This window comes from Esox lucius, chromosome 12 (genome assembly GCF_011004845.1).
Source record: "Esox lucius isolate fEsoLuc1 chromosome 12, fEsoLuc1.pri, whole genome shotgun sequence".
Taxonomy (NCBI): Eukaryota; Metazoa; Chordata; class Actinopteri; order Esociformes; family Esocidae; genus Esox; species Esox lucius.
Window position 1 is genome coordinate 7,701,330 of NC_047580.1, and position 72,089 is coordinate 7,773,418.

Sequence of the window (72,089 nt, forward strand, 5' to 3'; positions counted from 1 at the left end):
CTTTGCTGGTTACAACCTTCAGTAAATACAGGTGCTGGTCATAAAATTAGAATATCATCAAAAAGTTGATTTATTTCAGTAATTCCAATCAAAAAGTGAAACTTGTATATTATATTCATTCATTACACACAGACTGATATATTTCAAATGTTTATTTCTTTTAATTGTGATGATTATAACTGACAACTAATGAAAATCCCAAATTCAGTATCTCAGAAAATTAGAATATTACTTAAGACCAATATAACATTTTTTTTTTTGAAATGTTGGCCAACTGAAAAGTATGAACATGAAAAGTATGAGCATGTACAGCACTCAAATCTTAGGTGGGGCTCCTTTTGCCTGAATTACTGCTGCAATGCGGCGTGGCATGGATTCGATCAGTCTGTGGCACTGCTCAGGTGTTATGAGAGCCCAGGTTGCTCTGATAGTGGCCTTCAGCTCTTCTGCATTGTTGGGTCTGGTGTATCGCATCTTCCTCTTCACAATACCCCATAGATTTTCTATAGGGTTAAGGTCAGGCGAGTTTGCTGGCCAATGAAGAACAGGGATGCCATGGTCCTTAGACCAGGTACTGGTACCTTTGGCACTTTGTGCAGGTGCCAAGTCCTGTTGGAAAATGAAATCTGCATCTCCATAAAGTTGGCCAGCAGACGGAAGCATGAAGTGCTCTAAAACTTCCTGGTAGACGGCTGCGTTGACCTTGGACCTCAGAAAACACAGTGGACCAACACCAGCAGATGACATGGCAACCCAAACCATCACTGACTTTGGAAACTTTACAGTGGACTTCAAGCAACATGGATTATGTGCCTCTCCTCTCTTCCTCCATACTCTGGGACCTTGATTTCCAAAGGAAATGCTAAATTTACTTTCATCAGAGAACATAATTCAGCAGCAGTCCAGTCCTTTTTCTCTTTAGCCCAGGTGAGACGCTTCTGACGCTGGGTCTTGTTCAAGAGTGGCTTGACTCAAGGAATGCAACAGCAGAAACCCCTGTCTTGCATATGTCTGTGCGTGGTGGTTTTTGAAGCACTGACTCCAGCTGCAGTCCACTGTTTGTGAATCTCCCCCACATTTTTGAAGGGGTTTTGTTTCACAATCCCCTCCAGGGTGCGGTTATCCCTATTGCTTGTACACTTTTTTCTACCACATCTTTTCCTTCCCTTCGCCTCTCTATTAATGTGCTTGGACACAGCTCTGTGAACAGCCAGCCTCTTTAGCGATGACCTTTTGTGTCTTGCCCTCCTTGTGCATGGTGTCAATGGTTGTCTTTTGGACAGCTGTCAAGTCAGCAGTCTTCCCCATGATTGTGTAGCCTACAGAACTAGACTGAGAGACCATTGAAAGGCCTTTGCAGGTGTTTTGGGTTAATTAGCTGATTGGAGTGTGCCACCAGGTGTCGTCAATATTGAACCTTTTCACAATATTCAAATTTTCTGAGATACTGAATTTAGGGTTTTCATTAGTTGTCAGTTATAATCATCAAAATTAAAAGAAATAAGCAATTGAAATATATCAGTATGTGTGGAATGAATGTATACATTATACAAGTTTCACTTTTTGAATGGAATTACTGAAATAAATCAACTTTTTGATGATATTCAAATTTTATGACCAGCACCTGTACTTTATAGGAAGCCTAAAATAAAACATTTTACTGATATATTGCAACTATTTCTGGTGGATTTTCAAATTATGTATTACTAGGATTTGTTACTAGGATAGACAAAAACTTTGCTGACTACACAATTCTCTCGTCTTTTCACTAAATGAAAAAGTTAGTTATCATCACCTATATTGATAGTTAATTGTATCAATGTCATTCACAAATGGCTAATAAGCTGTTAAAATGGCCAGTGGAAAAAGCCATACAGTTCATTAATGATTTTTGTGGTGGAGGTAAACTTAATATGAAACGTTACTCAGTTTAACACAATGCCTAATGGTGTCTAACAAAATATTCTAACTTGGCGTGATGTTAATGCGTGAAAAAATTATATGATGTCAAGAGGCTATACTGTACACAGTGGGGAGAACAAGTATTTGATACACTGACGATTTTGCAGATTTTCCTACTTACGAAGCATGTAGAGGTCTGTAATTTTTATCATAGGTACACCTCAACTGCGAGAGACAGAATCTAAAACAAAAATCCAGAAAATCACATTGTATGATTTTTAAGTAATTCATTTGCATTTTATTGCATGACATAAGTATTTGATCACCTACCAACCAGTAAGAATTCCGGCTCTCACAGACCTGTTAGTTTTTCTTTAAGAAGCCCTCCTGTTCTCCATTCATTACCTATATTAACTGCACCTGTTTGAACTTGTTACCTGTATAAAAGACACACTCAATCAAACAGACACTAACCTCTCCACAATGGCCAAGACCAGAGAGCTGTGTAAGGACATCAGGGATAAAATTGTAGACCTGCACAAGGCTGGGATGGGTTACTGGACAATAGGCAAGCAGCTTGGTGAGAAGGCAACAACTGTTGGTGCAATTAATAGAAAATGGAAGTTCAAGATGACGGTCAATCTCCCTCGGTCTGGGGCTCCATGCAAGATCTCACCTCATGGGGCATCAATGATCATGAGGAAGGTGAGAGATCAGCCCAGAACTACACGGCAGGACCTGGTCAATGACCTGAAGAGAGTTGGGACCACAGTCTCAAAGAAAACCATTAGTAACACACTACGCCGTCATGGATTTAAATCCGGCAGCGCAAGCAAGGTCCCCCTGCTCAAGCCAGCGCATGTCCATGCCCATCTGAAGTTTGCCAATGACCATCTGGATGATCCAGAGGAGGAATGGGAGAAGGTCATGTGGTCTGATGAGACATAAATAGAGCTTTTTGGTTTAACTCCACTCCACTTAGCCCCGAAACCTGAAGGATCTGGAGAAGGTCTGTATGGAGGAGTGGGCAAAAATCCCTGCTGCAGTGTGTGCAAACCTGGTCAAGAACTACAGGAAACGTATGATCTGTGTAATTGCAAACAAAGGTTTCTGGACCAAATATTAAGTTCTGCTTTTCTGATGTATCAAATACTTATGTCATGCAATAAAATGCAAATTAATTACTTAAAAATCATACAATGTGTTTTTCTAGATTTTTGTTTTAGATTCCGTCATAGTTGAAGAGTACCTATGATAAAAATTACAGACTTCTACTTGCTTTGTAAGTGGGAAAACCTGCAAAATCAGCAGTGTATCAAATACTTGTTCTCCCCACTGTATATCTGTGGTGTAGTGGTAAATGACAATGTTTTTCATATGGGAGACCTGGGTTTGAATCCCAGGAGGGCAACAATGATCATCACGTTATTGCGGGCCGGCTGAACTAGTCTTGCATGGTATCTTGTTTCGGTCTTCAAACTTTATTATGAATGATTGGAGGTATTTCAGACATAATTATGCATTACAGTTTTGTGTTTAATTTTCTGCTGGTAAAATTTCAACCAATGATATTGAGCCTGCTGTCTGATCTAAAAATGAATAATGTTATTTATCAACTATTATTTACTTTGTGTTTCGCCAATTGTTCAATCCCACTAAAGAGAGGTAGAAATGGATGTCCTTGTCACGTTTTGGGTAAGCAGGTCGCCTAGTGCAGAGCTAGCAGACAACGATGGCTGTAATGGGAAAAAAAAGTTGGAGCAGGTGAGAAAAAGACAACAGGAATTGGGCAATATTTATTGTTGTGCTTTGACCTTAGCGAACAAAACAAAATGTAAAAACTGCCTTTAATGCTGTTCAATATACCTTGTGTCAATTGAAGCTTGTTCTCAATGTGGACAAAACCATACTAGTGGTGTTCTCTAAACCAAGAAAGAAACCTCTAAATCTTCCATGTAGTACTACCTACCAGGGAATGTGATTGAGGCAGTAACTTCACATAAACATCTTGGAATTCTAATTGAAAATAACTTGTCTCTCTTGGCATTTTTTAATTATTGATTATGGACTTGGAAGCCGATTCCCTTACTTGTCAATTTATTTTATTATGTTGTGTCAACATCTGTGGAATTATGCTGTTTATCGTCTTCTGTATTTATTGATTATACTTGTATTTGTTGTATTGTATTCTGCAACTTTCGTGTAATGACTTACTGCTACCTATCTTGGCCAGGATGCTCTTGGAAAATAGATTTGTATGTAAATGAGCCTTTCCTGGTTAAATAAAGGTTAATAAAATATAATAATAAAAAAAGGGCGGGCGGGCGGGCAGGCAGGCGACGCAACAGAACACAACGCAGGCAGGACACACAATGAACAACAACAAAGGCTGAACAGAACTGGGAAGGTTAAATAAGCGGATAACAAGACACAGGTGAAAACAATAATGACAGAAGGACAAGCTACATTCAAGAACAAAGGATGAAAACCAAACAGAACAGGCCACATTCAGGGACAACAGCAAAAACTAAATGGAACATAAAAGAACCTCACAGTCCTTGTTTAAAAAAGTTGATGGACTCAATAATGTTCCTATAAACCACAACTTTGGAGAATAGTTAGGTGGACACATTTTCTCTGTCTTAATAAAAGCTACAGCCTTTACTGGAGCCCCTATTTCAGAAGATACTGTATGACTCAAATTCATAACATATACCTTTGAGTAGTGTGTCATTTACCCTAATCTCATGTAACGTATTCATGGTATGCACCTCTGTCACTCAACTGAATCAAAACTAATACACTATAGATGCAGCAGTAATATTGATGAACAAATTGTTGAACATAGGCTAATGATTTTAATCACACTAAAGGAAATTGGAAATACAACAACATTGCTAAAATAGGCTAATATTTTGTAGAAAACAACATTGCCAGCATCATATTATCAAATGTGCTTTTTCTGAATTACAATGTTGTCATTAGTGAAGTAATTAAAACTAACTTTAGTTAACTGGCTAAGCTTCGCTGTACTTAATCACAAATCAATTTGGTGACATCAAAATAGTTTAGATACTACTGTTTTTATTTGACACCTTTATGGTATCATGATTTAGGAATGCACTTTAATCTAAATCTACATCAGTGCCCATGGAGAATTTATTGTAATTCTCTTAATTTATTTGTCAAATACACCAAACAACGCAGCATCATACTGCACAATGAAGTTCTTATGAAATGCACCCATCAACTACTTAGGGAGAGTTAAGGAGAGGAACATATAAGCAAAAATACAGCCAGACAAAAAAACTATAATAAAATAAAGCAAAAATATTCACCACACTGTACACTAGCAGCAGTTTAAAGAAAAGAGTTCTGTAAACTAGCAGCAATCTGGGTAGTATTATTGAACATTTAGATATGGCAAGTATGGCAGTAATATACATAGTGTAAACTAGCAGCAACTAGAATATTATAGATAAGCTTATGAAAATATACATAATAAGCTTATGAATGGTGGTATACTACAACTACCTAATAAGAATTTAAGGACAAAAATGTATACACAGCAAAAATATAACAAGACGATAAAGCAATATTATACATAACACTGTACATAGCAGCAGTTTAAAAATAGTATTGTCAACTATAGCACTATTGGAAGCAGTATTGAGTGTTGGTATGGCAGTATACATTCACCTAAAGGATTATTAGGAACACCAGTTCAATTTCTCATTAATGCAATTATCTAATCAACCAATCACATGGCAGTTGCTTCAATGCATTTAGGGGTGTGGTCCTGGTCAAGACAATCTCCTGAACTCCAAACTGAATGTCAGAATGGGAAAGAAAGGTGATTTAAGCAATTTTGAGCGTGGCATGGTTGTTGGAGTATTTCACAATCTGCTCAGTTACTGGGATTTTCACGCACAACCATTTCTAGGGTTTACAAAGAATGGTGTGAAAAGGGAAAAACATCCAGTATGCGGTAGTCCTGTGGGCGAAAATGCCTTGTTGATGCTAGAGGTCAGAGGAGAATGGGCCGACTGATTCAAGCTGATACAAGAGCAACTTTGACTGAAATAACCACTCGTTACAACCGAGGTATGCAGCAAAGCATTTTGAAGCCACAACACACACAACCTTGAGGAGGATGGGCTACAACAGCAGAAGACCCCACCGGGTACCACTCATCTCCACTACAAATAGGAAAAAGAGGCTACAATTTGCACGAGCTTACCAAAATTGGACAGTTGAAGACTGGAAGAATGTTGCCTGGTCTGATGAGTCTCCATTTCTGTTGAGACATTCAGATGGTAGAGTCAGAATTTGGCGTAAACAGAATGAGAACATGGATTCATCATGCCTTGTTACCACTGTGCAGGCTGCTGGTGGTGGTGTAATGGTGTGGGGGATGTTTTCTTGGCACACTTTAGGCCCCTTAGTGCAAATTGGGCATCATTTAAATGCCACAGCCTACCTGAGCATTGTTTCTGACCATGTCTATTCCTTTATGACCACCATGTTCCCATCCTCTGATGGCTACTTCCAGCAGGATAATGCACCATGTCACAAAGCTTGAATCATTTCAAATTGGTTTCTTGAACATGACAATGAGTTCACTGTACTTAAATGGCCCCCACAGTCACCAGATCTCAACCCAATAGAGCATCTTTGGAACGGGAGCTTTGTGCCCTGGATGTGCATCCCACAAATCTCCATCAACTGCAAGATGCTATCCTATCAATATGGGCCAACATTTCTAAAGAATGCTTTCAGCAGAGAGTAGACATCATATGGAACTCATCCTCAAAACAAACGTTCAAAACAGTATTGTGACGAGACTTACAAATACAGAATAACAGTTCGCCTGTCACTGATTACGTAGCTTGTATGAAATTAGGCTACATTCCCCAGAGACCAGCCAGATCTGGGCGCGCGTTGATTTGCGCGCTAAAATTAATCCACGCGCGCGTCCCTGACGGTTCTCCACTTTAAACTCTAATACAACAGTGTATTTGAGTTCATTATCCATATTTACGTATGTAAAAACGTTGTAACTAGGTTTTACTATAGTGTCACAAGGAGGGAATCAAACATGTCCGAACAGTTTATCGAAATTGACAAGCTCCGGGTCGAGTTGTTAAAAAATGTAGATAGGAAGATTCACACCCAACACAACCATGACGAAGTCAGCAGGTAGGCCCACGTTTCTTCCAGCGTATGTGACTCAGACAACCGTTCTTGAAGCAGGTCTACTGTAAGCCTGTATTTCTGCAACATAAGCATAAGGTATATAATAATGATGATCGTTTTTCATTTAATTGTAGACTCGTTATTTAGACTATGAACCTATTCCAATTTTGTCCAATGTTTTATCTGATTCTCAGCCAGGAGGTTTTAATTCGTATTGAGAAGGTGATTCTAAAGATAGTCACCAGTCTTTCGAAACATGAAGCTCCAGTTTTGGTTCTACCCAACCGATCCAGCTGGTCCAATGTAAGGTTAGAAAATATATATAATATCAAGATTTTGGGGATAAGGAGGATCATTTTCAATTAAATCACTTTCAGTTTTAACCTTTAATGTTTTAGCTGAATTAACTTCCTGACTCTGAATAGGTGTCACTTTGATAAAAGATGTAAAAAGCTCCCACTAAACACTCACCCAGACACAAATCTGGCAGAGGTCTTTAAAGTGCAGAGGCTTTGGAGACCTCATGCTTAGAACAAAGCATGCTGTCTGGTTAAGTTTACATCAAACCTTTCAGCTTAAAGCACATTCTGGCTCTGCCCTTTCAAGTGTGAGAATCCCAGAGATTGCAAGTCAAAGGTTTCACAGAGGAAATGAAGTCAATGTATGGGGGAGGCATTCTACTTATCACAGGTAGCCCCCAGGGTTTGGGATTCCTCTAAGAAGGATCACAACAGTGGGGTGCTCCTTTACAAAGCTGATCAAAGACACGACAAAAAGTTCAGATTCTGTGAAGAATTAATTAATGAACTTGTCTTTCTACTTTGTTCCCATTATTCACAGTTTTGACAAGTCTGTTGGCCTTCAAATGACTTTGGGATGTTCTGTCACCATGGTACGGAGCGACTGTTCCTCAACTGTCACTAAATTTGGTAAGAAGAATGACACACACTGCTGTTTGTAGTATGCCTCATCCCCCATTTTTCACTTCCATCTTTCCAGCGGACAGAGTATATCACATTATTTTCAGTCACAAACAATTTTCACTTTTTTATCAAACATCAATGCTTTGTATGTTTTATTATTATTGTTTAACTACTTGATGATGAATCAAACTGTCGTCAGTGGTCATAGGGGATTGATTGAAAGATTTTCCACTGTACTAGCATGTTACAGTAGTCAGTGTTTCCTATGCAGGGCAAATTCTCAAGATTCTATCTTCCATCTACAAACTTGTGCAGAGCAACGCATACGCTACAAAAAGGTAATCTCACATGTCCAACAAACAGAAATACATAATTTGCCTCAACCTGTGGTAGAAGTTGTTCTTTCTTTTCAATAGGGACATATATTACAACAACACGCAGCTTTTTGGCTCACAGAGGACTGTTGATTCTATTGTGGATGACATCTCCTGCATGCTTAAGGTTCCACGGAGAAGACTACATGTGGTGGGCATATACAGTGTGTGTGTGTGTGTGGGTGGGTGCACATGTGCAACTTCAGGTTACTCCAGAGGAGGTTACAATGACGTGTTACTGAATAAAACCACCCTAAAACCTTTGCAAATACCTTTTGATATGACATGTTATGATTATTTCAGCGCTAACAGATGAAGGCTCTCAGCTGGATTCATATTTAGAATTTTTCTATTGTCTTATACAGGAAACACTTGTCTAAGCTTACGCCAGGATTTCCATTATCAAAAAGCAGTAAAATTCAACTTGACTTGAAAGCTTTGTTGTGTGTGTGTGTGTTTAATGGTTTCCAGCTGGCCACATCCAAGGGCTTCATCTCAGGTGATCTGTGCTACCTGGAGGAGGATGGCACCAGGGTGAACTGTCACTCCAGCTCCAGCGTATGTCCCGATAACAAAACTATTACTTTGGATTTTTTCTGAAATATAATAGACTTTTTCAAATAATTTCCTTTTCCCTTGCCTATTAATGTCCAATGATGGACTGTGGCCTCATCTTAACAACTCCACAGCAGATCATATATCGTCTAATATTTAGACATTTCTGCCGATGCATGTTAAGCCAAGCCTCTCTGTTTCTTACTTTAACCAGAAAGGTTTTACCGGCGTTTCATTCCTCGGCCGAAATCCACAATTTAGCTTTCAGGCGCCCAAACTGCCACAAGGAATGGATAGAGTACTGGCGACAAGGCAGTCTTGTCCTGCACACCGGGCAATGCAGAGACAATTATGCGGCACCCTCAACTGGGCTCCCTGGGCAGTTTGCAGCTAACTCCTGGCCGCAATTACTCAGCTGTACTGCAAGGAGCTGACTTAAGCCTTGTTCACATTTAAATTGAACAATCCATTCAATTCAGCAGTTAAGTTCAGTTCAGTGGAATCGGAAGGCTCCCTACTGGTTAAAGTCTCTTGCAAAGCGGATGCTGCATATTTAGCATATTTTCAAACTCTGCCATAGGTAGTGTGTCCACATGAGGAAGTTAGCAGCCTAGCTTCTTTGCAGGCTAGCTTGACTTGTTACAAAGTTACTGAAACAAGTTCCAGAAAAAGTTACCACATAAAGCAAGTTTTATTCTTTTATGAAACAATATATTTCTCTTTTGTTGAATGCAACTGTCATATTTTGAATGAGATCTTTGAAGATATATGGGCTCCCTCCATGCTCTACATACTGTACACTTGTCCAACCGGTAGTGGAACTAGATTGTGTGAATAGGACATACGTTGTAATTACATACTTGTTGTAATGTGAACAAGGCTTTTCATCATTGTGCATCTCAGAAACTGGTTTCTAAACAATAATCTGAATAAGAATGCCTGTTCTAACCGCATTTGATCAAGAACTCAGCATTGTCACCATATGATTGTATTTGTTAAATATGCAGATGAGGTTAAGGGGTTAGTTACACAGTGTCATCATCCACCATGTACACTCAGCACCCTTAAATCCCTCCCATTTCTATGAAGTGCCACCATCTGTAGCCTCAGCCAAACCTCTGTCTTAGCCACAGTACAGCCAATGTACTAATCACTTGGTTTAACGGCATAATATTTCAGAAATCAAAACCCCAGACTATTTATTTTTATTCTGCCTACTATTGTCGTGGATAAATCATTTTAAAACCAAACTGACAAATTTTAGCTTGAACGTTAACAGCAACTTATGTTTAAAATAAATGTGTTCGGAATTGTTTTCTCAGGCTACTCCAGTCTCTTCTAATGTCGTTGGAATTACAAGTATCCTTCATAATAATGTCAGAGCGCATAAAGGGTTTGTTAGACTTCCTCTATGAATGTATCTGTGTTTACATGTACAAGCAGGATTCAGTTGTAAACTTTTGTGTAAATGTATTGAGAAGGTCAGCGATAGACATTAATAAAGATGTAATCGGAGAGGGCTGTCATTGTGTAGCCCAGAGATTTTAATTCTATGTCTATGCATTCACTATGGAACACACTACATCCTTGACTGGGCATCCAGACATTGTGTCATCTGCAAAGTTTGTTTTGATAGTGGAGAAGGACGCCACCTTCCAGAGGCTGCTAGACGATGACATTTGCAGCAAGCTATCTCCCTGCATCATGATCACAGTATGTCCAGCGGACTTGTGCTTTTCTCTGTAGTCACCATTGCTTTGAACCTAATGTGTTAATCGTGTGACCTTTTCTGAATCAATTATGTGTGTTTTTCAGGGTAAAGGTGTCCCAGATGTGAACAGCAGGCTGATGGTGAGAAAGCTTTGGGATACCCTCCACGTCCCCGTCTTCGCTCTAGTGGACGCTGACCCTCACGGTGATTCTCTCTAGGCTTTTATCTTATAAGATGTCCACAAACCGGAGGTGTGCATTTCCCGCTAAGCCCCCGACTGGTGTGTCATGATGGTAAGAATGGGGATTGTTTGTGTGGGCGTGGTCCAGCCCAGTGGAATCGTCACACCAGGGCCCCCTGCCCTCTCTCTCTGTACAGCACCTCTCCTTCCCTCTCCTTGCAAGGCGAGTTGCATGTGTAATGCTTTGTTCTCTGTCCCCATAGCTACATGTCTTCAGAGGATAATTGCTCTGGTGTGGTAGTGATTGTGCTGTCTCTCTTTAAACCTTTCTCTGTGTCTCTAATTTTCTCAGGCGTTGAGATCATGTCCATCTATAAGTACGGATCAGTGGTAAGTCCTGCTGTGCATGTGTGTTACTGTACATTATCCAACGTGGTCTGGGCAATGTCTCATTATTCTCCTCTCTTAAGTGGTAAAAATAGACCATGTCAGAGCATGTAAAGCGTCATGAAGTGGAAATGTTAAGTAATTGTGTGGAAGATCACTTATGCGGTTTTAGTTTGGGCATATATACAACCTTGAGTTTTTCCGGTTGATGTGATTCTACCTCAGATGGACTTCATGTACAGTAATATTTACATGCTTTGTGTAAATGTGCCTGTCCCTCTACCAGCTGGTTCTCCATCCATCTGTCTGGGTACCTCCTTCAAACATATCAGCATTGGTGTGCATTCTGGTCGTATATTGATGCGTTTCTGTATATCTTTCCCCTCAGGCCATGTCGTTTGAGGCCCACAATCTGACTGTCCCCAGCGTAATGTGGCTGGGCCTCCTCCCCTCTGACCTCCAGAGGTTTGGACACAACCACTCTCTACTTCCTCCTCCTCTGCCTCTAATTTGGATTATATTCTGGGGATTTGGAGATTGTTTGTTTTGGTTGCTGTTGCTGTTGCCTTTGCTTTGTTCCTGTCCCCAAGGAGCTGTTTCAGAGAGTCTATTGAGTTTTAAGTATATGTCAGCTGGAGCAATCTTAGCCAGAAAAGGGGGTTTTGACATAAGTAAAGTTTTATGGTAGTCTGCAAGCCTGCTCCTAATGTCTCCTAATTTCCACTGTATGGTACTGGCTCTACTGGCTCAACTCTACTCGCCTCGGTTGTACCTGGGGAGCTTTTCCACTGCTGTGTAGCACCTTGCCTCGGGTCGTTTCCCACTGCAGATAGTACCTTGTACCCAGCCATAGTGATCTCAGGAAAACTGCAGTGACGCCACCTCAAACACGACACACACAGGAACAACAATGGAGGATATCATACAACTACACCTGATACCAGTGAAAAGCCAGCATTTGGCGACTAACATAAACCCTGCAGTGAACAGAAAAATCTATTGAATGAACTCCATACATTTTCTTTTAAATTGACAAGCTTTGAACGCAAAGTGGCAAATCAAAAGTAAACAAATTCTGGTTAACATGGTCACAGACCATGTTTAAAAAAGTACAAGAATAACATTATCACCCTGCAGTATAAACCATGACATTAGTGATGGCCAAACAAAGCTTCATTAGCAGGATCAGCATGATATTATGCTGGCAGCACTCAGAGGTATAAATAATTGCATTATTAATTGCTGGGTATAATACCACGCAGACTGACTCAAGTCAAATCACACCATTGAAATCATGGAACACTCTTTTATGTCCCCCCTTTAGAATAAGACCATCCCCAAGGTTGTGTGATGGATGGTTGTTATTTGAGAGTAGATACTACTTTGACCCGTGCAGTGTATGCCAATTAGCCTATAGAAAAACCCAGAGGAGGAAAAAGTCATTTTGTCCAAGTGAATAGGCTCTTCAACGGGGGTTGTGATGGGGATAACAAGTTTATTTCAACGTCAGTGCGGAAAATACGATTTCTTAAATTACGAGTCTGGTCCTATGCACTGGCACTGAAATTAACCAATTAAATTAATCAATTTCTGTGCAAGGATTCCTGGGACAGACCTGCAAAGATGCGCAGTTCTCCTGTCATTAAACCATTCTCTGACACTGGACGGCTAACTGTAGAACAGCTTGTTTTGTTTTCCTTTGCTGCACCCTGAGTTTATGCCAGTTTACGCAAGATGTCCAGTGTCACAGTGAGTGACGAGTCACTCTTGTCCAATCAAAAAAAGTAAAAAATAAAAAGTCCCCTCATCTATTCATCTGTAATTCAAATCACGCATTAAAGCCCCCTAAAATACAATATTGTTGCAGCCTGGCACGCGAACAACACGATCATGTCATTCTACACAAATCTACAAGCGCTCATACCACACATCTTCCCCTACCTTTTGCTGTTTTAAGACAATAAACATTCACAATTCAAATGTCCAGCTGTATGTTTCAAATCGGTCAATCAAACGATACAATACACTGTTCTGATCACGTCTCTCTTCCCAAATAAAAGTGAGTATTGTCAATATCCCAATTCCGTGATGACTTTAACTAATGAAAGTAATAGCCAAACTAATAAAATAACATGCGCGTGTTGGGGAAATGATAGGCTACTAGCTGTGCAGGCACTCTGAACAGCACATTCTAACCAGACAGAAACATTGAGGATGCAACAGAATAGAGAGGAGCACGGTGTGCTGTTAGGGAGAGGACTGTTGACAGAGACTAGGGATGAATAAATAATCTTCTGTTTATTTCGGATTCCAGAGAAATGTCACAAAGTAATGTAGGCCTAATATTAAAAACCATAAGCTCAGAATGTGTCACGTTTTAGAGAAAGGGAGACAGAAGCAGGCGCAGAATGTCGGTGGGTTTCCTTTTTAATAAACAAAAACAAAGAAAGCAAAGCAGAGCGCTGGGCACTTCAAAACACTCAGGAGTTTCAGGAGTACATAAAACATGACATGCAGACAAGCACAATGACCGAACAGGGACAGGGAGAAAATGGCTGAACTAAATACACAGACTAACGAGGAGAACAGAAACAGGTGGGGGCTTAACACAGGTGAAAGGAATATACAGATTAACTGAAACAACAACAGGAAAGACCATACAAGGACAAGACAAGTCAAGGACAAACAGAAAACACAAAGTGGAACAGTCCCCTCAGGCTGGGACCGTTAGAGAATGTATTGCGGTCCTTGCAAAGCCTTTGCCAGGTGCTATCCAAACTTTTGCCTAATGGAAAAGCAGAGTTGAGCTGGTACATGGCAATGGAAAAGCTCCCAAAGCGAGTAGAATCGAGGCTAGTAGAGTTGAGCCAGTACCATGCAGTAGAAAAGAGCTATAAGACTCACTACAATACATGATTCACTTCTTTATAGTTTGGAAAGAAATGTAGGAAGCTACTTGGTCTCAAGGTACTCCTTCTGTTTCCGAAAAAAAGACTGTCAACCAAAGCAATTCACAGAATATTCTCTTTTTTTCATAATCACATTTTGAACTGACTGCTGTAAATAATGTTTTTCTGTGCTTCAGATTGAGAGTACCTGAGGAATCTCTGATTCCCCTCACTCAGAGAGACAAGAGTAAACTGACCAGCCTGCTGAAGAGACCCTACCTAGCCTGCCAGCCCATCTGGTACAAAGAGGTAAAAGGGATTATCATAAAGGAGAAAGAGGGCTGTTGAGATAAGTAATCAACCTACAGTTCTCTAATCTGTTTTGACAGAGATGGGAAAGAACAGTAAAGATGAGTATGTGAGCAGCCTTGAGAATAGCTGAATGCTATTTGGTTTGGTGTGTGTTGTAAACATGTTTCTATTCCCCATTACCGTCCTCTGAAGGAACTCTAAACTTGTAATCATTCACTTGTGGTTCTCTAAGTGTGTTTTTACTACAGTTGAGATGTTTTTCAGGTGTGACACAGCGCTGTGGAATGTGTCTGAGAGGACTGTCAGCGCCGTTATTAAATGAAGTAGATACTCTCAACTGGTTCCAGGCACACCTCTGTTTCTTTATCCTTCCTCGTGGAAATCTCTTAAAAATGTATATCTTGTTTCTGCTGCAGATAGAAATCATGCAACAGAGCGAGATGAAAGCTGAAATCCAGTCCCTGGCATCCATAGCTCCCGATTTCCTCAGCCGTGTCTACCTGCCCAACAAGCTGCGATACGGGGGCTGGATATGATCACAGACTGCCCCACTGTGGTGGGGTGTGGGAATTTATTTCATGTTTATATGGATGCCGTACCGTTCCAGTGGATTTATTTGACTCACAGAGACATGGGGAAAGATTGCACATGAAATCTTCATATTATTTAATATTTTTGATTTATTTAAAGAATCAGTCTGGTCCATATGACAAAATGTACCAATTGACTGTGTCCATGATAGTAATGTGTCACCATATGATAATGATGATACAGAATGTACTGTCTGAAGTTTCATTGGTCTCCTAGCAGTACTGCTTAGTTATGTGGTATGCAATGCAGATATACTTTCTATAGTATCCTCAAACAAATACTGATAATGTGCATTCAGATACTGTGGAATACAGACAGCGGCTGCAGGTAGTTTTTCATCCAGCTGGTTGTGGCTAGTGGGGCAGTAGGCTGGAGAGAAGTGCTCCAGCGACCAACTGGTTTGAATCCCAGCTAAGACTGGAACATCTGTGGAACCGGCAATCAGAGGGTTGCTTACATCATCCCAGATAGTTACCTTATGTTGTGCCTTTAAGTAAGGCACTTCACCCCCTATAAAGGCTCCATGTGAACCCATTGCTTCCAATTCCCTGGGGTATATTGTGGATGTGTGTCTCGCAGGAGTTGTGAACAAATAGGCACATTTCCTTTGAAAGTTACCAATGCTCATAATTTCACATTTCAATTTAAAACGTTTTTGCGCTAGTATATGAGTGATTTGGTACCATGTAGCTCAGTTGTTAGAGCATTGGTGCTTATAATGCAACAGTTGTAGTTTTGTTTCTCACAGTTTGCCAGTCTTATAAAGTGTATGCAGTCACTACTAAGTCGCTCTGGGTAAGACGTTACACTAAATCCCTAAATGTAAAATAGACAATAAATGGCTGCTTGGTTTATTTACAAACATAAATATGTAACCTGAAGTAACATCATACTTAATGGGGGTATTTCAGAAAGCAGGGTTAACATACTCTGAGTTGAAACCACCACTCTGGGTTGATTGACTAATCTGTCAAACACAGAGTTGACGGTTTCAGAACAGGTGGTAACAATTTGTTCAATCAACTCTGAGTTACGATAACCTGGAGTAAAGCATGGGCACAAGGAGATAAAAAGCCCTCATCAATGGAACCCAGATAACGTGATTCATAATGGCAACAGGAGAAAAAGGTCTCTGACCCGTACTTCTCCTCAGTAGAGTTAGATATATTAATGAATGCACATGCACAATATGAGTATATATTCAAGAAATAAGCAATCCGGTAGCAGCAGCAAAAGAACGAGACCTAGCGTGGCAGGAAATTGCTGACCGAAACAATGCGTGAATATTAATTGAAAAAAATACGTCTCATCTCAAGTGTTCCAGTCATTAAACATTCATATAATGTGTGTGTGTGTGTGGGTGTAGTATCAAGGTCAGAGTTGATTTATCAAATGCACCGAATAACACAGCGTCATTCTGAACAGTGCCATTCTTGTGACATGGCACACATCTACGGTAGTAAGAATTGAGAAATATATATATATATATACATAAAGCAAAAATATAGCAATAATATGCATACAAATTTAAACTAGCAGCAATTTTAAAGAGAGTAGGATGGGAAATATGACCAATATGAGAGCCTTATGGCCTGAGCGGAAAAAACTGTTAGTCTTGACGTGCGTGCTCCGATGCTCCGGTAGTGTCAACCGGACAGCAACAGCAGTGTGAACAGACCAGAGCCTGGGTGGCTGTAGTCTTTGAAGATGTTCAGTGTTTTCCTAAGGCATTGTGTATGGTAGATGCCTTGCACGGAGGGGAGATGGCAGATGCCTTGCACGGAGGACAGATGACGTGCTCCCCAGACTTCACCACCCTCTGGAGGGACTAGCGATCGAAGCAGCTGCCATACCAGGCAGTAATGCATCCTGAGAGGATGCTCTGAATGGTGCACCTTCTTGAGTCTCCTCAGGAAGTACAGTTGCTTTTGGGCAGTTTTCACTGCTGAGTTTGCTTGCCTGGACCAAGTGAGGTCATCTATTTATGCAGGTGCAACCCAACAGGCACAAAATGTACTTGGCAGCAACTTCAAACAGGAAAAGTATAATATCTGTACAAGCAATTGAGATGTTGTTTAGCCTCCCCTACCTAATAAGACACCTTTCAGTGGATACATTCAACATATATTTAAGTACTAAGTGGAATTTTCTAAGCAAAAAATAAGTACAATTCTCAAAAAAATTATTTGTTGACCTATCTGCACATTAATGTGGTGGAAAGAGTTCCTATTCACATAATTTCCTTCATTTACTGAAGGAGCTGTGATAGGAGTATGTACAGCATCCATATTTGGAATGTTATCATTCCTCCCCAGAAACTCTGTTCTTCCTCCTACTCAGTCATCACCCCTCTCCCGGTCAAACGTCACCCCTCCCTTGGTCAAGTATCCGCTCTCGCCTTATCAAACATCACCCCGTTTAAGCTTTAGTCCTCCCCTGGTCAAGTTTCTGCTCTCGCCTTATCAAACATCACCCGGTTTAAGCTTTAGTCCTCCCCTAGTCAATCATCAGTCCTCCCCTTGTCAATCGTCAGTCCTCCCCTTGTCAATCGTCAGTCCTCCCCTTGTCAATCGTCATTCCTCCCCTAGTTAATCGTCAGCCCTCCCCATGTCAATCGTCCTTCCTCCCCTAGTCATACAATTGACAAGGTTAATACGATTAAAGCTTAATCGGGGTGATGTTTGATAAGGGGAGAGCGGATACTTAACCAAGGGAGGGGTGATGACTGAGTAGGAGGAAGAACTGAGTTTCTGGGGAGGAATGATAATGTTCCTAATATGGATGCTGTAAATATGAGTGCCATCTATGCAGCCAATCACCCCTGGAAACCCTAAAATATAAACTCATTAGTGCTTCAAGTCTCAAAGCTTCATACTAAATAAACCTCAGGGTTAGTTGGATAAAACCTGCTACCGATCAGGTTAGCTTCACGGAGTATGTTGCTGTAGTAACTGAACTGGCTCTCTGAAACCGTAAACCCGGAGTATCCATCAGTCAACTAACTCTAGGTTTTCAAAAAACCTGCTTTCTGAAATACACCCAATGTGTGGTTTGTGCCACCAGATGGGGACATTGATCGTAGGAACATCAGTGCGTTACGCCCCGGCAGGCGTGTCTATTCGCTTGTACCAGTTTCGATAATGACGTCACCGGGCAGCGTAGCCAGTGGTGTAGACCCCAGTGTAATAAGACTGATGACCGGGAGAAAACTCAACTAGTAAACAGACGATATTTAAAAACAGCCTGGTGTCTACAAATAAAAGCGTCTGGTAAGCTTACCGTTTTAGTATGCGAGCTAAATCGCTGAAACCGCAGAGACTGATGTGGCTTTGCTCGACTTCTGTGGCTAGTAAGCGCGTGCTCCTTCACCTTTTCACGACGAGCCAGCAGAGACTGGTTTAACCCATTCGTTATCAACTTAGTCCTGATACCAATATTATAGTTTATGTAAATGTAACGTATTTTGTCTTAAATCCAGTGACAAAGTTATTGCGTTCTTGTTCTAATCCTAGATGTTTATTTAGGTCCTTACTTCTGACTTCCTATTTTGTTACCCTACCAGATTCAAACAATAAAGCACAAAGGGTTGTAGTAGAAGAAAGACACATTGACACAATAAACAACATCAATGATCTGTTACCAGTTTCAAATTGTATTGACAAGTAATTGCACCAGTTCATGGAGAAATCAAACATCTACACACACACCTAGAGTAAAACAGGATTTGAACCCAACTGGTAAGTTGGATATACTGTCAGATATACCACTGGTATGACATCACATCAGTTGGATTCAAACCCTGTTTTTGGGCTGGGCCTTTCAAGGACATTCACAGACTTGAAGCACAGACCTGAAGCAGTTCCAGTGTTGTCTTTGCTGTGTGCTTTGGGTCATTGTTGTGCTGAAAGAAGAATCTTTGCTTTAGTATTAGGTTATGTGGGCTATGAATCAGGTTTTTCCATATTAAATAAGCAGGTATGCCTTTCCAAATCATGTCAAATCAACTAAATATGCCACAGGTGGACTAGTTCTACAAATATCTCAAGCATGATCAAAGGGCACCGGATGGATCTTAGCTACATTTGGAGAGTCATGGCATGGGATTTATTTTCATTTTTAGTAAATTGGCACACATTTCTAAAACATGTTTTTATTCAGTCATTATGGGGTTTTGTGATTGATGGCAAAATAATATTTAATAAGTTACACAACACAATGTGGAGTAAGTGAAGGGGTTTGAAGACCTTTAGAAGGCATGGTAGTATGTAGCATTGAAATAATGCTCAACTCGTGAGGATCTAATGAGGATTTAAAAAAAAGGTCTGTTCAACATTACACCAGCAGTCTGTACTGTTGACACAGGGCATGATAGCTCCATGAATTCATGTGGTTTATGCCAAATTCTGACACTACCATCTGCTGTCAGTTTGAACGAGTCTGGCCATTGTCCTCTGTCCTCCATCATTTACATTGTGTTGTCAGCCACAGAACTGGTGCCCTCTGGATGTTTTTTGTTTACCACAGGGTGTTCTGTAATCTCTAAGGACTAGAGTGTTTAAACATCCCAGGATGTCAGCTGTTTCTGAGATGCTGAACCACCACTTCTTACACCAAAAATCATACCACGGTCAAAATTGCTTAGATCACATATTATCCCAATTATATTTGGTCAAACGACTAATAAAATGAATGACCATGTCAGCAAGCTTTGTATAGAAATTGGCTTTATATATGAGTACACCCAATATATTTACCAAATCTTAGATGTGTCCAATCTGAGGCTGAGTGAACATTTATATCTATGGACTTGTATAGGATTTGCTTTTACTGCATACACTTCTGGGGTGGGTGCGGGTGTATTTGTTTTTGTTGAGTTTTTAGATATAACTTTTTATATCCTATTGGTCTGGTTAGTGACAAACCAACTATAAAGCAGAAGAGGCCTCTAGGAATTGCCTCTGGCCTCACGTCATCAGACGCCTTGTGAACTGTGCATCATCACAAATTATAATCATTATAGTAAACGTCGTTTATACCTCCATTTTAGTCCTGCAGGTCCTCTGCAAACTCTTTTAACTGACTCAAGTCATAACTGTCCTTTCCCAAAATGGCTAACTCATTCATTTTCATTGTTCATTTGACCTGCTGGCCGCAATGAATTTGACAGTAGGATTAACCAGCAAATGTATCTGAACATAGAAAAGGCACATTTAGCGCAAAAAAACCCACTATTGATAGACATTGCTTCATAGAATGAAATCATAGAAAGCTAGAGTTAGCCCCACAATCAAAATTGAGACAAACCACTAGACTAGGATATCTTAACCTTCTTATGAATATGGGTGTCCGGGTGCCTGAGTCTGGCTTCTGCCTTTGGCCTCTGTCAGGTAAATCCATATAACAAAATTGATTAAGATCTGATCATATGAGCATGTATTCACATGACCTGATTCACGAGAAGTGTACCTTAGTGTTGTGCAATCTATATTTTGCTGAGAGAAGTTGTTTTGTTACCAAATGACATTGTGAAACTAAACTAACCTGTAGCCTACTTCTTCATTTCAATCGCATCATTGTTAACACTCCTTTCAGTTTTCCCATTTTTAGTTTGTTTTGATATGCTAAATGTTTATTCATGCAAGTAAGTATAGATAATGTAGAAGGGATCATTGTAAACCAGTCCAAAGATAGGTTGAATAGCCAAGTTCACTCCACCCCACCCATTGTAAAACTTGGCTACGTGTGGAGGTGATCATGCCATGTCACCCAGCTGATGACCTTTACTACACTGACCGATATAGCAGTAAGCCTAGCTAGTATATCAATAGGATAGATACCACTTGTGTGATGGTGGAAAAATGTCTAGTTCTAAGTTGTGATATTATGTCTCACAACATTTACATCATATTCTTTTAACAGTGTCGCAAAAAAAGTTTTTTGCCTCACTGCACCCAAACTCCAGCATTTTTCCTTGAGTAGCCTGCTATATGTATTTATAAATAGGGAGCCAATTCATTTTCAATTTGAATCCAAACAATTTGTCTCGTGTCTCTCCTGTCTCCCAGAAGCAAACATGTTATGGTGAAAACGCAATGATCCGTTTGGATCATCAAATCGGAATATAGTCACAGTATCAAATTCCAATATATATCATATCAGCACCTACGTGACCTGATAATACGATGAGGACCCTGGCAATTTACAGCCTTACATCTCACCTGAAAGTGAGACCAGAGTAGTTCTTAAACTAGGAGTGGCCTTGATGCCTTGTTGGCTGTGAATACATAGTGATACAACAGGAATCAACCTAGCCCAAGGAAGCTTGCAACAGGCAATTAGATGATAATTCAAGCTATTATAATAGGTAAAGTTATTTTAACAGTAACATTCTGTATTAGGGCAATAGAAGCATGCACGATTAGGCTAGTACTATGCCACTGACTATATTTAATGTTAGCAGTACATTACTTGTGTGTTATACAGTATCCTTAACAGACGCTTTGCAGAGCAGTGCCCAGGAAAGTATTCATTGCAATTGTTTGACGCTTCCATAACTCTAAGAATACTGTCTGCAGCATCTGTTACAAGGCTGATTAGCTAGCCAAACAAGACAAGGCAAGGCACAGCATGGAATCTCTGTTTGATGCTGCCACCCCCTCCAAAACAAAACTGAATGACTTTATTTAATACTTTAATATATTAGCTTCACGGAACGTTAAGACAGCCAGATGGCTGTGCTGCCTTATGTGTTTGGTCTCTTCACAGCTATTGTGGTTGTAATTTGCTGTCCATAGTTTCCGGACAGGCCCTTGAGTGGTTGTTCAAGCATTCTCTTTTGTCAATGGCAGCTGACTACAGGCTCTGAAGGACAGCGAATTCTCAGGCTTTAAGCAAAGTCTCGAGCTAGGGGAATTTTACATCCACTCTACTGTGTGTCAGTTAACTACGTTGACTATCTGTTCAGTAATGTTTCGAAAGGTGTTTTCTTTTTGTACGGTCAACATGGAATGAGACGTTTTCAGGTAAAGAATGTTTCATGGAATGGCTGGACTATTGAACATGAAGCCTTTCCTAGATTTTGACATGGAATGGGTGAGGCTGTTGAACTTTAGGCCTTTTATGGATTTTGACACGACAAAACGGTTGGTTTCTTTGCACATGATATGCCCATTTGTGTGGTTCTTAATACAATATAATCCTGTCTTGTGTATGTCTAAAAGTGTGTTTATTTTTAAATCTGTTGGGGAATGAATGTTTTAGGCCAACATTTCTTTATTCAATAAAATATAAATTATAAATTATAATAATAAATATATAAATATTTTCACATTCTATTATGTTCATAATAAAGTTGTCGGGCAAGTTAGACAAAAGCCTGGAGATTTCAGTTTGACGTTATCTGATGTAGGACAGAAGATACCTAGACAGTGCTTTAAGTGCTGTCTCTCTCTCCCACCCAGCTCATATTTAGACCTCTGGTCTCCACTGATCATGTTTCACTGCCTCACCAAATCCTAATTCAATCTGGGACCGGAACGGAAGTTTCATCTGAATCCTGTAGCCTAAACCATGCATCTCTTCCTTTGGCTTTCCAAGAGTTACAGGGCTAAAGATGGACAGTGTTATCCACCGATGCCCCTTCCTGACCGTGGTGCCCCAGGCATTCATGCAGCTGGCAAGGAAGTCTTCCCTAGTGGGCTATGCCCGAAGATGCTCCGTGATGATGGAGATGGGGTTACCACTGGCTAGTTTATTATAAACCGTGTTGGGTCATTAACATAATAAATGAGGCTTGAGGTTAGGTTAGGGTAGGGGTCAATGCCTCTTTGAAAACTAACTTTGTCCTCAATGACATTATGTGTCTGCTAACTCAGCTGTACAAATTGTCATGAACTGAATCACATTTACATTGAATAATCTATGTGAAAAATCTTTGACTTGCTGGATCTTAGAATTCCTGCATATTTTCCTTAATGCGCTAAGCATAGATGGGCAGTATTTATGATACAGGTTTTTATAATATTTCAAATACAAAATAAGATTTTGTCATTTGTATTTGATAGGGTTGATGACAATGGCTTCATATTTTGTGTCAAAATACTTTAGTGTTTTGTATTTTGTAGTTAACAATACTGTAAAATACTTAGTGAGAAATTTACATGATAAAAATGCTGCCTCTGATTGGTGCCTACTCAGTAATTTGCCCAGACTTGTTGAGATCATAACAGAAAATCTCTCCATATCCGAAGAAGGTCAAGATGAGAAACTTGTAGGTTGCCAGATTTCCATACATTTTTAACATAAATTGCTAAAATGTTTAACAGTTCAGCCGGCCCCATCGACAGCGTCTAAATGCTACACTAAGAGTTAGTTGTGCTTAAAGGCATCAGTGGCTCAAGAGACCTCTGCAATGTAGGCCACAGGGCACACACTCATTCAATACACCCCCTCTCTCACACACACACTCACACTCACTCAATCACATGCTTACTCTCTCAGCCACACTCACACATAAGTTTGACTGTTTTTGGTAGAACCTTTGAACTGTTTTGGAATACCTGGTCTGTTGTATTCTCTATTGTAGTATTCTCTGTTGGAGTTTAAGTAAATGTTCTTACTACACTATTAATGTGTGTGTGTCCTCTATACCTATATTCTGAGGTTCTCAATAGATTCAGTGGTTGGAGTTGGGTTAATATTCCTTGAGAAGTTCTGTTGCTACTTTTTGATTACGTTTCTGGCTAAATTATTAATATATTCATGATTAACAATCAAATGATTAATAACTTAGAAACTAGTTGCTATGAATAAAGGTGCCGTCAGTTGTGTGAATGACTTTTTTGTCATTGAGTCAGTGTTGCTGATGCAAAGTAGTCCCTACATTACCAAACGACAAATAACTAAATTAGGATACAATTATAAGTCATTAGAATACTTAGTTAAAACAGTATACTGTTGGTTACTTTAAAACTAACCTGCATCTGGGTGATCACAGGGCTATGTGAATATTTGATCTGTTAATGGGTTGCATATGTCAGATTTAGCTGTTGCTATCAAACATTGTCTACTTAATCAACTGAGTCAGTGTACTGGTGAAGGGACAGATCAAATAGGCTGATAGATGGAATCAACTGAGTCAGTGTACTGGTGAAGGGACAGATCAAATAGGCTGATAGATGGAATCAACTGAGTCAGTGTACTGGTGAAGGGACAGATCAAATAGACTGATAGATGGAATCAACTGAGTCAGTGTACTGGTGAAGGGACAAATAAAATAGACTGATAGATGGAATCAACTGAGTCAGTGTACTGGTGAAGGGACAGATCAAATAGGCTGATAGATGGAATCAACTGAGTCAGTGTACTGGTGAAGGGACAAATAAAATAGACTGATAGATGGAATCAACTGAGTCAGTGTACTGGTGAAGGGACAAATAAAATAGACTGATAGATGGAATCAACTGAGTCAGTGAACTGGTGAAGGGATAGATCAAATAAACTGATAGATGGAATCAACTGAGTCAGTGTACTGGTGAAGGGATAGATCAAATAGGCTGGTAGATGGAATGTTTGCAAAGTGATTTTATGCTCCCTTGTAGAAGTGTTTTGAATATTTTTTAAATACTAAAATACAGTAGTTTATTTTGGTACATGGTGTGGCTGCTGTATTTTGTAGTTTATTTTGATACACTTAAAATTAAGGTATTTGGTATCTTTGCCCATCTCTGATAGTAGGCTTACTGGATACAGTTTATTTAAAGACAGATGTGTGTATTTAAGTTAATCCAGTGTACTCCTGTGGTTTCCTGTAGAGTTAGAGCGTAGGGTGCTGCTCTCCCCAGTCCATGCGATGCCTTCTGTTGATCAGCCGGAGGACTCTGAATGCCACTTCCTGGCAGATGAGAGGGTGTGTAAAAACCCCAGCGTTCTAAAGGAGGCCTGCATTGACCTGTCAGAGGCTGTACAGGATAAGAGCCCAGTCCACTCAGGTTAACATAATGATCCATCTTTGAACTCTGACACTCAGCTGTAGCACAGGTCAGTGATGTGTGCCGGAATCGTTTGGTATGGATAGTCACCTTAAAAAAAAAGTAGAACTACGTGAATAGGAAAAGTTACCTGTGTAAGTTGGAAGTCGTTTTGACAAGGTGAGAGTCCAGTCAGTCCCTTTAAATTTTCATCCCTCTTAATAGTCACAGAGAAATCTGAATCCCAGGTGGATCCCACTGTAGTGGGCCCGATCATCGTCAACAGGGTCCACCCAGCCAGCTTGAAACAGCACGTCACCAAAGTCTTTCACTCACTGGGAGACAACCAGCCCAATGGTAAACACCTGCTCCCACCACAGGCTGCATTTTAAATATTTGATCATTCCTGGTTTTAAAACGTCTAACGGTCACTAGACCTTCCTGTTTGTATATCCGTTGCAGCGGCTGCCAACTTTCATTACGACCAGTTCTTTGAGGTGAAGATTGGCCCCAGGTAGAAGGACCACAGCTACCGGGTGTTTAAGACAGTTACCGGGTGTTTAAGACAGTTACCGGGTGTTTAAGACAGCTACCGGGTGTTTAAGACAGTTACCGGGTGTTTAAGACAGTTACCGGGTGTTTAAGACAGTGAACCGGTGCGCCGCCTCCTTCCCCATGGCTGTCGACTACACCGATTCGCTCGTTGCGAAGAGAGACGTGTCTGTGTGGTGCAGCAACAACTACCTGGGCATGAGCCGACACCCCCGCGTCTCTCAGGCCATTGCGTGAGTGGGGCCGGCCGGTTGATGGGTTAGAGCCATGGTTTAGGATGGAAGTTGGTTGACTAGATGGAGTGAAAAGATGCTTGCGGATCCACTGCAGTTTGAAAATTGTATTTAAATGTGTCTAGTTAAAACTGTTACAAAAGACAATTCACTGTTCCCTCTGTTTAGGGAGACGTTAGAGAAGCATGGGGCAGGGGCAGGGGGGACTCGGAACATTTCAGGGACCAATAAGTTCCACGTGGACCTGGAGAACGAGCAGGCCGAACTGCATGGCAAAGACGTTTCACTGCTCTTCACTTCCTGCTTTGTGGCCAACGACTCTACACTGTTCCCTCTGGCTAAGATGATGCCAGGTACTCATCTTTATTCTGGCACCACAGATTAAAACTCACTTACCTTTCATATCCTCCTTTCCTCATTCTAAAACAGTGCAGGTATTTCATTCTGAAAGTTACACTCCAGTTCCTTTCTTTAAAGAAAAGGTATTTTTGTATTTTTTGTTTTTTACTCTCAGATTGTGAGATCTACTCTGATGCAGGGAACCATGCTTCGATGATCCAGGGTATATGAAACAGTGGGGCCAAGAAGTTTATTTTTTGTCACAATGAAGTCAGCCATCTACGAGAGTTGCTGCGGAAGTCTGACCCCGCCACCCCTAAGATTGTAGCCTTTGAGACTGTACATTCCATGAGTGGTGTGTTTGCAACTCCAACCAACAAGTCTCAGGAACACTCAGTAACAGTAGCTTGCAGCTAGCTGACCATCAGGCTATTTAATTGATATCACACCTTTTTGAAGTTCACAAAACGTTGTTTAGAAAGTTACCTCTCGCATACCATCAGATTTTTTTATTGTATTTACCAGCTCTTAATAAGCCTTTTTATATATCCTGTCCTATTTTCAGGGAAGGCATTCGGTTGTGTGGGTGGCTACATAGCAGGTACCAACGCTCGGGTTGACACGGTGGACACTCAACGCGGCTGGCTTCATCTTCACCATGTCCCTGCCCCCCATGCTTTTGGCCGGGGCCCGGGAATCCATCCAGATCCTAAAAGGGGAGGAGGGCTGCGTGCTGCGCAGGAAACACCAGAGGAACGTCAGGCTGCTGCGACAGATGCTGATGGATTCGGGCCTGCCCGTGGTCCAATGCCCCAGCCACATCATCCCAGTCCTGGTAAGGCCGGCTGGCCCGAGAGCGGCGGGGGACCATCTTTTCACAGCACTCGTTGAAAGCTTTCAGTTTCATTACCTGATGATGAATTTTCAACCGCTGGTTGCAGGTCTCCGATGCAGCCAAGAACACCGAGGTGGGTGACGTCATGAAGTCTCGCTACAACATCTATGTCCAGGCCATCAATTACCCGACAGTCGCCCAGGGAGGAGAGGTCCTCCGCATCGCACCCACCCCACACCCCACACCACACACCCCGGATGATGCAGTACTTGGTCGGTGAGCACATTCACCCGCCAGTAGTTTTAAATCTCAACCCATTGTAAACATTTGGGAACGTTTAGCTTGCGATTTTGTTTTTTGATCAGCTGTTATGAATTTGCAATCTATGTAAAAATATATATATAATAAGAGGTCAGGTTGTACAGGTAAAACTATATTTGTCTTAGCACTGGATATTGATAAACAATAACTATGCTGTGTCTAACTTGTCTTTCTCACTCCTATGTACTCTGCACTACTACACCTCACTAGAGTGATTCAGCAAATCAGAAACCAATGTGAGATCACACTTCTAAGGAACTAGTCTCTCTACATGTCTGTTATTTTCCTTTCAGAAACATTTTTGTCATAGGGTGTATAGTGAATCCTGAGGGCTAACATGTCATTTCCATGTGTATATTACAAGCGTGCATATTCCTATGACCACATGAGTTCTTTCGTCCCTCCTGGGGGGTCATTTTGGATGTATTATCAAAGTCTGTGAGCATCATTCTCATAGTAACTAAATATTACAGCGTGGTCTAGCCATGTCTGTGCATGCTCTTCAACATGCATTGCTTTTTTCCACCAGAGGGAGAAGCAGTGTACCCTTTGTCAAATGGTTAGGTTGTCCACTGTGTGTGCAGCAACTGCAGTTTGACACCAGCTTTTAAATGAGATAATGTAAAGTATCTTTGATTTGAAGCTATACTTTAAAGACATACCATACCATGTACAATGTGTTGTCATGATCTACAATTAATGTATATAGTTCTGTAATGATTATATAAATGTGTCATAACAGAAACAATTAAGAAACGTTCCTTTGGCAGACAGAAGTGACCATATTTTCGAGTGCAGGATTGTAGCTGTTCAACGATGTGGGCAAATTATATGGGTTAACATCTTTCAACCACGTGCCAGACGCCCTGATCTGCAATGTGTCACATCAGTGAAGAGTAAAAAAAACGCGTCTCCTGTTATTTATGACGGTTACCTATTAACATATGCACACAAAAAGAGCTTGTCCACGAAGGGGGTGCGTGTGGGGGATCAAAGACGTGCTGTCAAATGGGAAAGCCGCGATCCTGCGAATCAAAGATACATATTTCCGGTCGTTTCTGTGAGAGCGGGGGAGATTTACCATGAGCTCACGTTCTGAGAGTATTATGTAATTGAAATGCTTTGACAACAGGTGACTGGCATCACTCAGGCAAAGCTCTGCGTGTTTGATGTTAATTAGGTTATCGTGCTTCTGCAGCAGAGACAACGTGTATGTCCTTTTAAAATGATTTAGGGTATTGTTTCAAATGTTGGGTATGGGTCGTAGAACAGCAGTCATCTGGCTACAATACAGGCAATATTCAAAGTGAATTTTTTGATGATCTGCATTTAAAATAAAAACAATGCGACTGCGATTGTGGATTATATTTGTTACTTTTTTAGATTACTTCAAAATGTGCTTGTATGGCATTTCCTTAGTAATAACCATGACATTTGCATGGTATGGTTTAACAAGCTGCTGAATCGAGTGTTTGAATGTCATTCACAGACTTAACTTTCCTGGCTTCTAGGGCACTTGGCAGGACGTCCTGTACACTAACTTCTGCAAAGTATTTGACAAAATGTTCATATGCTCATGAATGTTATTTATCATAGTGTGAAAACACGCCCTACATTTCCTTATCAGGGCAGATCAGAGGCAGGCTTCAAACATCTCCACTACTCTCAGTGTTTGGGGTAGAAGAATGGGAGCAAAAGCATGCACATATGTATGTGTTTGTGTGTGTGTGTGTGTGTGTGTGTGTGTGTGTGTGTGTGTGAGAGAGAGAGACAGATACAGATAGAGAGAGGGACAGAGAGGGAGAGTACGCAGGTTCAGTTCCACTCCTCTATTCTGGATTAATTCTACAAATGCTGCACATCTGTATCTTTCCCATCACGTGCACAGACAGACGAGCTGCCTGGCTAGTCTCCCAGTACAGGCACACAAACACATCCTCTCCCTCTTTTTCTCTTTAGCGCGCGCACACACACACACACTTTCCGTTACACACAAAGACACGCTCAGTAGTGGTCCAGGGGATTCTTGCCACTGCAATCATTGTCTTTGTAATCTTGAATGTGATCATAAAAAAACAGAAAATTACATAATTTTTTTTTTAGAAGGAGAGAGAGTGAGAGAGAGATATGTTGTGGCATGACGCACATGTAGGTCAGGACAATGCTTGCAAAGAGGTAAGTTAAGATAATCAGGACCTAAAGTGAATAGAAGAACACAATGGCTCTGATCCCAGATGGCGTGTAACTGGGTAAAATCAGAGGGTGTATTGTAAGCTGCATGAGAGGAAGGAACATCCGGGGGCAGCATATTGCACACCGGTAATTGGGTGGAATTCTACAATCGACCTTTCAGAAGCAGCATACCATGAAATCTGAGATGAGGGGATTCAGTGGTATCACAGGATTATATAATTCATTCAGTAGTGCCCGGAAACAGCTCTTAGACATGGTATATGGGCAATATACTACAAATCCCCAAGATGCCTTATTGCTCTTATAAACTGGCTATAATAGCATTTAGAGCAGTAAAGTGATTTCATCATCATACCATTGATATATGGTGCATTATAATCTCACATTTTGTGTTTTACTAAGCAATGTCAATAACCATGCTACTCAGTGTTTATTTTTCTATATTTCAAATGCAAATATTGACTACTGATATGGTATGACATTGATCAATAATGAAACCACCACTAGATAAACGACTAAATAAAAACAGCAGGCTGCAGTGAATTCATGTTTTGTTACACTTAATTGGTGAATTAAACTGACATTACTACACATTACCTAGTAGGCTGTGTTTCAGAGTGAAGTTTCACAGGAGGGATCAAAAAACAAACTTTGCAATCTCCTTCTATGTCTTTAAATCCTGAAGCACCTCCCTCTTGAGTTGCTCCACTGTCAACTACATTTCCTCTGCATCGGAATGGCTTAAGGAGAACGTGCTCCAACTAGTGCGAATGTCAGTGTAGAATAGTTGATAGTGTGTTTATGTCTGCTGTTATGATTTTATTGTAAAACATAGACGAGTCATTAGTTACCAGGTCGAGTGAATAAGTGGCGAGTAAACCTACAAGATCAGATGGACATTGGAGGAGGGAAATCAATCAACGCTCCCGCTCAAATCAAGAAAGTGATACATTATCGGAACATTTGAGCTTTGATGTTTGATCCTAACACGTTGCAGTGTTTGTCCTGCAAAACAGTTACTCATCGCCCGTTGTACAATGTAGCGACATTTATGTATTACTTGCATGAATGTAACATGATATTTGGTTCGACATGACTAATGTGACGCCAAGTAAAAGCGTAGAATGGCTGCAACTCGAGTTGGAATCCGGAGGAAGTTCACTGCTTTTGCTGGACTGTCGATCCCACGAGCTTTATGAATCATCCCATATAGAAACTGCCATCAATTTGGCCATACCAGGATTGATGCTGAGAAGGTTCAAGAAGGGCAACATACCTATCCGAACTATTATCCCGAACCATGAAGACAAGGATAAATTCGTTAGACGTTGCAATACGGACACAGTGATTGTGTACGATGAGTGCACTGTGGACTGGCAGGATGGGGCAAGTGGCACGGTTCTGGAACTACTTCTTCAGAAACTATGGGATGACGGTTGTAAAGCATATTATCTTGAAGGCAAGTCAACGTTATATGCGTGATATTGTTTAAAAGTTTTTTTTTAGTGAATTGTTGCCTATTCCTTGTATAACTTTCGGGTCACTGTTATGTAAGCTTAATATATTATCCTTATAAAAATCAAGACAACCTTGAATTAATCCTCAATAATTGTATAGATAATGATTGCAATATATTTAAGTTTTGAAGGTACGTCTCGCAAACTTTGAGAAGTAGCGTAACTGAGATTCTCAATTAAAATTCCAAAATGGCTGCGCCATGTTTTGCTACTGCAGGAAAAGGGCATGCATTTCATGAATGGTCTGCTTTGAATGAGAACTACTGCTCATACAGTTCAGTTATGGTAGATATGATGAAAAGGTTATTTACGCAGCCCTCATACGTTATTCATTGTATTCATAGAAATCAAAATATAGGTTATTCATTACACCTCTTGCAAATAAAAAAATAAATCTATAAAATAAATACAATTTTCTTTTTTTTTAAGATGTAAATAATATTTCTCCCTGTAAAGGATAAGATAACAAAACCATTTTCTAACTCCTTGTTTTTTTTGTTTATTTTTTAAACTTTTGATCTCAGGGGGATTTGTGAAGTTTCAAACTGAGTACCCGGAACACTGTGAGACTCTCCTGGACAGCTCGTGTCCTAGCTCCTCTCCTCCGCTGTCCGTCCTAGGCTTTGGAAGTCTCCGGATTAGTTCTGATCTCTCTGACGGGGAATCAGACCGCGAGCCGAGCAGCGCCACTGAATCGGAGGAGAGCCCACTTACAAATAACCAGCCCGCCTTCCCGGTCCAGATCCTGCCCTACCTTTACCTGGGCTGCGCCAAAGACTCCACCAACCTGGACGTGTTGGGCCAGTACAAGATCAAGTACATTCTGAACGTCACACCCAACCTCCCAAACATGTTTGAACATGACGGCCTCTTCACGTACAAGCAGATCCCCATCTCGGACCATTGGAGTCAGAACCTGTCCCAGTTCTTTCCAGAAGCCATTTCCTTCATTGGTGAGTGGCTAGCATGCTGTGTGGGAGAGGACATGATAGACCACATTAAGTTCCAAGATATACTCTATGTGGTGAACACTGGCGCGCCTAGTTTATGATCCACAATGACAAGTTTGGCTGCCATCCAGTTAATGTTTTTGTATTTTGTACTTCGATATGAATCTCTGTTATCCCTTAGTTCCTGTCAGCATTGCTACACCATTGAAACCCCATTATGTGACAATGCCTGGGCTTCTACTTTTATTTCCTACTTCTGTTTACCAATGTCCCCATTTAACATAGCTGTCTATCTGAACTTCTAAATGAGAGCTTTACTGAAATCTCTAACTCTGACACAAAGTCGGCGCGCTGACCTAGAAGAACTTCCTGGATCATTGTCAGTGTTTTTTGTCGTTTATTATTTGAAAATGGCCTAAACAAATCTTTTAAAAAAACAGCCAACTTACTAAAAGAGAGTCACTGCAGCACCTCAAATGCTAGTGGCGTTCTCAAGTTTATTGTGCTTTCTTGTCTTTGGGGTTAGTGGTAGAGGAAGGAAACATGGCTTCCATTCTCTGTGGCGGCCTGTATTTGGTTATCAGGTCATGAGTCTGATAGATCCTGGTTGTGGTGGGGTGTAGGGCGTTTCACCATACTTGTTTACTTACTCGTCTCAGCTCGCAAGAGGATATGTGGCTTGTTCTTGTGTAGATTGAAGTGGATGTTTGCTGTAGAAATAATAAACCTCAATGTCAAAAGCGTACAGCAGTAGACTGTGAAGGCTGGTTAGCTACACAGAGGACTCTGTAGGCTGATCATAGCACTGTCATAAAAGGTCTTGAGAAGCGTTACGCTGCCTTGGGTCATGTTAAAGGGCCTGGGGTGTTATACACAGTCAGCTTGTTTTAAGAGGCCTACATATTCCAGTTGTACACACATCCACAGCGACATAAATCATGAAGGATCTAAGATTGACTCCAACATTCTAATAAGTGTATATGCTATTGTTAAAATAAATATTTAGTTGTGTTTATGGCCTTGGAAATTATTAGAGTACAACATGTTTAGATAACACAGCAGTTTCATTTCTTTGTTAATGTAGGCTGTATGAAACTGATTTTTCTTTTAAAAAGTAGTATTATGAAAAAGTAGTAGGAGTTTTGGTGCCCCAGGAAAATAATGGTTCTCACAAATCTTAAATTGCTTGCTTCAAATTGTATTTGTGAAGTTTATATTTTATCTGAATAGTTATGTTAAATATATTTGTATGAACAATATCGAGGAGGGTGAGGGGCAGGACTTTGCCATTTCAGCTTTTAAGTGTGTCCTCTGTAGTGTTAACACGACTCTACGATATGACTTCTGGAATGGCTGAGATTAGCTCTCTATGAACAGTGTGTCCTTGGATGAATAAAGCTGGCACCCATACCAAAACAAGTGTCTATAGAATGTATTGTAAAAGTATGTGGCTTTTTCTGGGTTCCTGGTAAATACCCCATCAAACCCTCATCCTGACAGGCTGAAGTCAGTGTTTATGTCTGATAAACCCATTTAACTTGAACTGCACTGACCACCTTCCTCACTTCTACCCGTAGATGAAGCCCGGTCCAAGCAGTGTGGTGTCCTGGTACACTGTCTGGCTGGCATCAGCCGCTCCGTCACTGTCACCGTGGCCTACCTGATGCAAAGACTCAACCTGTCACTCAACGATGCCTATGACTTTGTCAAGAGGAAGAAGTCCAACATCTCGCCCAACTTCAACTTCATGGGCCAGCTGCTGGACTTCGAGAGGACACTGGGGCTGCACAGCCCGTGCGACAACCGGTCATCGTCCAATGAGCAGCTGTACTTCACCACGCCGACCAATCACAATGTGTTCCAGCTGGACACACTGGAGTCGACGTGAGAAGTCAGAGGAGCCCTGGCCGGTCGGCCATGTTGGTTAATTGGTGTCTCTGGTGTATTTTGTATCCTGTCTGGAAAAGGAAAAGCATCCCAGAACTGCAGCTTACGAGGACTCGCCTGTCCCGCAAGTGATTTCAGTATAGATGTTCAAAGGGCACAGTCCACCCTGTTAAGCTTAATACAGTACATGCTCTGTTTGGTCCAAGCTCTGATGCCTTAATGTTTTACTCAAGTAATCCAAAAGGTTTAGTGTCTAATATAATAATGGATGATGGTATGCAATGGTTATGTCAGGAAATGTAATTATTCCTGTTAGCTCTAGAAATATTCTAGAGCTAACTCTAGGACTTTCGATGGTTTGACTGTTATTTCATATTCACCAGCTGTGGACGGGTCTGTTCTTTTAGTAACGTTTGTTACTAAGACTTTTGGTCCGAACTACATGGTACTTTTGCTGAAGGGACTGGGCTGCTTTACGCTAGACTTCAATACCTTTGCAACCTTTTCCGTCGATGACTGTTCTACACATCTTCATTCGCAGCTAGCTTTCTAAGAGCACATTGCGTTAGCAAAGCCCTTTTACATTGTGATAATTATAATGTTATTTTCTTTCTGCATGTTATTGTTTTTATCTTCTGTATAACATACCTCTTCTGCCTGTTGTTCCAGTGGCCTTTTCCATAACTTCTAAGTTAACAAAACACTTAACTGTCTTTGACCAAGGACCTGGGTGTAGTGTAGGATTGTCATTTACCATGCTTGAAATTAACGACTTGTATATTAGTTATCATCCATAAGACATTTTTACCTTGTTTATTAAGTCCTTTTATAAGTCCTCTATAGACACAATCTTCAGCCTGCAGCTAATCTTCCTGTGGCGGAACCATGTTAAGGGAAACACTTGGTTTGTTTCGATCTGCTCTTTGTTTGCCAGTAAGAAGTCGGCTCAGCGTTGAATGTTTAAGTGAATGGGAGCAGCAGAGGGAATGAAAGGAAACAGGTGACGACGACGCTAATGTGTTCTTACCTCACAGAGAGACATTTTCAGGGATTTTTACAGAACACATCTGTATGTTAATACGGCCACTACGACACATCAACGGGCTGTATGTGTAAAAGATGTACATAAGATTTGCTTGGTAACAGGGGATCCTTTTTTTTTGATCTTATCATGAAGGATGTGAAATTGACCCATTACAATATGTAAAGTATATGTAACTAATTGTACAAGACATTTATGTACACGTTTATGCAACAAATATATTGTATATTTTTTACTTTAAAATTGTGTCTTGTATTTCTGTGCTAAAACCCTCTAAATATTATTAAGGTCGACTGTGCTGAAACCTAGACTACATTCGAGTTAACACTCAGCGACTCAACATGCATACTGGAGTTGATCCATGCCAGTGCTAAGTCAGTCAAATGCATGGTACGTTTCTGGAGGCCATGGGATAGCCACTGTCTGAGTCCATTCGTGTCGTGTGGCACCAAGGCTGTAGGTGTGGTGAGATATCCGCTCTCTGTCCACTCCGCTGCCTGGTTTCCTGTCTGTTACGGTCATTGCAGGGCCTCTGAAGCAGAGAGGGACGGGTGGCAGGGCCAGATCTCCAAAACCACTACCCAGCCACTTCCCCCTCCAGTCATTCACTCAGTCACCCCGGTTCGTGAAAAGAGGAAGCTGAGATGAGACAGCTTAGAGTGGAATATGTGCCTTGTGTGACAGTTAAGGCCTTTGTTACACAATGACTAATGTCCTTACTAAGAAGAAACTTTTGGAAAGGATGTTAAGCTGATGTTTCGTTTTCCAACCAAATCTTTGTTTGTTGGGTACAGTAATATCCTGTTTTGTTTTTCTCATATCCAAAAGTCTTGTATTGAAAAGGAGGAAATGAGAGCTCGCAGCAACATCCCCGGGTCCGGTTGGATGTTTTGGCTGGGTGATGCGGGGGTCACCCTTTACTCTGAGTTATAGCCTACTAGATAAAGTCCATTGACAATAGGTTTTAAGGATAGCCATAGTTAACACATTTAGAATAAAATGTTCTTATACAAAATGATATACATTAGCGCACACACAAACAGCCACGGCTAGTAACTTTCCTATTTATGGGTACTGTTTAAAAATATATAAATATCACTCAGAGGGTTCATTATCACCAAGGATTTATGATTGGCCTGAAGCTAGTTGTCCATAAGCCTCATTTTAGCTATTCTTAACATTGACAAGGTGCACCTGTTTTGGATGAATTATATTTTAATCAGACCACTGGCTCGAGCCAAAAAAGCTCCACAGGCATTGCAGTGCCTCAGAAGAACTAGTTATGAAAAGAGACTAAGCCTATGATATCTGTAGCCCTGAGCCAGGCTGAAGGAAATTAGCTGTAAAGAGTGTTGTACACTACAGTATAACCTCATGAACTCATGAACCATTGACAAGGTGTCAGATTCAGTATGGGTTATTATTATATTATATTATTATTTCATTCCTCAACCAATTCTATCTAAATAGAACATTGACAAAGACATAAATGCCAATAAATGAAATGTTTGTTTCTTGAAATTGTATTCCTCAATGTCAAGAAAATGAATCTCCTCCAACCCTTAACTTCCTTGGAGGTAGCGTAACATGTTGCGCAAGACCAGGCTTGCCTAGCAACACCTTGCCGTTGTTTTTGACAATACAACCCCCCGGTGTGTGAGACGCTTCCTGGCATGACTGAACCTGGCCGGCTGCATACCTGCAAGGAACACCTGGGATTTTGTCTTGGCTCGGGCCTGGCCAGATGGAGGCCATGGATCCCAGTCTGCAGAGGGCCCTGTGTGCCAGATAAGAGAGTGGAGACCTCTGATGCTGATGAGGGGACAGACAATACAGGCCCATCCAGAGTGATCTAAATCTGATAGTGAGTAAGGAGAGACCGCTTCTACGACAATGTGACACCTGTATGTAGCCTGCCCTGATCAGGACAGACAAGGGTAAGCTTCTAGCTTTTGTTGTGAAGGCATTTCGTGTGAACCTTAAGAACAGAAATGATAGGTGTTTTTTTACTTACGTCATCTGTCTTCGCACATCAAAACTCATAGAGCAGGTATATAGTATCTCACAAAAGTGAGTACACCACTCACATTTTTGTAAATATTTGAGTATATGTTTTCATGTGACAACACTGAAGAAATGACACTTTGCTACAATGTAAAGTAGTGAGTTTACAGTAAATTTGCTGTCCCCTCAAAATAACAACATACAGCCATTAATGTCTAAACCAGTGGCAATAAAAGTGAGTACACCCCTAAGTGAAAATGTCCAAATTGGGCCCAATTATAAGTTTTCCCTTCCTGGTGTCATGTGACTCGTTAGGGTTACAAGGTCTCAGGTGTGAATGGGGAGCAGGTGTGTTAAATTTGGTGTCATCGCTCTCACACTCCCTCATACTGGTCACTGGAAGTTCAACATGGCACCTCATGGCAAAGAACTCTCTGAAAAAACAGGATCTGAAAAAAGAATTGTTGCTTTACATCAGGGGTGTCAAACCGGTTCCACGGAGGGCCGAGTGTCTGCAGGTTTTTGGTTTTTCCTATAAATTGGTTCCTAGTTCATACCTACACAACCAGGTGAGGGTAGAAACTAACCAATCAGTGACCTAATTAACCAATCAAGTACAAGGAGAGAACAAAAACCTGCAGACACTCGGCCCTCCGTGGAACTGGTCTGACACCTGTGCTTAACATGAAGATGGGCTAGGCTATAAACAGATTGCCAAGACCCTGAAACTGAGCTGCAGAACGGTGGCCAAGCGGTGGCAGCGGTTCAACAGGACAGGTTCCACTCAGAACAGGCCTCGCCATGGTTGACCAAAGAAGTTGAGTGCACGTGCTCAGCGTCATATCCACAGGTTGTCTTTGGGAAATAGACGTATGAGTGCTGCCAGCATTGCTGCACAGGTTGAAGGGGTGGGGGGTCAGCCTGTCAGTGCTCAGACCATACACCGCACACTGCATCAAATTGGTCTGCCTGGTTGCCCTGTGGTCTGATGAGACCAAGATATACGTATTTGGTTCAGATGGTGTCAAGCATGTATGGCGGCAACCAGGTGAGGAGTACAAAGACAAGTATGTCTTGCCTACATTCAAGGTGGGAGTCTCATGGTCTGGGGCTGGATGAGTGCTGCCGGCACTGGGGAGCTACAGTTAATTGAAGGAACCATGAATTCCAACATGTACTGTGACATACTGAAGCAGAGCATGATCCCCTCCCTTCGGAGACTGGGCAGAAGGGCAATATTCCAACATGATAACGACCCCAAACACACCTCCAAGACAAGACTGCCTTGCTGAAGAAGCTGAGGGTAAAGGTGATAGACTGGCCAAGCATGTCTCTGGACCTAAACCCTATTGAGCATCCGTGGGGCATCCTCAAATGGAAGGTGGAGGAGCGCAAGGTCTCTAACATCCACTTGCTCCATGATGTCGTCATGGAGGAGTAGAAGAGGACTCCAGTAGCAACCTGTGAAGCTTTGGTGAACTACATGCCCAAGAGGGTTAAAGCAGTTCTGGAAAATGATGGTGGCCACACAAAATAATGACAATTTGGGCCCAATTAGGACATTTTCACTTTTGTTGCCAGCGGTTTAGACATTAATGGCTGTGTTTGTGTTATTTTGAGGGGGCAGCAAATTTACAATGTTATATAAGATGTACACTCTCTACTTAACATTGTAGCAAAGTTTCATTTCCTCAGTATATTCACATGAACAGATATAATGAAATATTTACAAAAATGTGAGGGGTGTCCACACTTTTGTGAGTACTCTGAGGGAGATAAGTATTTTTGTCCTGTTGTTGTAATTGTTGGTGAAGGGAAGCAGAGGTTTAGTCACTGCTTACTCAGCACTGGTGACACGGGAAGCAGATGTGCCCTGAGACTCAACTTTAGGGAGAGAGGGGAAGGGGATGGTGGAGAGATGGGAGTCTGGAAGAGAGAGGTATTGATGTTTTTTGTGTGTGTGTGTGTGTGTGTGTGTGTGTGTGTGTGTGAGAGAGAGAGATAGTGTATCTTTTAGAAAGATGGATTTTGTGTTTGCATGTGTTTGAGAGGAAAAGAGCAAAAGCCCTTAGAGCTGCTCCACACCTGCTGTGGTTAAAGGAGTATTTCACTATTTTGCATCATGATTATAGATGTTTCCTCACCCTAAAAGTGGTCTATAAAAAATGATGGATGAAAGTTATCTTCAAACCGGCATTACAAACTATAGGTAATATTTTTTTCATGCAACATTTGATACAATAAGCAGTTGGTTACAGGTGATTTCTCGATTTATATCTTAAATGTTTACATGCCACCAATACTTCCATTGCTTGTTAGCTAGTGGTCACTTAAGTTTGTCTTGACTGTTTTAAGAAATCTCAACCATGGATTATAGTTTATCTTGGCCTGTTTACTATTTCAAGGTGCAGATAATCTATAATCTTAATGTTTTAAAACAGTGAAATTCTCTTTTAAGCACATCCACAGGCCTCACATTCAGCACATTGCATGACAATAATAGAATTTCATAGCTGCAATGAAATAAAGCATGTCTTGGATGACACATTTGGCACTCCTTATTTGTCCTCTTGCTCAGTTGTGCACTGGGGCCTCCCACTTCTCTTTCTATTCTGGTTAGAGACAGTTTGTGCTGTTCTGTGAAGGGAGTAGTACACAATGTTGAGCAAGATCTTCAGTTTCTTGACAAGTTCTTGCATGGAACAGCTTTCATTTCTAAGAACAAGAATAGACTGATGAGTCTCAGAAGAAAGTTCTTTGTTCCTGGCCATTTTGAGCCTGTAACCCACAATTGCTGATGCTCCAGATAATCAACTAGTCAAAGGACAGTTTTATTAAATCTTTAATCAGCACAACCGTTTTCAGTTGTGCAAACATAATCGCAAAATAGTTTTGTAATGATCAGTTACCCTTTTAAAATGATGTTCTTGGATTTGCCAACATAACGTGCCATTGGAATACAGGACTGATGGACCAGATAATGGACCTCTGTACACCTATGTAGATATTCCATGAAAAAATCTACCATTTCCAGGCACATTAGTTATTTCCAACATTAACAGTCTACACTGTATTTCTAATCTAATTTGATGTCATTTTAATGGACAAAAATGTGCTTTTCTTTAAAAAAATAAGAACATTTCTAAGTGACGCCAAACGTTTGAATGGTAGTGTGTCACCTTTGAATAATTAACTCCAACTATGACATGAAACAGTACTCCTTTAAAATGATCACATTCACAAATTATAAACTGATAGTCACTTCCGTCTTGGAAATGAAAAGACTGAATTACATCAGTTACAGGTGTGGACTCAGTTCTCTCCTAGCACTGCATCAGACCATTGAGCTTTTCCAGTGTACAAGAGATCTCATCTGAATCTATGCCGTCATCACTGGGAGGATTTTTCAGTAGTCACGGTTTGCCAGTGGAAGGCCAGCTGTGCAGAATAATCCTAATCTCACCATTTGGCCAAACGTGCAGGAATGACATGGAGTGATTTTTTTCTTCTCTGCCTCATGTTGTTTTGGCCTACCTTAACCAGGAGTGAGAACGAGGCTGAATTAGATGGATGTGCCACAGATGGATGTGATCTGGATGTAATCTTATCGACATACAGTATATGATGAACAGGGTCATATTGATTTGCAACAATCGCGACATATGTAGGTTACTAGAATCCAGATCATTAGTTGTCAACTGTTTCTCCACAGCCAGGAGTACATGGTTTAGTCAAAAAATACTCATTATGGACCCTAATGACCTGTGCCTTTTAGTCATCTAGGACCACTTTGGAAATATTTTAATTACTTAATTACTATTCAGCTCCAAACTCTGGGAACACATTGGACATATTGGGGATTTAGTTTGGGTAAAATAATATCTAATCCAACACAACCCAATGTGCCATCAATGAGGAAATGAACAGCAGCCCTGAGAGGAACCTTCACATTTCTTCTGTTGCAGAGGTCATGTCATTTATGTCTGTATTTTGTTTAGATTAGCCATCATTTCACAGAGCTGTACATTCATTGGAATGTGATGCACTGTTGTCCCTATGTTAGTTCATGTTCTTGGGGGGATTACAGTTTAATTCCATTGAATCCATGAATCAAATAGAAGACCATTAGCATTGCTTCCTCCACTCATCTCTGTAATGGAACAGACAAAGCTTTGGATTTAGCCCTAGCATGTTGACCCACACAGTGATGGAAAAGTGAATTTGAAGATGTGAATGGCTGAACTAAGGTATGTGGACAGTTACATATTAGGCTAGTGTTGTGTGAAATCCCAGGATTGTTGAGGAGTTACATAAGTATAGGCTTTTTTCACAAGTTCGTGTTACACTATGAACCGGTTTATATGAGCAATAACCTGTCTTAGAGCTTTGTGATATATTGCCAGTATACCATGGGTAAGCACTGTTTCCACTCAGAGATGCATCATGCTTAAGAATAGCTCTTTATCATGATATATTGGCCATATACCACACTGCCTGCCATACATATAAACCGTCAAACCTAAAACACACACAGTCAATTCAAAATGAGTTTCAACTGATTGTGCCCATATGCACATAAGGTCATCAGTGACTTTTTAAAATTTTAATCTCTATGTTTTTCCAGTAATATCCACACTTTCCATTGATAATCAGCTGAGCTTGAAAACAAGCTTGATAACCTTCATGACAAGGACACAACATTGTGCAGATACTGTACTTCAACAAATGAGCCTACAGTTAAATCAACCATGGGAAAGTCAGTCTGTGATTCTATGACATTCTACATATTCATAGAAGCTTAAGTGGTAAAAGGTTTTCGTCTGATTATGTGAAGTTACTTCATCCGCATATGTGAAGTTACTTCATTGGTAAAAAGTTCCACTAGAGTTTAGTAACAGTATCAATCCAGTATATATATTGTTCAGTAAGCCGTCTTTTGAGTCAGACCTACTTATTTTTGCCTTTAGCAAGCAGAGTAATAAGCAGGTCTTTTATCCAAATCAGCGATGCAGCTACTGTATCATTACCGGTAAAATTGTGTGGCTCTGCCTTATCTAACCAGGAAGTGGGTTGTCTTTCCAGGAAGTATTTAGATAAGAAAGCATCTCCTTTTCAAGAAAGATATTCCCCTATCTACTGGGTGAGTCATGTATCTCTCTTCACATGCATGTACGAACCAAAACAAACACACAAGAATAGTTTCTGAGAAATAAGTACAGGGGTGGGTCACTTTAACTCAGGAAATAAATATTGGGGACAGCGGTGGATCATGGCCCAGCACACTCAATCTGCTGTCAGGTGTCGAGATTGTGTACTACTCATTTCCTATACCGCTGATATAGTGGGGAGTGTTTAAAACACTGACGATTTTGCAGGTTTTCCTACTTACAAAGCATGTTATAGGTCTGTAATTTTTATCATAGGTACTCTTCAACAGTGAGTGACGGAATCTAAAACAAAAATCCAGGAAATCACATTGTATGATTTTTAAGTAATTTATTTGCATTTTATTGCATGACATAAGTATTTGATCACCTACCAACCAGTAAGAATTCCGTCTCTCACAGACCTGTTCGTTTTTCTTTAAGACGCCCTCCTGTTCTCCACTCATTACCTGTATTAACTGCACCTGTTTGAACTCGTTATCTGTATAAAAGACACCTGTCCACACATTCAATCAAACAGACTCCAACCTCTCCACAATGGCCAAGACCAGAGAGCTAGCTAAGGATATCAGGGATAAAATTGTAGACCTGCACAAGGCTGGGATGGGCTACAGTACAATAGGCAAGCAGCTTGGTGAGAAGGAAACAACTGTTGGCACAATTATTAGAAAATGGAAGTTCAAGATGACGGTCAATCTCCCTCGATCTGGGACTCCATGCAAGATTTCACCTCGTGGGGCATCAATGATCATGAGGAAGGTGAGGGATCAGCCCAGAACTGCACGGCAGGACAGGACTACATGGCAGGAGTACAACCCCAAGAACACCATCCCAACCGTGAAGCATGAAGTTGGAAACATAATTCTTTGGGGATGCTTTTCTGCAAAGGGGACAGGACGACTGCAGCGTATTGAGGGGAGGATGGATGGGGCCATGTATCGCAAGATCTTGGCCAACAACCTCCTTCCCTCAGCAAGAGCAGTGAAGACAGGTCGTGGCTGGGTCTTCCAGCATGACAACGACCCGAAACACACAGCCAGGGCAAATAAGGAGTGGCTCCGTAAGAAGCATATCAAGGTCCTGGAGTGGCCTAGCCAGTCTACAGACATGAACCCAATAGAACACAGGTGTCAAACCGGTTCCACAAAGGGCCGAGTGTCTGCATGTTTTTGGTTTTTCCTATAAATTGGTTCCTAGTTCATACCTACACAACCAGGTGAGGGTAGAAACTAACCAATCAGTGACCTAATTAACCAATCAAGTACAAGGAGAGAGCAAAAACCTGCAGACACTCGGCCCTCCGTGGAACCGGTTTGACACCTCTGCAATAGAAAATCTTTGGAGAGAGCTGAAAGTCTGTATTGCCCAGCGACAGCCCCGAAACCTGAAGGATCTGGAGAAGGTCTGTATGGAGAATTGGGCCAAAATCCCTGCTGCAGTGTGTGCAAACCTGGTCAAGAACTACAGGAAACGTATGATCTCTGTAATTGCAAACAAAGGTGTCTGTACCAAATATTGAGTTCTGCTTTTCTGATGTATCAAATACTTTTGTAATACAATAAAATGCAAATTAATTACTTAAAAATCATACAATGTGATTTTCTGGATTTTTGTTTCAGATTCCATCACTCACCGTTGAAGAGTACCTATGATAAAAAATTACTAACTTCTACATGCTTTGTAACTAGGAAAACCTGCATAAACGGCAGTGTATCAAATACTTGTTCTCCCCACTGTATGTGATTATATGACTGTATTGTACTGATCAAATCGAGTTTCTCCAGGATCAGGCGGTGGTGGGGGGCGGGAGGTGGGGGGTGGGCACCAGTTGCAGGTCCCTGGTGTAGTCTGTAGAAAAACGAGTGTGAGGGTTGGCGCTTAAAGCACTGGGTCATGTGTAAAGCGGAGCCACATGAAATATGCGGGAGAGTTAAGGATGCCATCTGCTAGGACCAGAAGCTACTGTTTCCATGGCCAACTCCACCATCCGGCCGGGACCATTCCAATCTGCACTCGTTATGATGGTGTGGTGATTTTATATTATTCCAAAAAAAAAATCTGATTGGTATTATGAATTCTACTGCACATATACATCTACAACAGCACAAATACAGTGCAAAACAAATCAGTGGACGTGAATACCTCCAACCACCTGAGGCACCGGCTGGGCGAAAACCAGGGGACTTTCCAGGGATGAGAAAAGGCCAAGCCCTTCGCTATTCCCGAACACTCACAGAAGTCAAGTGCACCCACTGGTTAGTTTCATTTTGATTTCCTCTTTTTTTTCAGGTTTATAAAAATGTGTTCTACTTTTTTGTTCATAGATTTTAGAGAAACAAGTCATAGGTTTGATTAGGTTTGATAAATTATAAATAAAGCCAAATCTGGCTTGGCCTAGACTGGTAGAAGAAAATATGGTTACACCCACCAAATATTTACTTTATTAATACATATAAGGAGATTCAGGTATGTTCTCTATTATCTGACAGAAAGAAAAAATGAAACAGCCAATGAGGTATTGGTGTAACAGTGGTGAATTATGAAACATACAAACACAGGGCTTACGTGACAGCCTGGTATACTGGTTTGACATTCATATGTATCTACTGGCTGTTCTTACCTTGTCTTTATCCTGAAGTGGTTTCTACAGTTCTTTATGGGGTCTGTTCCCTTGATTCTCTGTTCCACATAAGACACCAATGTACTCAAAGTGGCCCATCAAGGGATTTTCCTGTTGCGATCAAACAGTATTTTGTGTTTTCTGCCACCATTGTTCACAGTCTGTGCTCAAGCTCAGACAGTAGAGAAAGCAATACACCCACTCTACTGTCTCAGATGTCGTCCCTAGTGATAAAGATTAACCATTACATTGACCAGATATTCAAGAAACAAAGTAATAAAAATAAATCTACTCAAAGATGCGACCATTCCAGTAAATGAAAGGGCATAAAAAAAGGCACAACTAAGTCTTCCGTTCACTTATATCTGTTGATTGTAACAATCTCAACGTTTCTCATGCCTGGTCGATCAAATACACCTCATACAAAACAGGCCTTCATATGAAAGATGTGCTCATCTGAAGACACATTTTGGAAGGCAAACCCTCCCTAATCTTTCTGTGTTGAACTATGACAAGTTCATTCTTAACCAAGTGACAAGTTTTAAATTGCGTTTCACAAGAGAATGTTTGAATTTGTGAAAATGCTAATACTTTTCCAAACCCAGGCTATCTCCCATGGATATATAAGCCCTGGCCACAAAGCCGGGTCATTGGTGGGAATGAAACACTGTAACCCTGGCCTCTATCCCACTGATCTAAGACCATATGGCACTGACAGTGTAAAATAGCTGGTTGAGCCAATCAAATCCATCCCTCTGCCCTAGAATCTCAGCCCACAATTTACCATTGTAATGACATCACTTGATGCAAGGGTTAATCCAGAGTCAGGGGGCTCCGCTTCAGTCTCTTTTCCTATATGCCTACAACATATACAAAACATATCATTTATAGGACATACTTGCGTGTCAGTAGCTAGAGTTGTCTGTCTCATGATTTGTGATTTCTGACACGGTTGTGTTAAAAAAAAATTCGAACAAATCTCAAACAGAAAAAGGCCACCATCTCTTTTACATATCTAAAAAAATTGACAAAGCATTTTCTTTAACGTAACGAAACATTAAAACAAAAACAATTGCTCTCATTGATTGGAATTTATAAATAGAACAGTGGAATTTGGAGATTTCTATTTCTTGAATCCTGGCTTTTCCATGGCCCATTGTGGTTAGTGGGGCTGAACAGTACTTCAGTGTTCTCTGGAGAGGAGAAGTGGGTTGAAGCATCATAATACAATATTCTATCTGTTCCAGTCTGATTTTCTGTCTTTCCACTCTCTCTTTGTGCATTTACAGAAACAAGTACCAAACCAACTACTTATATCCTCATGAAAAAAGGTTTGAGGTATGCCACATTCTGTTTGAGATCTATTTTGCATCTAGCAGGAGTAAATTGTTTGACTTTTAGATCAGGATTGACGATTCCTGATTCCTGCTTTTTAATCTTTTGGGGATAATTCTCTCAACTGCATAAAATTATCCTCGCACCCTAAGGTATCAATAGTGTTTGAGGCAAACATCAAAGACAGATCATTTACAGTTTCATATTATATCAAGTGTTCTGCCTTGAATGCAAATGGATCCGATCACCAAAAGCAGGACAAGTTTCTGATGTGAAACTCTTGTGTTTTGTTGCTTTGTCCATGGTGAATTAGACATTTCTAGAAATAACACCATGGATGATATCTGTTGTTGGAACACTTCCAAGAGTATTTCATCTAGTCAAGCGAGTTAAACAGGAATCTCATAAGCTCAAAACCGTCAACTTTCAATCAAGCTCCACCAAGTTCACTACAAGTTCGCTGTAAGGAACTCCACCACATGTCAGTTAACAAAAGGAAAATCTATGAATTGTGTAATAATTGCAATTGTAAAAGTACTGTAATTTTCATTTGAAAGTAGCTGGTGTACTCTGAAAGCAGTGATAATATCAGATGTTACAGGAAACACATTTGAGTTGCTTACAACTGTATATTTGCTTTTGCACATCAGTCGTTTAATATCTCCTATTTCACTAGATGCCATTTGATGTCATACTGTGCGTCACTTGACTGATAGTGGATTGATCAACCGCGTGAGAACACTCTGCACACAACTTTACGCCACGCTGGTCCCTATTTCCGCGCGGGGTTAACGTGGACACACGCACGCACACTCGATTAATGAATGGAAAGGGTCCAATTATGTAACATTGGTCGATGAGACGTATTTACAACCACCTCTCCTCTGCTACATGGGAAAAGCATCGGGCACAACAGAAGAGCGGGCCACAAGCATCCTGTGTGTCCTAGATATTACCTAACTCTTAAAATGACAGGAGGCATGAGTCAACAGTTATGAATCACTCCCGCGCCCTGCCCACTGCCACCACACCCTGAGCCATTCATTCACATTGACACAACACCGGAATCCACTACTACTCCGACTCTCGCCGACCTTCCATTGATTGTGGCCAACGCATACTGAAGGTTTGGCACCCGGGTGTGTTGTTTGTGGACATTTGAAGCAGATTATACATTTCATATGATGGAGCACAAATAAGAAGGCTGGGTTTTAAATCAGATCTGGGTTTTGGCCAGATCTGGGACCAAACAGAGTTTCAAAAATAAAGTTGCTGTGGAAATGTGTTTGGATACTCTGCTTTGGTAAGTTGTGCTGTAAATAGATACACATTTACATTAATATCCTTGTGGAAAAGAAGAAATCCAAGTTCTTTCTCTCCCTAAATCCCTAACAGTAAACTAAAACTCATTCTAACCCTAAACCTAACCCCTAATCCATAAATGGCCTTTCTAGGCCCAGACAAAACTAGATTAATATACTTGTGAGGGCTTTTGAGGAATTCTGGTTCTCACTAACTACAAATGCCCTACAAGGACACACTGACTGACTCTCACAGAAAACTTCAGAATGAATATTACAAAGAGCAGGACCCCAGCTGTTGATGCAGTGATGTCCGAGAGCTTTCTCTAGAATCAGGGCCTTTCATTCAGCCAGTTTTCATTTCCCGTCCTGGGCTTAGTCATCCAGACCTATTGTGAGTGTCTGACAAACCATCCAATCATTCTGATTGTTTACATACTCTAACTTATTTATTCTGAAGTTGGCACTCTTTTGTTTGTCTCTTAGACTTTAAAATTCATACTTATTTTGTTTTTGTTAATATTCACTTGAGTGTTTCGTTGTTTAGTATAACTTCATGACCTTAGAATAGTAGCCCTACTTTGTCCTCATTATGGCTCACTTGAAACAGCTTGGTTTGTATTGTACTCCTTCGGTAGTGGTTTCAATTCAAGTTAAATAACATTATTGGGATTAGATTTTTGTTAATATGATGTCATTATAGCCTGACAATGACAATGGCCTTTCTGTAATTTTCAGTATTTCTACTGACACCTAGTGGTAAGAACGATAACTCTACACAGTATTTATTTGAACGTGTAATAGCTGATTGTTTATTCACCAGGGCAGGATATTTACTTAAATTAATAAATATATTTTGATTTATATAATGTCAATTCATGTCAATGATTTCGACAACAGAAATATCAAAATCTGTTTGCTACTCTTGATCACTTATTTGGGTTCAGGTCATTATTCATTTCTAAACTCAATCCTGGTAAGGTTTTGGAAAATGTCAAGTTTCAACCAGTTGAAGGTTATGTCAACACATTTCAGCCAACAAGAATATGGGTGTCAAGTAATCAATAATTATGTCAATATGTCATTGGGAACATGTCAATTCATTGCTTTCACTGGGAATAGCTGTGTCACAGTTATTTTAATCTGCAATAAATAAGACAAAATCTATTTAAAAATGTTATTAAATGGGAAAAGATCCATGTCACTGTGGTGATGCTTATGAGAACAACAGAAAACAAGTGTTAACCAGTGTCAGATGCAGTCTAGAACTCTATGGGAATAACAAAAAAAAAATTCTGAGCTATAATTTTGGACTGGATGTCTATGTTGTTGTGTGAAAGTTTAAAAGAGAGTGGCTCTGATGTAATTGAGGAAATATTGGCATCTAGGTGATACCCTTTTCTGCAACCTGTTTTGGCTCAACAACAACACTTTTTCATCCAGTGGCCAACAATCCTGGAATGCATCTTAAAATCTTATGTCAACACATTGCATCAAATCAGAAAAGATTTGTGTCAATCAGCTGATACTTACAGTACTGTGAAAAGTACACACCCTTGAAAAGTATTTGGACACATGGATATTTGAGCAAAATTCTGACCACATTCATTAATAAAGGTACCCAACTAAACTAACTAACTATCTTTAAAACCATTTATGCAATTAAAATAAACATAAATAGAATTTATCTTGCACCAAACTTAACCATAAGATAAAATGACAAAGATTAGAAATACCTGCACCAAAACAGGTGCAAATTATTACTCATTGGTGGGTAACATGGGAGGGTCCAGGCTTTCAAACAGATCAGTCATTTGGTGTGGTTTGGTCTCAACCATATGGGTGTGTGGTAACACAAGCCAAGTCCAAAAGACCTATCCAAGGCACTTAGATGAAAGATTATTGATGTTCTGGGAGGGGTTACAAAGCAAGCAATTTGAAAGACATTGTTCCACTGTCTGAGGAATCATCTACAAATTTCAGACCACTGGTTATCTACATAGGACAGGTCACTCCATTTAATTCAGTCCAAGGGCTGACCGAAAGATAATTACAGAACTCCCGAAGAACCCCTTGTCATTTCTAGGGATCTCTCCAGCCAACTGTCAGAAAGAAACTGCACATGGCCTACGGGAAGGAAGAAACCTCTGCTTTCAAATAAATATCAAGACTCACACCTGAGTAAAGATCATAAATAATGCCATGCTTGGCGAAAACTAAAACATCTAGTTCAACAGAAAACTCCATTGAGCTTGTTTCTTTAGTCTTAGACTACACTTAATCTGTGTCTGTGAAATCGGCCCTGATTTATGGAACACACTGTTCATGGACATGCTGGCTTGAGTGTCTGTGAGCTTAGTCTAGTTAGAACACTGGCGGGTGCATTCCTTCCAGCTTATACAGTTTTGGTCCAGGCTTCCTGGTTGAGCAGCATGGTAATGATCAATCCTACGGAGGACACATACTTTGACGCCGGCTGTCCTGAGTGGGTTGGATGTTGCGGCAGGGCAATAATCACAGATCGGATAAGTGATGAAGGAAAGATGCGTCAACGAACTGATACTTCTTTTTTCAAACATTGTTGTAAAATTATTTGTTTTGTCCTGGATTTAAGGAAGCCAATCTAAATACCTCCCAGGTTGTTGTTTTCATTCACACTTCACTGGTAAAATGTAGATAAAAAGGGAAAGAATGCCTGACTCATTGCTTTCAATGGCAAAGGATTAGTAACAGGGCCATCAACAGTGTGGTGCATCTTTCCCATTTCCTGCTAATCTGCTGACATCATTTAATTGAACCTTAATGTTTCGCAAAAAAATGCCAGGATTATGTTTTCCCAAGAAACACTGTTATGGGTAATATTTTCTGGAAGGAGGGACTTTGCTTGTTAATAAAAATAACGTTTTAAACACCTTAATTAAACATAAATGTACTATCCGACACACAGACCATGCTGGATGTCAGTGTAGTGCCAAGACACCTTGGTTCACAGGCCTTAGCACAGAGACTATTGTTCCCTGAACTGGGTCTCTCTATATTGTCAGGCTAAAGGAATTTGATTGTCAACTGGTGTCGGTCAAATCTGATCCCCTTAAATGGGCACTAACGTGATTAGACATAAATAGCTCTCGTCTCAATACATTGTGTAACCAGACACCGGCCCTCCAACCAAAGGAATACAGGGAAATGTTCAACCTTCCACATACCTACCCCTGCGAAAAGATCCTCTGTTTAGGACTAGGGACTAACATGTACAGGGATATCGATTGGAGAGTAATACGATGTGAAGACAATCAGAAGAAAGTGTTGAAGAAACTAGATGAAATAAATGTCATCTGATTGACTTATGTCCCTTTTGTATGCTTTTTTTGGTTACACTTTAAATGAAAGGAAGACAACTTCTGTTTATGTTATCATGGCTATGAAAAGCAAAAAAAAATCTCAACTGAAAGAACTACTGCAAATAAGTCCAGTCAAACCAGACTTTGCCTGACTGCGAACGTATTTATTACTTGAGTGTACATATTTCTTACTGGCATGCAGACGTATGGTGACTACATCCACCACAGGCTCTTCAGCAGATTAACTAGCCCTGAGGGATTAAACATACAACCGTTACATTATACCATGTCTGCATCGTGGCTACATGGCATTTCAATTCATGTTTAGACTACCACCAGGCTGATCAAAGTGAGGGGTAATTAGAGAGTCCAGGAGGAACAGATGTACTGTCATCTGTCTAATGGGAGGTGTTTAAAACTGCATTCTGACCATCAGTACAAAGTCATCATCTTGGAAAAAGAAGAGGCTTGCAAACTGCAACTACAACTACAAACTACAAAAAAAAACACATGGTATTTAAAAATTATTTTAGATAGTTCAAGTATCCAAACTGCTAAAAGTCTTAAATAGGTTTTAGATGTGTGGTTTACATTTGTTTACCTTTACATAATGCAGTACACCAAAACCAGTTACAAACTGTATTTACAACAATGCAAGAAATTGTAGAAAGTTATAAAAATACATGAGCAATTCGATTATTCAACGAAATCTTGCAATGTCGTTCAGACATTCTGCCGATGACTTCCAAACATCAGCCTCCAGTTCTCATAGGTTTCTATGACGTTGAAGTGAAATGAACACAATTTTACTAAGGGCCAGGGGACGCTTTCTTCTCTTGACGCTTTTATTCTACTCCTTTCATGAACTCTAAGAACTCTGGAAGGATAAGGAAATAGAAAATAACTGAAATACAATATAAATTTAGCACAACGAAAAGCAGAAAAGCATCCTCATTTTGGTTACTACGCAGCCACAGTTGTAAATAATACGGTAATTCATTATTCATAATGCCCTTTTCTAGTTGTGAAATCAACAGAGTGGTTCAGTTGCATCATGAATGAAGGACATGTTGGTAATTGTGGAACCCGTGTTTCTTTCTCAGCAGAATGTGGTGTGAAACCCTTACCGTCATAGTCAATTTTCCCATCATTGTTCTTGTCACCATCCTTCATGAGCTCTTCGATGTCATCCTCAGTGATGGCCTCTCCTGTGGCCTCCAGCATCACCTTCAGCTCCTCCAGGTCGATGTATCCATCCGCATTCCTGAGTTGGGGGGGGGGGTCATAAGAGATGAAGATTATACTGCTTCAAGGATCCGTTAAGCTGGGTACGTGAAAGCCTCCAAGCAGAAACGACACGGTGTGCATTACTCTTTTTGTATATCCTAATGATCCAGTTTAAACTCTTCAACCCCTAAAATCTTTTTACAAAGAAAAGTGTGTTTTATCAAGAGCCATCTAATTCTATAGCTGGAAAATCAAAACCCTGAATGTTCAGATGGAATCATATGTGTGAAGTTAACATGCAGCCGAAGGCCAATCCTGCTGTCCTGCCACATTGGTGACAGGATAAGTTACTCCTACAGTATTAAACATGCCAGTCCTGGCGAAAAGGACAGTATAATCCAATAGACTATTAACCCTCTTCAGGCTATGCTTAGCAGGATAAGCTTATAAATAGCTACTTTTCCCGAGTACATCCCCTTATTGAGAGTCTTGTGATTTACTTATGAGGACACATACTTGTCAAACATGCGAAAAAGGTCTGCCAGTTCCTCCTCTGTTTTCCCTTTGCTGTCGTCCTTCATGCACCTCACCATCATCACCAGGAACTCGTCGAAGTCCACTGTTCCACTGCCTGCAAAGACGTTAACAGGAACATGTCACGCATCAACGAGCCCATCTTCGATACTTAGCACATGAGCAGATATTCTCCTGCGTGTTTATGGCCTCACCGAGAACAGTGTACAACTGTCCTCGGCCAAGCCATCAGCGAGCCATGAATTGGCCTATTGATGAGCAGACTGACGCGTGTCTGTCTTTGTGGTGTGCAACTGTCCTCGGCTTGCGACGAGCTAACGCCGCACTTTCGAGAGTGACCGGGTCCGAGGAAGTACTTTGCGCTGGATGACGTACTACGTTTGTGTAGGATGTGGCTTTAGGTCTGTGTGTTTTGTGTGCGACTGTTTACCATCTTCGTCCACCTCGTCGATCATCTCCTGGAGCTCCTCGGGGGTAGGGTTCTGTCCCAGCATCCTCATCACCTTGCCCAACTCCTTGGTACTGATGCATCCGTCCTCGGCATCCTGGACGAAGATGTCAAAGGCCGCCTTGAACTCTGCATCACACAGTACCGGTCCGTGATCAGTCCATTTAGCTTATTACATGTTGGCCTAATTTTCTTTAAGGTTTAGATTTGTATCATTTCGAGGCCGAGACAGGAGACAGATAAAACCATAACATACACATTTTACATACCATTTTTCTGCTCGTCTGTAAGTTGTTCTACCTGTTGAAGAAATTGAATGTTTAAAAAAAGAAAAAAGATATTGGGGTTATGGAATCCATTTTTAACCAGATTTGCTCATGCTTTTAACAAGCATTTCTATTAACTGTATTCCTATTTGAAGAAGGTTTTTCAAATTCAGTCCTATACCAAAACAAGTTATTGCAGATGTATGGTGTATTGAAAGAATGCTCCAGAAACCTGTCAGTAGACGTTCTTTGGCAAAGTTGACTTTGAATGTTGCTTTAATTTATATGAAGCTTATTCCCCCAAGGTACACTTATTTATAGTCACACTTGGTCATCCATCTTTCCCAAAACACAAAACCTATATTTCATACAAGAGCCCTGGACCAGTGAGGCAGGTTTAAAATACATTGACAGGAGGATCAGAAACCGCAGATAAAGAACACAATACAGAGTGCTTTAAATTAGCATAGCTATGGATCTGATTCAACAATGGAACAGTAATCCTGGAAAAGCTACTGCCAATGAGAGAGGGAGACAGCTGCTTATGTAAGAGTTACTGTCTGTCGTCCACATTAAACACACACTCTGATGATTTATAGGAAAAAGGGCATTGTCCATCAACATTTTGAGGAACACAGACACACGCACCAATTACAGGGTGTATTCCCTGTGTATGAATCCTTTGGGCCCCCATAATGCTGAGTGGAGGCATGGACAACCCAGTGGGCTATCGGGTAGCAGTCAGAGATAGCTAGAAAGATAAACATACAGCCCTCCCAGAGGCTCACGGAGATAATGCTGGAATTCAGCCTTGGGGGGGGGGGGGGGGGGGGGGGAGATCTAGACCTGAAGCCCTCCTCTGGCACCACAGAAACCCACATGCTGAAGGCTCTGAGCAACTGGCCAAAATTAGCCCACAAGAAGGGGGACTGCTCCATTTGTAGTCATGAATGAATCCACAGTGTGGACCAAAGCCTTGTCTTGTCCTGACCCCCGGAGTGCTCTTATCAGCCCTGATATGCTTCGAGAGGCATGGCATCTATAAATGTGTGTGGTATCTTTCTTCACTCGTCAAAGGCTGGTGTTGTGGATGTTCACTTGATGGACACGGGATGTACTGGAAGTTCAGTCATCTGCGCAATGCCAGAATTCCAAATGGCTAAATTGTTGGACTTTTGCCTGGAGAATATCCACGGTAACTTAATAGAAGGATCTGTTTACTTAAACAATATAGTTAGTAGTTAAACATTTTTACCATATTTATACTACAAGATACATTTCCTCACAATCAAGGTTGAGTCCAAAACTCTGAGGTTAATGTCCATTGAGAACAGCAACCTATCTACATTTTTACACTGCAAAACACAGAAATGTGAGGAGGAAAGACACATATTAACAAAACATCATACGAACTAACTCGACAGAGACAACATAGCCTAAAAACGTGTCCTGAAATCCATTTTCCACCCTGGCATCGCAGAGTATTCAGTCGAGCAAGACTGCGATCAAAACAGATCCTTACGATGCTCCCAAAAGAACACAGACCCTTTCTCTGTCGCCCCCCCGCCCCGACAATGCACCCTGCTGCAGGAGCCCAGTGGGACGTACCGCTGCTTTGTAGATGTCGTTCATGGTGGAGGCTTGGCCGCTGCCCGTCTGTCCGTGGTGTGTGGTGGCACAGACGTGGTGTGTGGTGGCACAGCTAGGAGCAGGACACTGGTCCCATCGTGGGAGGGCTTTATATCAGGAGCCTCCCTGCCCAGACCCCTGGCCGTCTCACGTGCATCTGTGTGTGTGTGTTAGCGTTGTGTGTGTGTGTTAGCGTTGTGTGTGTGTGTTAGCGTTGTGTGTGTGTGTTGGCGTTGTGTGTGTGTCATTGGGCCGATCTGTAACAATCACCAGGCTCAGATAAAAATGTGGTCGCTCTTAGGGGGCACACTTTTGGAATGGAATGAAGTGTAGGGGCGTGCATGATGAACCCCTGGGCTCAAGGGAGGGGGCTGTACGCACTCAACATTCCACGATTGGACCTGGACCCAGGGGGCGGGGGGAGGGGGACGGGGTACTTGGGGTTGATGGAGGCCAAGGCAAAGTAATCGTGGAGCTTGGGACAGGAGGGGCAGAGGAGCTGAAGGGAGCAGGGGGGCCAGGGGAGTGGAGACGGCTAGGGAGTCACCGACTGGGGACTGGAGGGGAGGGGGTTGAAATGAATCAGAGCCACATCATGTCAGCCAGCAGAGGGCACTGTTCACTACGCGTTGTTTCAAATAGAGTTGTGCACAGCTAGGTGTGCTACAGACAATCCCATTCATCAGCAGGGGGCTCGAGTCAGAATATCTGGGTCAAATACAAGAACTAACATTTGCCTAAAACGTGTGATGGCATTGAATCAAATAAATCCCATAAAAATAGACTGAGGACGACTATTCCGTTGCGTTTTGAATATCATGGGAATGAACAAGGGCAGACAGAACAGAATAGCAACCCAGTACCTCAGATCACCCCTACGGACACATCTGAACCCAAGGCACGTCGTCTCGACCACAACACGGTCGACCATTTTGGCCAGAAAATATATGGTACTTTCTCCACTGCTATGCTACGCTCTCTGACTCGGATAGGAACGGACAGTCACCCCTGAAGGCCGCCTTGTGAACGTGACTCATGGGCCCTGTCAATCTCTTCCGTTTTGCGGGAGAAAATAGCACGCAGACACGGTTCCTTATACGAAGGAATAATACTCAGTGATGCTGAATTGTCCGTCCGCGTCTCCTGGAAATCTGACCATGCGTGACGACTGAGACCCATGTAGTGTGACGGCATTAACAGGCACGTCGCGTTGAGACAGGCCTCGGAGTGACCGCCGAACCCGTTGGGTTGTAGCGGGCCTCTAACGGGGGGGACTGGCGCAGCTCGCGGACATCCCAACACAGCGTCGGAGTAGCACAGTTACAGAGACTGGGGGGGGGGGGGAGAAAAGGACAGCAAGGGAGAGGGAGAGGTTAGGGTTAGGGTTAGGGTTTAGTGAGCTTGAAGTGTGTCTCAAGGCACAGTGTCAACACGGGAACATACAGGCCAGAATGAACCTCCGGAGTTGCTCACGTCTCGTGGACGTTCCATATATAGAGCCCCCACTCTGTGGAAACATCAGTCAAGAGCATTCACAGAAGGGGGGGGGGGGTAGGTTGGATTAACCATCTCATAGGAGAGCCTCAGTGTCCCGGACACAGCCGTCAAAAGACAGGCCACAATGAATGACTGCCGTCCTTCTCCTACAGAGGGAACACAACACTGTCGCTCACATTACAGCTTTCACAGAGACAGAGCCCTAACCGGCAGGAAAGATCAGACGAACAAATAGAGGTTCGCTTGTGAGAGACCGCACCGAACCGCGTCAGGCGCTCACGTGTTCGCGGCTTCTCAGCGAAAGCTCGTCCTGAAATCAACCAAAGCGTGCAACCTTAACATAGAGTTCCCTAGACAGAAGATAACACTGCGGTTTGTCACTTGATGAGAAAAAAACGAGGGCCAAACCGCACAAAGGGGCAACGGGGAATGGAAGCGAGGGTGCGTGCGGTCATTCACAGTGACTCGGCGGGAGGCCTATACCTGCTGCCTCTACAGAATGGACATGCAAGGCAAGCCACGTAGAATCCTCAGTGTCACTGGTTACCCTCTACTCTTTGTCATCATCTCAGCTCAAAGCTCAGTGACGAGTCTATCTGCGGCAGACAGATGAGCCGAGCGTGTGTTGAGTTCCAGTGTTAATGAGCCACTCTACAGAGAGCCGTAGAATCCAATGTAAAGCCTATCTCTCTGACTGGACCAGAAACACACAGACGGTGGCTTGGCAGCCTGACAGAGCCCGGAGAAGCCCACATCAAAAGGAGCATATGGAGAGCGGTTTTTCACCGGAGCACTCCACCAATTTACTGTGAGAGAGGCAGGGCTGTCTACAGGGGAGAGAAGCTGGCCGTCCCTCCTGCACACCGTAATCAGACGGCACATCTCAAATCCACAATTCACCGCACACCGCTTTTTTGAGAGGTTGCCATAGAAACTCTGCCGGGTTGTAGCGGGCAGAAAGTGAAGGGAGATGAGCGGGGTTATTTCCAAGCCCTCCCCATCCCTGTCCCCCCTCCCTCATCCACCCAGACACGTTTTGTCCTCACACTCACTGTATTTTTCATTTGTTCTCCTTTGGTTTTTGCACACACACATACACACACAAACACACAGGTTTGTCAATCATTATTCATTCCCTGTTAACCTTAATGAGTGCTATGCAAATGTTATGGATGACTTAGTCCACATGTCTAAATGATGATATTTCATGCGTCATAGCAGAGATAAGAATGAACTTCATTGGGTGCCTCGGTTTGGGTCGTATCAGGCTAGGAATAGTAATCAGGGTTTGTACCAGCCTAGCCTACAAATAAGTACACATGCTTCCTTCCCTACATTACTTTGTGGTTTTGTTAGGTTAAACCTCTTTCTTGGAGTAAATGCTGGACATAACACTGTCTCTGGTTTTAGGATCTGACCCCTGCATACTCAACATTAAATGATAGTAATTATGTCGTTTTCATCCAGAGGGTCCGGCGGTAGTGCATACATGTTTTTAATTTAAAGTCTTAAATAAATCAACATCTCAGTCCCACCACTATTACTCTCATTCAAGTCACAAGGTTCAAGTCTTAATTCAAGTCCCAAGTAGAGCATTCTATGAAAGAACTGAGCCAGGTAGCATGTTTTTTTTCAAAGGCAATTCAAAGGCAAGTAAAATAAATAAATATAGCCTAGGTGCAAAGACTATAAATTACTTTCTATTTAGGCCACGCTTTCATTATTTGTCCGGATTTTTTTTTTATTATGTAGTAATTATTTTTAAAAATGAATTCCAAATGCAAGCTTCATATCAAAATGACCAATTTAAAGCTTTTTTCAAAAAACAAAAGGACATTCAATGCTGGCCATTTTAACATAATTGCCCGTTGTTAAAGGAGTATCTCTTATTTAACAACAACAGCTTTTCAACTCTCCACTGCTATTGTGTTGATGCTAGTAAGTTTTACTTTCATTTTTGGTTGACCAGCTCTAAATAAAATATATAAAAATGCAATTTAGATGACACAATGATTCCTCTACATAATGGCATTCATTGCTTGTGCTGTCACAAATAGAAATGTTGCAATTAGGAAATGACAGGGATTTTTCTTGCCCCAGTCTTCTATTGTTTGTCTATGGCCTTTATGATTGTGTCTCTTGGTGAAGCCGAAGGAGGACAGAGGGGCTGCAGCTGTTCCGTTTGACAACAAAAGCAGGTGACAATCTGACAACATGACAATCCACTCTCTCCGTGAAATGTCACAATATCGCTGCACCCAGGCACAGAGCTACACAGCAATCACATTTTAATGTCAGACAAAATAAATTAAAATCAAACTGGTTCAGGTAAAGATTAAGGTTTGGGATAAAGTTCACCCCAAGCAATAAAAGGAGCTTATAGCAGCACACAGCAGACAAGCCAAGATGGTAACGTTGCCCCTAGTGGACGACATGGCCCCTGTTGCAGACAAGAACTACATGACTCATAATGTCCTGGACGTCAACCTAGTGTCATCTCCCTAATATGCTTTATATGACACATCTTTTTATGTAACAGAGTACAACCGAGTCCCTCTGATGTTGAATTTGACTAAATATTACAGAATGAAGAGATCTTATTGAGGTATTGGACTAGTCATGCTTTTCTGTCTCCTTGGTTAAAAGTTAAGTCCAGCAGCTTCTCTCCTCCACCGTCTTCTCTCTCACACACACACTTCCCCTCTATTTTTCTCAGCCACTTCTTGCTACACTCTCTGTACTCCTCGCCCCCTCTCCCCCCTCTCTTTCCCACCTCTCCTCCCTCTCTCTCCCCCCTTTCTCTCACTCTCTTTCCCACCCCCTCTGACTCTCCCTCATTCCTGCCCCTCTCTCACTCTCTATGCCACCACCCCCCTTTAAACTGAAGACCTGAAATAATAGCTTTAGGTGATTTCATCTCTTTGTACAGTGAGCTCCTCCGGCCAGTACAAACCACTCATAGAATGCCTTCTCGGTTTTCCCTTCTCTAACAGTGACAAATGTCAGCCTCAGACGGGAGGGATTTGGCTTGAGAGGGGAGGGGGGCCGCATCCCTCTCTTTTAGTCTGTCTCTAATTTATCTTTCCCACTGCCGTTTGAGGGCTCATGGTTGCAATGTTGGCATTGATGGGCTTACTGTCATGCAGCCTTTCCATTGGCTCTCTAATGAGGCGACGGTCACATTACCCGAAGACTGATGAAGCCACTCAGTGTCTTGCCCGCCTTGGGGGAAGAGTTTTCCAGTCCAGCGGACCACCATGTCCCTAACCCACCCTGTTTCTGCTCAGTGAGTGGTGAAACACCCGGAGAAGAATTCCCTTCAGATATACAGTCTTGAATATTGTCCCATCATGCAAGAGGACAGAGGACATGCGCTTTCTGTACCATAGGGGCTTCAAATTGCACCCATGTGAATGTTTTAAGAGGAACGGTTGGGCTGCAAAAGGAGACATTGTTAAAAAAGAAAATAACGCACTACTGAAAGATTGTGCTGATGTGCATGTTATCATAAGATTATTAATATGAAATACTTTCATAAGCACTGTCTTTGCAGAGTTTAGAACGACTTTTGCTATAAACCCTCTGATTATATTTCTGTGTTGTACATTGTAATATCCATTGACATCACAGTCCCTCATCAGCTGTTTGACTATTTGCATGTCCCTGTATGTCCGCACATTAGATACATAGCGTATATTGTATTTTTGTTTGTGTGTGTACAAGCCTGTGTCTGTAGTATGTGTATGTTTTAGTGTTGTTGAAGACTGGCCTTAAAGCACCTGTCGGTAGGAAAGGTATGAATAACTGTATTTCGCGTACACCACTGACCGCCGTGCACACCACTGACCCCTGTGTAAACCACTGACCCCAATGTACACCACTGACCGCCGTGCACACCACTGACCCCTCTGTATACCACTGACACTGTGTACACCACTGACCCCCATGTCCACCACTGACCCCAATGTCCACCACTGACCCCTGTGTAAACCACTGACCCCAATGTACACCACTGACCCCCATGTCCACCACTGACCCCTGTGTAAACCACTGACCCCAATGTACACCACTGACCCCCATGTACACCACTGACCCCTGTGTAAACCACTGACCCCAATGTACACCACTGACCCCCATGTACATCACTGACCCCTGTGTAAACCACTGACCCCCATGTACACCACTGACCCCTGTGTAAACCACTGACCCCCATGTACACCACTGACCCCTGTGTAAACCACTGACCCCCATGTACACCACTGACCCCTGTGTAAACCACTGACCCCAATGTACACCAATGACCCCTGTGTAAACCACTGACCCCCATGTACACCACTGACCCCCGTGTAAACCACTGACCCCCATGTACACCATTGACCCCCGTGTAAACCACTGACCCCCATGTACACCATTGACCCCTGTGTAAACCACTGACCCCAATGTACACCAATGACCCCTGTGTAAACCACTGACCCCCATGTACACCACTGACCCCCGTGTAAACCACTGACCCCCATGTACACCATTGACCCCCGTGTAAACCACTGACCCCCATGTACACCATTGACCCCTGTGTAAACCACTGACCCCCATGTACACCACTGAACTCCTGTTACAGACTAAAGTAATATTTTCTCTATAGTTGTGATTCTCTTTTTGTGTTTTGTTCTTCAGTCCACAGAAAATACATTCCCTAAAAATGTACATGTCAGCAGTCAGGTTGTGAAGATGGAGAACTTTCATGTGACTTCTTTCTCCGTTTCAAAGTGCTCTGTGTTGACTGCTGACATGCAGATGTTGGGGATGGAATTAACAGTGTTCTAATGAACAAAATACAAAAATATATATTCTTTTAGCAAACTACTATCTTGTTGTCAACTGATCGTCCATTTCTGTGAGGGAACATTTTTCATTACAAAAATAGATGTATTTCTTTCCTCTGTCTCTCACATTTAAACATGCGTACCCATACGCACAAAAACACACACACACACACACACACACATTCACTGCGAACAAGGCCTTCACAAAGAATCTTTTTCATGTAGAGTGAAGCAGGTGAGTTTGCATAAGAAGATTTTATCAGACAGACAGTGCTCAGAGGAAAGGCTTCCCATTGGCTTTCAACTTGACAATAATTTATCGAGGAAACACAAAGACATAAAAAAAAAGCAGAGAAAATGTCTCAAAGTATTTCAATTCCTCCTCCTATCCTGGTGCTTTACATTGACCAGCATACCTGCCAATTATTGTTTTCAATGTTCCAACATTCAAATGATAATAGAGGAACATTTGTGACGGGAATAATGTACACCTAAACTTAACCACAAAACTGTTTCTGTTTTAACCCTATGCCAAACTTTAATCCTAATCGTATCCCAATCTGGTTTCCCTGCTTCTGAGTTTCACTGACAGTTGTGACACATCTGGCGGAGGTCAACTTCAAGATGTATCCTATTTTTGTTGTCACAGATTTGTCATAAAGATTAATTTTATTTGGAAAACAGGTTGTTAAACACAAGTATTATCATCAATCAGTTTGAGCCATATGTATACGTGATACACACAATTACCCACAAAAAACTATTATTCTTCCATGAATAGTAAATTGTCACATCAGTGAAAAGTGAAGCCATACCTAAGGAGTTCATAAAGGAATGTGGCTAGTCTTTCATCCAGCTTTCACTTCTCCGTACAGAATGGAAGTAATACAATATTTGTTTGAAATGTTGCTGTGTTTTTATCATTGTCATCGGATGCTATCATGGTTTTCTTACAATGTGAAAGACGGATGTAATACGTCAAAGAACAAGGCAATTTCCTGTTGAGATGAGCTCTAGTTTGAACACACTTCTCCAAACTGTACTACTGAAAACGTCAACATCGCCTGTGTATCATTAATCCCAACGGAACAACAATTCATTAGTCTCGCTGGGGATTCAAAGCATGAAAGAAGCCCATTTATGAGAAAACGTTGATTTGTGGGACTTGGAACACGAACACATGCATGTAAACACACACATACACTCCCCAAATGGAGGTTATACCCTGCCAACACGGTGGGGGGGGGTTATTTTGGTGGTTTTGTGGTCCCTGGATGTATCCTGCTAGCTGGGTAGAATGTTCTGGCTATAAGGGGAAGAAATCACCTACGCATCACCCACCTGTGTAGCTGAGGTTGAGCCCGGGGGTCGCGCAGGCTTCAGTGCAGTGTGCCGTGATTTGACGAGACTGCTGAGGAGGGGCACTGTGTACACCCAGCCGTCATGTGACTCACACTACAGCCTCAAGGAACACACTAAAGGTCAGCGTCTCCTGATGGCATCGCCAACGACTGAATTAAGTGACTCCCTCCATGCTCATATGCAGTGCCGGTTCGAGCCTTTTTGGGGCCCTAAGCAAAATTTCATTTGGGGCCCCTTCTCCCCTATTGGTCGGGGGCTCCCTAGCAGTCAGAGGCCCCCTAGCGGTCGAGGGCCCTAAGCGACTGCTTATGTCACTCATGCCTGGAGCTGGCTGTGCTTATACACTTGCCCTACTTTAGGGATTCAGAGTTGTTTATTGAAGGTGTTGCATCACACTCACACATAACCCGGGCCTTTCTGCTTCTGACAGGAGTGCATACCATTTCTCACGTAGGCCACGCACGCACACAGGCGGGGGGCCCTGGATCCGTCTCATCATGCACATCACGTCGGACCATGACAACAGCCTCTGAACATCTCTGCGATGCCTCGTTACGAAACAAACGATGATTAGCATTCCGCATCTGAACACAAACACCTGCATGCACGCACGCACTGACACACACATACACACCAGGGTTAGTGTGCCGTGGTAAATGTACTAACCTGATTTGGGCTAAGTAAAAAGAAAAGTAAAATCTGACATTTTGCGAATAGGATAACCGAAGTGCCCGCCCCCCCAGAGCTTCTTTTCAGACTGGCTGTTTGGAGTTCAAAAACTGAAGGAGGACAGACTGGGGCAAAATCGGTTTCTTGCGAGCTACTGAAAATGAAATCTTTAAATTAAATCTTTAAATCAAGCCATTGATCCCACTAAATCCTCAGAGATATAATGTGGATTTCTTTATAGCCAACCTTTTAATCCAAAAGATGCTCATGGGAGAGTGTGAACAAAGTGAACACATAAATGATTAAATGTATTGTATGAAGACAGAATTACCATCCCACCCACACACATTTCCACAGCCACGGCATAAATGAAGAAAAATGTTTTATTAACTCATTATTCCCAAGGTATTACCCACTGATGTATGTTATCCCACCCACGCACCCATATGCCTCCCCATCCCGAAAAGCTTAATCAAACCGCAGGTTAATCCAGAGTTAAATATTGATTATTACTGAGTCACAATGATGTGTGGAACCGCAATGATGGTGTCAAAGGTCCCCAGTCTGCTCATTTGGTTTCCATGGTAATGTCATGTGAAAAATGTTGTGTCCTTATGCTGACTAGAAGGGCTATTAATTTACTTCAATTAGGTTGATATTATTTGAATGGAACTTTTGTTGTTTACATCTTGATTGGTCACAGAAACTATAGCCCTGAGGCATCCGATAGATAGACATAACTCTTAAAATTTTTCACAAAGCTAGACATGGATCATAGATCCTTGAAGTGGAGTGTCCTTCACAACTAGTGGCACCTTTTATAAAGATGAGCAAAAAAGGCTTTTTATCAGCTTGATCTTATACTCAACATATGAGTGAAAACTAAGCTTCAATTCTGTAAATGTTTTTATTTTTATTCAAGAAATACATTTGATCAAGAATAGACGTCAAGTATACATTTTTCAAAAATATGTTGCACAATTATTGGTAACCCTAGAAATGATTAAGAATAAAATCTAAAAGAAGTATCGTCCCATGGGTTTATATTTTTATGTTTATCATAGAGTCATAGTATTCATTCTTGACTTCTGGTTTGATTGGGGTGTGAAGTGACCACTGTGAGGTGTGAGGGCAAAAAAAGGTGAGGCAAAACACAAAGGAAAACGCAGACAACTCAGAAAACGATTATAAGACTATATCAAAGGAAAAAGACTGCACCAGCACGGTACTCTGTGAGGTGCCAGTGCTAACAAGACATACAGTGCATATACACAAACTATGGAGTGATGAAGAGCAGGTGTGTCTGTAGGGTGCGTTGCCTCCATCACTCTCCTGCCGGTGGTTAGTACACCGGCGAGGTAGAGCATCAGAGAGGAAGAGGGCTTGCTGTGCTATGCGGAGCAGTCGTTACAACCATAGATAATATAACAGTAGGTAGGCTAATGCCAAATAGGCTAATGCTAGATGGGCTAATGCTAGATAGGCTAATGCTTGGCAAAGTGGGTAGGGATATCTCCTCCTGCCAGGGCCACTGTGTCTCCGGACAATTTCGGCCGCCACTGATCTCACCCCCCCGATTGTCCATGTTCTATAGTAACAGTACAATGAATGGACCTAGCTAGCTAACTGAATTTGGTATGCTAACAGTACCATACTGGAAGGCAAAAATAGGAGTAACTAGGCAACATTTTTGTCCACAGAAACTACCCAATATTGCCATCTGCTGATTATATACAGTAATAGCGTTACTTGATGAATTTGTTATTACACATAAGTTGTGGGCTTATGTGTAATAACAATTTATTCATAATTTAATGTAGCAAACTAGCTGTGATAGTTTCTTTAAAAATAAATAGAATTCTGATACTGTAAGGTTACATAAACTCAGAGCTAAACAGCTACGATTAGGTTTCTTGTTCATTGATTAAAAACACGTTAAAATTAAGTGTGTTATCAAACTTTTTGTTTGAGCAAGATAGAACTTTAAGTCCCATCTATGCTTTATATCTATGATGTTGAGAAAACATTAAAGGCCTACCTTGTTTATCTGTTAGTGTGGGAAAGGTCAGTCATCACACAAATAAAATGAATAGGGCTGTCAAAGTAAAAAAATAAATTGTTGTTGCCATTAACTTATTTACATTTTTTGAGTCTCAGAACTATCCATAGTCAGTACTTGACTTGTATGGGAGCTGTCCAGTGAGTTTCTCATGTATTTTTTTCCCAAGAAGAATTGAGAGTATCCTGTGTCAAATACCTGGAGACTTTTGTCAAGTACCAAGAGACTTTAAAGCAAAAAATTTCTCACTGTACACAGATTTTATCTTTTGCTATGGCCATCCCCCACACCTTTACCCTATTGAAAATGTGTAGGTGAGCTGAAGAGAAGAGTCCACAAGCGTGGGCCAAGGACTTTGAAGGATCTTGATAGATTCTGCATAGATGAATGGTATCAGATCTTGCTATGTGTTCTCTCGCCTCATCAAACATTGTATGATATGACTCAGTACTGAAATCTTGCAAGGAGAGAGGTACAAAGTATTAAGTGCAGGGGAGCCAAGAATCGCGCCAGTTGTAAAAAATAATAATAATCTCAATTAGATTTTTTTGTGTAATATTAAAATAATTTTTTTCCATACCCTGATTTTTATATCTTCACCAAGGGTGACAATCATTTTGAAGAGCCAGGTAGTGGGAAATCATGACTATACTGTAAGGTTTTCCCCATTTTGAAGGGACCATAAGGTTATCATCATGTAAGATGTTTCCAGAATACACAGCAAAAATGCAAAAACTACATTTTCAATCCTGGCTTTTAAGAAAAAAAACACCCATCTGTGTTCACACAAAGCCATATTGGCTCTGTGACAACTAGAAGGGAATTTCCCAGAGAGCCGTCCACTCAACAGGTCTTACCTCAGTGGGCTAACTGATCAGTCCGTTGTGCTGAGGTTAAGTATGGCATCTTGCTGGCAGACATCTGGTCCAGCTCCAACCCCTTAATTGTCAAAGGCTCTCTAATTAAGCATAATTTAATGTTAAAGAAGAACCGCAGGCCCTCACCGTGGGCAGACGTTCCACTCAGCCAGCTAATCCTAACGCTGGCCACGCTTCCGGCACTGCTATGAACAGATCGAAGGTGACAGCCACGAGAAGAAGGAGGGTGCACTTTTGGGGTGGCAGACTCGTCATTTTTTTTTTTTTGCACATTAATCGGGCATCCGCACATGTCCGGTCAACCTCGGTGTTGGCCACCGAAGCACGCCCTGGTCTGTGTGAACGGTACGTCATAGAATGCATCACTATGTATGGCATCCCTGAATGTCTTTGTGGTTTTGAGTTATGGCTTTAAACCCCCACACTCCCCACCCCCCCCATCCCACCACCACCTCCCAAGTACAGACCAATAGAGATAACCCTCCTCACCCCACCACCACCTCCCAAGCACAAACCATGAGGGAGAATCCACCCCACCACCACCATCCCCACCACCATCACCACCACCACCTCCCAAGCACAAACCATGAGGGAGAACCCACCACCACCTTCAACGTCAACACCACCTCCCAAGCACAAACCATGAGGGAGAACCCACCACCACCTTCACCGTCAACACCACCTCCCAAGCACAAACCATTAGGGAGAACCCACCACCACCTTCACCGTCAACACCACCTCCCAAGCACAAACCATGAGGGAGAACCCACCACCACCTTCACCGTCAACACCACCTCCCAAGCACAAACCATTAGGGAGAACCCACCACCACCTTCACCGTCAACACCACCTCCCAAGCACAAACCATGAGGGAGAACCCACCACCACCTTCACCGTCAACACCACCTCCCAAGCACAAACCATTAGGGAGAACCCACCACCACCTTCACCGTCAACACCACCTCCCAAGCACAAACCATTAGGGAGAACCCACCACCACCTTCACCGTCAACACCACCTCCCAAGCACAAACCATTAGGGAGAACCCGCATCACGTTGACTGGTTAATGGGATCAATGCCAGTCCATTTTTGGGGTAATTACGAGTGACTTTATCTCTTCTCTGAGGAGATGTGCACGGGTTTGTGATGGATTAGGGCTGACGTCAACGGCACATGTAAATGTGCTTCTCCATGCTTTATGTAAAAGCCCTGAATTGGGAGCTAAGCTGGAGAATTTGTCTTCATGCTATGGCCCGTTCTTGTCAGAGCTGGGAGGATTGCATGGTCTAACTGATGGGATGGTGGACCAACCCTCTTAGCTTTGAAGCTGATAAACCTTTTAATACCATGACCAATATTCTTCCCCCATTATTTTGCCAGAGGAAAGTAGAAGGAGTGGAAATGATGCCAACTACCCTTACCAGTCAGGCCCAACTAGCATGCTAATTAAAAAGACACAAAATGGGGTCACAAGACTGTTTTACTATTATGATGCTTACAAATCATGTAGACACACAGTCCTCTAGGTCAGAAATTGACATTTCCATAAGATTATTCTACATGCAGCCATAGTATTACAGCGTTCAGGCCAGAAAACAGTATTGCAGCTTTTAACAAGCTTAGGTTGACGTTGCAACTGACAAGGTTTGGAATGTGTCAGCTGTGCAACCTGAGCGTCAGTCCCAACCCCAGACATGGCTGCATGCCACAAGTCAGTCAGGCAGGCTGTAGAAGCGAGCCATACAGTCACTCGGCTAAGTCAGTCAGACAGTTTCCATAGTGATGCGGGTGACTGAGGGAGATTGGCTAGGGGCGGAGAGAGATTGGAGGCTTTCTGTTCAAATTCATTTTCATAAAGCTCCATGTCTCCGTGCTCCTCCATATACAGTAGGTCCTACTTGAAGGTGATGATGACCTTTGGCCTCTTTCTTTTCATCTCCATCCTCATCCTCTTCTCTTTTCCTGCTGCTCAGTAAGAGGTGAATGATGTGATACTGCAGTTGTTCTCCCAAGGTTTTCTGTAACAGTGTTATCCAGAATCCAATTATTGAAATGTTCTGGCAGAGAAGAAAACAATAGTGAAAACTAGAGCTTGCCAATTATCTCATATATAATACTGTGACAATACTGTAGATGACAATATTAGGTGTGGTAGTTATATAGATATTCCAATGAGATACCAAGTTTTTATTGCAATTAAATGTATTGCTCACTATGGCTGTGCTGCGAAGTGAAAATAGCATGATAGAGATTTATGGAAACATATAATAAAACCTTGGCTGACCTTTTCAACATAATGTTTAGGCCAAGATATAAGACAAAGACCTTTTCAATCCCTTTAGAAAGAAATTACAAATGAAATTATGCTTTAATGTCAGTACTGCCAACTAGTGCTTAGTCTATTAAGCAACAACCAAGCAATGATCAAGCAATTGATTTATCAATACTTGAACTCATAGAATCATTATAATATTGTCAGAATTAATACTAAAAATAAGAAACAAGAGTGTTGTTGAGAATATTTATTAATATAATATAATATTAGTATTAGTAGCAATAAAGTGCCTGGCGGCATGGTGTGCTGAAAACATCCTGGCCCTCAACGCAAAGAAGACCAAGGAGCTCATTGTGGATTACAGGAATTATAAAGGCTGCAGTCACACCCCAGTTCTCATCGATGGCACTGAGGTGGAGCGTGTGTCCAGTTTCAAATTCCTGGGTGTCCACATCTCCGAGGACCTCTCCTCGTCCCTCTACACCTCAGCCCTGGTCAAAAAGGTACAGCAGCACCTGTACTTTTTGAGGAAGCTGAAGAAGGCTCGCTTGTCTTTCCAGATCCTTGGGAAACTTCGACTGCTGCACAATTGAGAGCATTCTGACTGTGCCACAGTGTGGTTTGGCAAATGCTCCGTGTCCGGCATCATCAGAGAGCCTTCACACCCATGCCACAAACTGTTTGCCCTCCTACCAACAGACAGGAAATGCAGGTCTCTTTGTTCCCGCACCAGCAGGCTCAGGAACAGTTTCTTCCCATGTACTGTAACCCTGCTGGACTCTGTGATCCATCCCATCACTAATCATACCCACCTGCCCAGCGCTTAGTACTACCTCTCAGGGACCTTGTTGCACTACTCCCTTGTACTACTTGTCTACCTGAGGAACCTCATTGCTGCTATCCCTGCATTTCATTTGCACATGCCACTTTGCACCTTCAATTTGCATGCACTGCATATTTAGAATTGCCATTGTACTTGCTTTTCTTTTTTTTCAGATGTTGCACACATGTCTACCTTGGGAACCTCATTGCTGCGATCCCTACATTTCAGTTGCACAGACTACCTTACACCTCCAACTTGCTCAATTGCACAGTCAAAATTGTAATTTGTACATGCATTAGCCTCATCGCACAACTATTAATTCCCACTTGCTAGTACATATACTTAATATTTGTAAATGTGTACATTTCCGGCCCTCCCCTATTTGCCTTCATTGCTCATTTAGAATTTACATTTTGCACTATATTTGCCTTCATTGCACATCTATATATTTCACTTGTAACATACACTTTACTTAATACTTGTACGTTTCCTGCCCTCTTCTATGTGTACTTTTGATAAGATGCTAACTGCATTTTGATGTATTGTACTTGTAATCTAAACAATAACAGTAGTAGTAGCAGCAATAGTTGTAGTAATACTAGCCGTAGTAGTAGCCATGCAGCAGCAGTAGCCATGCAGCAGCAGTAGCCGTGGTCAGGGCCGGTTCTAGGCATAGGCGACATAAGCGTTCTCCTAGGGTCCCTGACTGCTGGGGGAGAGGGGGTCCCAAATCATATTTTGCTTAAGACACACAAAAGGCTAGAACTGGAACTGGCCATTGTTGTAGTAATAGTAGTAGTCCTAGCTGTAATTGTGGTAGTCATAGTGTGAGGTCTTCCCGTCACTCCCGGTCCGACTCCTCCCCGCCACGCTCCGCACCTGCCACCGGTTCACTTCCCAGCACGCATGAACGCACCCAACACTCCAGATTCCTATCACCTGAATATTGAACACCTGTGCCCTGTTAACCCCTCTATTTAGCCTGTGCTCTACCTCCCCTCCAGTGTGAGGTATTGTTCCCAGTGGACCTGCCAAGCAATCTATCGCGCGCTCTCATTACGTTGTTGATTCCCAGCCTGTTGTGTTCTCTACCCTCTTGTCCCGTCCTCTCTCCTCGTTTACAGTATCCTGCATCTTGACCTGTTCGTCTGCCCCGTCGTGTCTCTCCCTGCCTACCCTACCTGTGTGGTTACCTGTACGGACTGCCTTCCCGGATCACCGACCTCCCTGCCTGCCCCTGGATATCCTTACCGTCTCTCCCAGCCTGTACTGTAGCCTCCGCTGAATGATCACCCGGCTTCCTGACCTGCTGGCCTGCTTCTCGGTTTCACGTCTCTGCTCATCCCTGCCTGTGCCTTCGCCTTCAAGGACTGATCTTCTGGTTTCCGACTCTCTGCCTGGCTTTATCGTTTGTGTGCTAGCCTACTCCCTTGTGCGACGAAAAATAAATCTACCATTGCACTCCTGCAATTGGACCCACACAACTCTGGTCCTGGTGTTCATTACACATAGCAGCAGTAGCCGTAGTAGTACTACAGTGGGGAACCCTCAAAGAGGGCCTAATAAGGATAGATGCTAATGTATATATTTTTAGATATTATAATTTGCAATCTTGTTTACATTTATTAAAATATGTTTTGCCTTAATTGTAATGATCTTCCTAATGAATTTGTTCAATGTGTGTTAGAAGAATAAGAGTTAATAAAGAGTTAATTAAGAAGAAAACTGTATCCAATCAGAATTTTTTGTTGGTAGTATCTTGGTAGAAATTATCTAGCTGTGCTCAACTCTCATTGGCTAGGCCCTCAGGCTTTGAACAGAAGGCTCCAGGCAACGTCATTGACATTGACTTCAGTTAGAGCAGCATTTTGGAATTACAGTAGAATCAACCAGTCACAACCTCTAGGGGCCCTACTAAGCATACCTCATTAATTCAGAACCAACAGTGAGCCTTATCTTGTTTTCTCACGCTTGAGCCTAGCTAGCTGATTAGCTTTTTGCAGTGAGTGTGCTAAAGTATTGGTTGCCCGGCTGTCAGGCCTGGCTTCGATTTAAAATCAAAAGACAGGCTACATGAACCTGCCATTATCCATTTCATAAAGAAGGACAGGAGATAGACTTCGTTTTTAAATGTAATTCATAATGGTGAGTGGACTTTTTGTTTTCATCTACTGTACAGCTTGCTTTTTATTGCTATCTTGTTCATATCATTTTGAATACAATGTGTAAAATATTATTTCAACTTTACTTTAACTTGTGGTAAAAACAAAGGTTATAAGGTTGCAATCGGAACAGTAGTTGTGTGGTTGAATTTATTGCGGCACCATTTGGGTGTTTTGGCAAATATTTATTTGAAAAATCCTATCGATATTTCCAACCGCTGTGTAGCAGACGTTTGCGGCTTCTGTGAGTCACAGCCGAGGCGTGGCTTAGGAACGTTTGGCTCTGTCATCAAAGAATTGCTTCTCTTACATAGGTGCATTGTGCAGACACAATTTGCGATGGCTCGCAGCTGGGCACCAGTGATGGGCTGGGCGGTTTTCACCACCCGTTAGATGGCCTTCCGGTGGGCCACGGAGCATCCGCCAAACCACGCTGTGGCGCAGTTCGTCAAAATGCTTTCTCCTACAAAAGAAAGGTCTCAAGTCATGCTCTGTATGCACAGGCATCCAAGTTCTCTATCTATATGTATGACGTCAGATCTTTTTCCGCTACTGTGAGGGCCTAGCTCTAATAGTCATGGTTAGGGTTAAATTTAGTACTAATAGTTGTAGTCATTGCATAGCAGTAGTATTTTGGAAACATGTTTTGCGGATCCCCCTTAGGTTTGAGCCCAAAATATTACTAGTTTAGTTTTGTGTTATATTTTCCATTAACTTTTTCTCAATTTCATGAAGGGTGCCAATACCTCTTGTGTTGAATGTATGTCTCTCTGTGCAGGACCACATATGTCGCATGGATTTAAAGAGTCTGTA

The 72,089-nt window shown here is 41.8% G+C and overlaps 4 protein-coding genes across 4 annotated transcripts; 3 read left to right on the top strand and 1 right to left on the bottom strand.

Moving 5' to 3' along the window:
• The first annotated feature begins 7,000 nt into the window (after positions 1-7,000).
• LOC105029131 (SPO11 initiator of meiotic double stranded breaks) lies at positions 7,001-15,336 on the top strand. The gene is made up of 13 exons (XM_010902313.5): positions 7,001-7,101; positions 7,293-7,406; positions 7,939-8,027; positions 8,293-8,359; positions 8,438-8,546; positions 8,867-8,953; positions 10,273-10,309; positions 10,554-10,663; positions 10,766-10,865; positions 11,195-11,232; positions 11,618-11,694; positions 14,315-14,426; positions 14,846-15,336. The coding sequence occupies exons 1-13, from the start codon at positions 7,001-7,003 to the stop codon at positions 14,963-14,965; spliced, it is 1,161 nt and encodes a 386-aa protein (XP_010900615.3). The 3' UTR covers positions 14,966-15,336.
• Positions 15,337-18,180: 2,844 nt separating this feature from the next.
• Positions 18,181-28,560, top strand: LOC105029146 (5-aminolevulinate synthase, nonspecific, mitochondrial). Its single transcript, XM_020051917.3, is given in 10 exon segments — positions 18,181-18,289; positions 24,833-25,009; positions 25,214-25,345; positions 25,451-25,502; positions 25,942-26,126; positions 26,288-26,335; positions 26,678-26,748; positions 26,750-26,947; positions 27,054-27,176; positions 27,178-28,560. Coding segments are annotated over 9 exon segments (1,041 nt in total). The 5' UTR covers positions 18,181-18,289; positions 24,833-24,870; the 3' UTR covers positions 27,271-28,560.
• Positions 28,561-30,176: 1,616 nt separating this feature from the next.
• Positions 30,177-34,581, top strand: LOC105029132 (dual specificity protein phosphatase 7). Its single transcript, XM_010902314.4, has 3 exons — positions 30,177-30,920; positions 31,503-31,931; positions 33,506-34,581. The coding sequence occupies exons 1-3, from the start codon at positions 30,554-30,556 to the stop codon at positions 33,814-33,816; spliced, it is 1,107 nt and encodes a 368-aa protein (XP_010900616.1). The 5' UTR covers positions 30,177-30,553; the 3' UTR covers positions 33,817-34,581.
• Positions 34,582-51,135: 16,554 nt separating this feature from the next.
• tnnc1a (troponin C type 1a (slow)) lies at positions 51,136-54,813 on the bottom strand. Its single transcript, NM_001303668.1, is given in 6 exon segments — positions 51,136-51,500; positions 51,751-51,887; positions 52,367-52,481; positions 52,815-52,961; positions 53,102-53,132; positions 54,707-54,813. Coding segments are annotated over 6 exon segments (486 nt in total). The 5' UTR covers positions 54,731-54,813; the 3' UTR covers positions 51,136-51,468.
• Between the last annotated feature and the right edge of the window lie 17,276 nt (positions 54,814-72,089).

Bases quoted from the DNA above. Each gene is read 5' to 3' on its own strand.
- LOC105029132 (XM_010902314.4), top strand. From the start codon at position 30,554: ATGACTAATGTGACGCCAAGTAAAAGCGTAGAATGGCTGCAACTCGAG. The intron at 30,921-31,502 runs GCAAGTCAACGT...TTTTGATCTCAG, and splicing joins TAAAGCATATTATCTTGAAG to GGGGATTTGTGAAGTTTCAA. The intron at 31,932-33,505 runs GTGAGTGGCTAG...TTCTACCCGTAG, and splicing joins AGAAGCCATTTCCTTCATTG to ATGAAGCCCGGTCCAAGCAG.
- LOC105029131 (XM_010902313.5), top strand. From the start codon at position 7,001: ATGTCCGAACAGTTTATCGAAATTGACAAGCTCCGGGTCGAGTTGTTA. The intron at 7,102-7,292 runs GTAGGCCCACGT...TCTGATTCTCAG, and splicing joins AACCATGACGAAGTCAGCAG to CCAGGAGGTTTTAATTCGTA. The intron at 14,427-14,845 runs GTAAAAGGGATT...TTTCTGCTGCAG, and splicing joins AGCCCATCTGGTACAAAGAG to ATAGAAATCATGCAACAGAG.